Below are 72,089 nucleotides of genomic sequence, written 5' to 3'. Positions count from 1 at the left end.
AAAAATTGGAAAACCTTCGCATTGTGTCATTATATGTGACCAAGTTTCCAGGAAAAATAATAAACTTGTAATACGGAAATTATTTTAGAAAAGTGTTCTCAGAAATGAGCTATCATGTGTGAAGATTCATGGATTTCAACCCAAACACTCAATCTCATGGCCACATTCATGGCATAGTTTGTTCAAATGATCTCATATTGTGCACAAGGGTGCATCTTGGAATTCCAAACAATGTTGCCAAAGTGAGTTTTCATTTTCTTTGCACGGAAAATTCATTTTCCATTTTTCGAGTGCCCGAAATGAGGTTTTTTTGTGAAGGACCTACCATATATTTGTTGCAAAATTGTACCAAATCATTTTTATAAAATACTAGGACATATTTAATGCACAATTGACAAAATGGTTGGGTGTCAAAAGTTTTGATCCACCTCTGGTGAAAAAGACAAATTTCCGCCGATTCAGCTGGAAGCGGGTCAAATTTGAACTGCAGCTGCCTCATAGTTTGCTATTTATTTTTTCCAAAAATCATTTCTAGGTACATAAGTATCTATTTAATCAGAGAAACACCAAAAAAATTCCAATATTCAACCACTAGCTAGGAACGGTCAAGCCCGTTGTTTTGACCGCATTTTGAAACGGGCATAAAAAATTCAAAAAAAATCAAAAATTGGAAAACCTTCGCATTGTGTCATCATATGTGGCCAAGTTCCTAGGAAAAATAACAAACTTGTAATACGGCAATTATTATAAAAAAGTGTTCTCAGAAACGAGCTATCATGTGTGGAGATCAATGGCTTTCAAGCCAAATGATCAATCTTATGGCCACATTCATGGCATAGTTTGTTCAAATGATCTCATATTGTTCACAAGAGTGCATATTGGAATGGCAAACAATGTTGTCTATGGAAGTTTTCATTTTCGTTGGACGAAAAAACCATTTTCCATTTTTCGAGTGCCTGAAAGGAGGTTTTTTTATGAAGGAACTACCAAATAATTGTTGCAAAATTGGACCAAATCATTTTTATAAAATACTAGGCCATATTTAATGCACAATTGACAAAATGGTTGGGTGTAAAAAATTTTGATCCACCTCTCGTGAAAAAGACAAATTTCCGCCGATTCAGGTGGAAGCGGGTCAAATTTGAACTGCAGCTGCCTCATAGTTTGCTATTTATTTTTTCCAAAAATCATTTCTAGTTACATAAGGACCTATTTAATCATAAATACATGGTTTGGTGGCGATACGTCGAGGTTTGGGCGGTGGCCGAGGGCCCCAACTCTAGAGCGCGTAAACTCGCATGCCCGTCGCGTGGTCACCGCGTGACCGTAATGTTGCCATGTGTTCTGGGCGGCCTAGGCATGTCTAGTGGGTTGGGCACTCCCCAGGTTGGTGCTAGAAAGAAAATTACAACATAAGATTCTCACGAGGAGACCGATCGATGCTCAAACATGAATTAGCAGCCAAGTGTTTGATTAGCGGTACGGGAAATGCACATGGCCAATGGGCGTGAGTTTTGGATGAGGATGATCATATACTAAGGAGAATGTCTTCACAAATTTTTAGCTCAAAAGGAGGATCCTAGGTGGTACTTTCTTTGCAAAGTACCACGCTGGACAAAAATATGAATGTTGAAGCTGGGCTCAAAATAATGAATGGAGTGAGCTGAAATTTTGTGAAGGATGGTTATTTGGGCATAGGAAAGCATTGTAGAAAATTGATACCATTTGGACATGCCAAAGTAGTACTTCCTTCACAATGCTCTTCTATGGACAGAAACTTGGAAAAACTAGTGAGAGAGATTGGATGAATCAAATGAGCTCAAAATTGGAGTAGGTAAGTTACTTAGGTATGGTCATGCATTGGTAAATTTTCAGATCATTTGGGTAAGCCTAGCTAGTACTTAATTCACAAAGCTTCTCTCGAGGTAGAAACTTTGGAAATTTCCCGAGAAAGATTTACTAGGAAAATTGAGCTGAATATTAGCATGTGGCAATGATTTGGGTATGGAAGAGTGCCCGAAAAGTTTGAGGGTAATAGGAGGGGTATATATAACACTTGCTTTGCAACATGCCAATTTGGCCATAAAATATAAATTGAACCTGGGCTCAACATAGATGATTTGACTGAGCTGCAATTTGGAGGAGGGTGATAATTTTGGGCATATGAAGGAACTGTATAAATTTCATGTCATTTAGAGATATAAAAAAGGTACTTCCTTCACAATGCTTCTAGGTGGACAAAAACTTTGGAAATTTGCCGAGGAAGATTTGCTAGGCAAATGGAGCTGAATTTTGTCATGCGGTAATGATTTGGATAGGAAAGAGTGTCCAAAAATTCCGAGGGCAATCAAGAATATATAAATAGCACTTCCTTCATAAAGTGTTGTTGTGAACAGAATAGGAAAATGAATATTGTTGAATTAGTTTTGAAGTAGGCAAGGAAGGATTTTTACATATTTGATGAAGATATGCCCCAAAGAATTTATGAGATTTTTTTGGTAATTTTGGGATTGATAGAAATATAGGTTTCTTCACAACCTTGGGCAAAAACTGCCACATGGACATGACACATAGGCAAAACTGATGAGATGGCACCTAGTCATCACAACCCACCACAATCTACAAGGCTATGACCATCTATATTGGTCATTAACAACTAGAAATAAAGCAGCGGACTAGCACTGTTTGCTTTGTGACCATTTCATGTAAGGAAATTGCGACCTTTCTGACCAAAATGGTCGCAATGGTTTAGGGTTTGGAGCCCCCTGAACAGCTTTTGACCAATTGGTCTAAAATGGTCATAAATTTATGACCAATTCTTCGAGGGTCACTGACAGAAGGTCATAAGTTGACATATTTCTTGTAGTGACACAAGAGTCAGCGGAAGCAACAATATCTGAGTACAGACATGAGTTAGACAAGGATGCCTTAAGAAGGCTAGCACAAAAGTAGCAACGATCAAAAAGGCAAGGCCTCCTGCCTGGGAGCCTCCTAACTACTCCTGGTCATCGGCGGCCTACACGTAGTAGTAAGCATCGGCGGTGGCATCTGGCTCCTGGGCTTCGACATCTGGTTGCATCAACCGGAAAGAAGAAGAAAGGGGGAAAAGGGGGAGCAAAGCAACCGTGAGTACTCATCCAAAGTACTCGCAAGCAAGGATCTACACTACATATGCATCGGTATCAATGAAATGGGCTGAATATGTGGACTGAACTGCAGAATGCCAGAAGAGAAGGGGAAAGCCTAGCGTATCGAAGACTAGCATCTTCTGGAAACCACCATCATGCAGCAACAGGAGGGAGTAGAGTAGCATAAAGTAAAGTAGTAGTAGTGTTATCAACCTCGGCCAGAGATCCTTTCTCGACTCCCTGCGAGAAAGCAATCCCAGAGCCATACTATCTAGTTATCATCACAATCCATTACTCTTCACCATCCAGTCTCATCACAAGTATCCAGTTCTAGTTGTATCGATCGGGATACAACTCCAAGTGTCCGTTACCATAGGACAGGCTATCGATAGATGTTTTCTTCCCTGCAGGGGTGCACCAACTTACCCACCACGCTCGATTAACTCCGGCCAGACACACTTTCCTGGGTCATGCCCGGCCTCGGCCAAACAAGACACCGCAACCCGACCTAGGCTTAATAGAGAGGCCAGCACGCCGGACTAAACCTATGCCCCCAGGGGTCATGGACCATCTCCTCGGGAACTCCTGCACGTTGCGTACGCGGTCGGTGAGCAGACCTAGCTACCGCCTTCAACAAGGCAGGCGCTTACGCAGTCCAACCCGGCGCGCGCCGCTCAGTCGCTGACGTCTATTAAGCTTCGGCTGATGTATATGACGCAGAACGCCCATACTATGCCCACATGATGGTTAGTGCTATCAGGCCAGAGGCCCCTCGGATCAAATATCCAAATCGTAATGGATTAGGAATGCGCGGTAACAAGCAGAGACTCACGAAAGATGTGACCCCGTTGCCCCGTCTCGAGGACTTGCGGCAAGGGCTCGGAATGCCCGGCCACGCCTCGTAATTATCTCGCGGGCACCTTCCAGGTCCGCCCGACTCCACATCACTCGCAATTAAGCTCGCGCGGGTACCCCTCAGGGCCAACCCGTCTTTAGTAACAGGGTCCAGTGCAAAGTCATAGTAACCATAGTAACCGTGTGTCTAACACCAAGGGGGGAAACCTGAGGAATCACCCTTGTCGGATTCCCACTCGATGTAAACATCAAGGTCAACGTATGAGGAACCACCCTCGAGGTTCACACTTGAGGGGTTGCACGACAGATTCGTATCGGAAGTGGTTAAGGAGGAAATCACCCTCGATGACCACGACCGAATAGCTACTCTACAGAGATCTCATCAGGAGTGATGTATGAGGTTCCACCCTTGGCACTCGATGGTAACTCTGCAGAGTCGAGCAACAAAGGGGCGTGATGTGATGTGAGGTGTCGGGGCCTGGTCTTCGATCCCGTTGATCGGGTCTTCTGATAATCCAGCGGGATGGTCGGGTCAAGTGGGGGGGGTCACTGATGGGTCTCTAACCAACCTATATTAAGCAGTTTAGGATAAGCAGGTAGGTAACAATAGCAGGATACAATAAACAGGCTATGCAGCAGAATAGGAGCAAACAATAACAGTATCAAAATCTAATGCAAGCATGAGAGAATGGAATGGACGATATCGGGATGACCAAAGGGGGGGGGGCTTGCCTGGTTGCTTTGGCAAGGAGGGGTCATCGTCGACGTAGTCGATCACAGGGGCATCAGTATCGTCACGGGGTCTACCGAAGAGAAGAGGGGGAGAAACAGTAAATATATAGCAAGCAAGTGCATAACAGGACAACAGGCAAAGCTAGACGTGTTCTAACGCGGTGCTACACGATACCGGCGAAGGGGGAACTCAACCGGGAATGTACTGCCGGTTCCGGACCTGTATCAGACAGATGACCGGAGGGGGAATGTTCCATGTTCAGATAGTTAGAGGCATCTGACATGTAAACAGACCGCGCATTCGAATTCGTCTCGTCATTCTGAGCAACTTTCATATATAAAATATATTCATCTGACTTACGGTTTATTTTCTACGATTTTTCAAAGATTTAAACAATATTCTGAAATTACTATTAATAAAAAAATAAAGATTAAAACGCTAGATGCACCCAACACAGTGTACACAAAGTGTACACAGTGACTAACAGGTGGGCCAGGGGGTCCTGGTTGACCAGTAAACGTTTGACTGGTTAACAAGGGTGGGCCCCCTTTCATTCTCTGATTTAGTTATTTAGACTAATTAACTAATTAAGTTAATTAAGTATTTAATTAATTACCTAATTGATTAATTATTATTATTCTTAAAATCTTTTTTTAACTAGATGGGGTCCACTGTCATTGGCTTGGGGGGGGGGCAATTAGCTCCTAAGCTAATTAGGCCAAAAAACACATAAGGGCCGGCCGGCCATAGCAGCAGCAGCAGGATGCAGCCGCGGCAGAGGGCAGCAGCGGCCACGGCGAGGCCGGCCAGCAGTGGCAGGCGCGGCTGCCGACGAGCTGCAGGCGGTCAGCGACGGCTGGAGAAGACTGGAGGCGGCAGCATGCGGCTGCGGGCGCACGCGCAGGGAGCAGCGAGCAGCAACGGGCTGCACGTGCGGCGGACAGGGGCTACACGGGGCAGGGGACGCAGCCAGAGGGACGGCCCAGGGCCGCGGGAAGCGCAACCGACGCAAGGGAGGCGGGCGCGTGTGCGTGCAGAACTCCGGCGCAGCCATGGCGACGAAGCTCGCGGGAATGGCGACTACAGGCACGTATCAACAAAGGGGAGAGGGGAATTTTGGGGAGGAGCTCAAATCGTGGCTGTAGAGGCGCAAAGCGAGCTCGGGGGAGGCTCAGTGGTGGCCGGGAGCAGTAGACGACGCCGGATTTGACGGGGAGGTCCGGCGGCCGGAGAGGAAGAGGTTGGTCCGCTTGACTTGCGCATTCCAGCTCGAGTAGCGGTCGTAGAGGATGTAGAGGAGGCCGACGGAGACCGTGGACAGGGCTTCAGGCACCGAGGAGGACGGTGGTCGCGCCGGCGAGCTTGGCCATGGCGGTTGCGGTGGTGGCCGTGGTGGATCTGGGTGAGGATGGGAGAGAGGCCGAGAGGGAGAGGGGAGAGCGAGGGGGGTGAGCTGGCGGATCTGGGTGGGGTAGCTAGGGTTCGAGGGGGAGAGGGGAGGTCTTATCTCCTCAGGCGTCGCCAGCGGAGGCGGCTCGGTGGCGACGCGAGCGCGCGCCCTCTCGATCGGGTGAGCAGTGATGAAGACGACCGAGGGGGAAGTGGCTGGGTTAGGCCGGCCTGTTGGGCTAAGGCCCAACGGGGCAGGGGAGGCCTTCATTTACTTTTTTTATTTTTCTGCTTTTCTTTTATAGAGAGGGTTTTGTAATATTTGGGGCGCCGAAATGATTTTTGTAAAATATGGGAATTGCCCACGTAAATACAATGCAATGTTTGGCACTGCCACAATAAGTTTGGAAGAAGTTTGAATTAGTTTGAAAATGCATAAAATCAAGGAAATATGCCCTAGAGGCAATAATAAAGTTATTATTTATTTCCTTATATCATGATAAATGTTTATTATTCATGCTAGAATTGTATTAACCGGAAACATAATACATGTGTGAATACATAGACAAACTTAGTGTCACTAGTATGCCTCTACTTGACTAGCTCGTTAATCAAAGATGGTTATGTTTCCTAACCATGAACAAAGAGTTGTTATTTGATTAACGGGATCACATCATTGGGTGAATGATCTGATTGACATGACCCATTCCATTAGCTTAGCACCCGATCATTTAGTATGTTGCTATTGCTTTCTTCATGACTTATACATGTTCCTATGACTATGAGATTATGCAACTCCCGTTTGCCGGACGAACACTTTGTGTGCTACCAAACGTCACAACGTAACTGGGTGATTATAAAGGAGCTCTACAGGTGTCTCCAAAGGTAGATGTTGGGTTGGCATATTTCGAGAATAGGATTTGTCACTCCGATTGTCGGAGAGTTATCTCTGGGCCCTCTCGGTAATGCACATCACACAAGCCTTGCAAGCATTGTAACTAATGAGTTAGTTGCGAGATTATGTATTACGGAACGAGTAAAGAGACTTGCCGGTAACGAGATTGAACTAGGTATTGGATACCGACGATCGAATCTCGGGCAAGTAACATACCGATGACAAAGGGAACAACGTATGTTGTTATGTGGTCTGACCGATAAAGATCTTCGTAGAATATGTAGGAGCCAATATGGGCATCCAGGTCCCGCTAATGGTTATTGACCGGAGATATGTCTCAGTCATGTCTACATTGTTCTCGAACCATAGGGTCCGCACGCTTAACGTTACGATGACAGTTATTATGAGTTTATGCATTTTGATGTACCGAAGTTAGTTCGGAGTCCCGGATGTGATCACGGACATGACGAGGAGTCTCGAAATGGTCGAGACATAAAGATTGATATATTGGATGACTATATTCGGACACCGGAAGCGTTCCGGATTAGTATCGGATAAAATCGGAGCACCGGGGGGTTACTGGAACCCCCCGGGGGGTTAATGGGCCTCATGGGCCTAATGTGGAGAAGAGGAAGGGGCTGCCAGGGCAGGCCGCGCGCCCCCTCTCCCCCTAGTCCGAATTGGACAAGGAGGGAGGGGCGGCGCCCCCCCTTTCCTATTCTCCCTCCACCTCTCCTAGTTGGACAAGGAAAAGGGGAGGGGAGTCCTACTCCCGGTAGGAGTAGGACTCCTCCTGCGCGCCTCCATAGGGCCGGCCGCACCCCCCCTTGGATCCTTTATATACGGAGGCAGGGGGCACCCCTAAACACACAAGTTGATCCACGTGATCGTTCCTTAGCTGTGTGCGGTGCCCCCTGCCACCATATTCCACCTCGATCATATCGTTGTAGTGCTTAGGCGAAGCCCTGCGTCAATAGAACATCATCATCGTCACCACGCCGTTGTGCTAACGGAACTCATCCCTGAAGCTTTGCTGGACTGGAGCCCGAGGAGCGTCATCGAGCTGTACGTGTGCCAAGAACTCGGAGGTGCCAGAGTAACGGTGCTTGGATCGGTCGGATCGGGAAGACGTACGACTACTTTCTCTATGTTGCGTCAACGCTTCCGTTGCGGTCTACGAGGGTACGTAGACAACACTCTCCCCTCTCGTTGCTATGCATCACCATGATCTTGCGTGTGCGTAGGAATTTTTTTGAAATTACTACATTCCCCAACATAAAATGGGAAAGCAAATTAATTTGCTGAGTTGGCACTGTTTTAATTTGCTATAGTCCATCTTAGCTTGGAGGTGATGTTGTTTTCTTTAACAATCATTTGTTACGGAATTTTGACTAAATGATGGACTATTTTGCAGCAACTTTTGTGCAACTTCAAAATTCACTTGCAAAATGAATTTGATTCCAAAGTGGAATTTCAATGAGATTTGAATCAAGGGGTGATCAAGCAATGCTTAGTTAGCATAGTCATAGAGGTTTACTTTAGCATGACACTGGGGGTGTTACAAATCTCCTCACTACAAGAAATCTCGTCCCGAGATTTAAGAGGTGGAGTAAGGGGAAAGACTCGGGAAGGATGGAGCTCAACACAAGATAGGTACATGAGGACTCTGTCAGTGAATGTGGCAGAGACATCTCTTGAGTTGAAATTCAAGAAAGTCATCAAGAGGAAGGTGAGGTGCAATAAGAAGCTTCAACCTGATAGACAATCGTTTGTTGCCTAAAACAAGGGGTGAAGGGGGTCCAGAGCTATGGGAATAAGTATTGCGTCTGATACCAGAATAGATTGCCTCTCAGAAGGTGGCTCGGGATTTTCATATGAAGCCAAGCATTAGAAATATCCTTAGAAACAAGGGTGTACAGGTGAGTCAGGTTTCGATCTTGAGGAACTGTGGGTTATTGGCCCACCATGTGGGTTAAAAGAAGGTAGGCGCTAACATCTTAAATGGTCATGATAGCAAGGTAGGTCAGAGGATAGCCTGTCATTTATGTTGGCAACAACGTGGATACCAAGGGCGAGGGACGAAGAGAACTATTTTCCTGCTCGTTGAACGAGGCGGACCAATAGGCAAAGTTCTCGTCCATTGGGGGTTACCGGGATGCCGTCAGCAATAGTAACAGGGTCACACTAACAGAGTTGTAAACCGAGATGTTTCCATAAGCAGGGAATTATTTCTTCTTATAACATATATAGATCACAAGAAAGGTTAAGCAAACCAACGGAAAGGAAAAATATGTTTATACACAAGATTTAGGAGTGTATCTTTTCCCAAGCAAAGTAGAGCTTGATATACATGTTAGATCAACAAGTACAGCACCATTTGGATAAAGGGGCAAGGGAATTCATGATGTTATCCATACAACGGTGTTTGGATAATAGAGCAAGAAACATTTGTCAATGCACTTCCAATGTTCTTGTTGTTGTTCGGCGTACCACAGTCATGCTTCGAGGTAACATTAACATGATGTTTCAAGCAAGATTGACTCTGAAGGTCACAAGAAGTACAAAGGAACAATTCCAAGAATGTTAAGGAATGTAAGATATAACCAAAACATGACCAACTCTGTATTGGTAGGAAGTCAAGGATGGTGTCGATGACAACACAAATCATCGACGGGCAAGGATGGTATTTCCCATCATGAATTCGATTGATATCCTGGAAGAGCTCAAAATGTTGACGATGATCACGACAGAATTGTCGAGAGATTTCATGAAGGTGTAATCGATCGGCGATGACATCAAGTCAAAGGAATGATGAAGCAAGAGGTTATTGGAACCATGGGTACATCACAAACTCGGAATCCAGCTTGTTGTTCAAGGAAAAATGATATGACGAGAAAGATCGACGTAATCTTAGCTCATCGTCGAAAATTGTGCTTCGGGAAGGACCAGGTAGCACAGTTAAAATTTAGCAAGATAATGATATAGCCGATTAGGCTAGGAATGTCTTGAGGGATTATTAAACTCGTAAGCAATGAAATTTACTTATAGTTATTGAATCAGAGTGTGGAATCGGTTCACTTATCGGTGTTCTCGATTGATAAACAACCGAGAACCCGTGAAGTGACAATGACAGGGAAAGGTAGTGCTTCATCAAAAGTTAATAAGATGTCATGCAATGGCATGATATCCTCGAGATACCAGGGGTAATACTCGAAGGAATATCAAAATAGAGGTTGAGGAGATGGATTGATATGTAGAAGACAAGTGCTTTAACTTGTCCGAGAAATGGAATCAAAGGGGAACAATCATGGTCAGAGCCACGGTTGCAAAGGACCAAACATAGGTACCATATTAACTTATAACAATGGGATTATTATTATCACAAGAAGCTTCCATGATAAGTTCCACATCGGGTTCATGGGCATGAACACAAAGTTCAAGGTCGAGTCCCACTTCTTCAATGCATAACCTTCCATTCACTTCTTTGTTAAAAATTATTTGAAAGTGAAGAACTACCTAGTGAATTACCAGAGGAGTATGACTCGTGGAAACCATCGGGTTGACCCGGGTTAGAGAAGGCATAGGTTCAACCCATCGGGGTATATTAGGAGCATATACCACGAACTTCAGGAATAATGAACACCAGCTCGAAAGTAGAGCATGGTTGACAAAAGGAGAGGTTGCAATTTACCAAAGGCATTATGTATCAGGGAAATAACTCACAAGGTGATTAAATATGAAGGACACTATCAGATAATAAACCAACAAATGGATTTGGCGGTCCACAATGGAGCAGATGTGAGTACGGTACTCAATCAGAGGAAGAAAGAATGTAAGGGCATCGGATTATAGAACATCTGAATAATTCCATGCTTAGATAACAAAGGATTATGATTTCGAAAATGAAGAATCAGAAGCATACACTCTGATCAAGGATGTATAAGTTGAATAGACCAGGGGCACAATCAACCGTAAATAGATTGGTCGAGAACCAGCTCATGTTCAAAATGACGTCTGAGCCGGAAAGATAATTTAGAGGGATCAACTGATGATTGCATGCATTCGCACACATGTTGAATCAATAGGATCAAAATGACAATGTCAAAGGATACTAATGAATATTGCTAAACATATGGGAAGCATCCATAATGCAAAAAGACAAGTATTTGTAGAGAAATAGTTTGAAGAGGATTCTCGAAAGATCGGATAGTATTTCAAGTATCTTATGAAGCATATGAACAACTAGGGATGAAGGGATACTAGTTAAGTGCGAGGAATTATCCATAGGGGTATTCATGTGGCAAAGAACTGCAGGGCAGTAAGCTCAAAGGATTCTCGGGACAACAAAAGTACTTCGGGGCATCTTGTAATAATAAGGGTAATGGGGAATGGAAGTATGAACGATAGTTGTATGTTGTTATCCATAGGGGTTGTCGGTGGAAGAGAATTGCAAAAGCGATGAGCGCATGTTCTCGGGAGAACATCAGAGAGTATCTTTGAAGTCTTCTGGTGAAGCAGGCGATCATCTGGAATGAAGGGGCTCTTCGGGAGAAAGTACTTACGAGAACCTAAAGTCAAAGTTAGTAGAACTTTTAACCCGAATGGAAGAGGGATCAAAGTCCCAGAGTATAGATGAGGAGTAAAAGATCGTAATACCACCCAATGGCGATCTGGGTCTGTAAGACACACAACCATGTTAGTAGAAGTTTTTGTAGTGACTAGACTCGACATCGGCCAAGGAGTTGGAAAGGGGGCTACCTACAGTCAGTCATCTCTGATACCAACTTGTGGCGCCCTCGATTCAATCGTACACTAACCATACACGCAAATGTGTACGATCAAGATCAAGGACTCATGGGAAGATATCACAACACAACTCTAGACACAAATTAAAATAATACAAGCTTTATATTACAAGCCATGGTCCTTGAGGGCTCGAATACATAAGCTCGAATACACAAAAGTCAGCGGAAGCAACAATATCTGAGTACAGACATGAGTTAGACAAGGATGCCTTAAGAAGGCTAGCACAACAGTAGCAACGATCAAAAAGGCAAGGCCTCCTGCCTGGGAGCCTCCTAACTACTCCTGGTCATCGGCGACCTCCACGTAGTAGTAAGCATCGGCGGTGGCATCTGGCTCCTGGGCTCCGACATCTGGTTGCATCAACCGGAAAGAAGAAGAAAGGGGGAAAAGGGGGAGCAAAGTAACCGTGAGTATTCATCCAAAGTACTCGCAAGCAAGGATCTACACTACATATGCATCGGTATCAATGAAATGGGCTGAATATGTGGACTGAACTGCAGAATGCCAGAAGAGAAGGGGAAAGCCTAGCCTATCGAAGACTAGCATCTTCTGGAAACCACCATCTTGCAGCAACAGGAGGGAGTAGAGTAGCATAAAGTAAAGTAGTAGTAGTGTTATCAACCTCGGCCAGAGATCCTTTCTCGACTCCCTGCGAGAAAGCAATCCTAGAGCCATACTATCCAGTTATCATCACAATCCATTACTCTTCACCATCCAGTCTCATCACAAGTATCCAGTTCTAGTTGTATTGATCGGGATACAACTCCAAGTGTCCGTTACCGTAGGACAGGCTATCATAGATGTTTTCTTCCCTGCAGGGGTGCACCAACTTACCCACCACGCTCGATTAACTCCGGCCGGACACACTTTCCTGGGTCATGCCCGGCCTCGGCCAAACAATACGCCGCAACCCGACCTAGGATTAATAGAGAGGCCAGCACGCCGGAGTAAACCTATGCCCCCAGGGGTCATGGGCCATCTTCCCAGGAACTCCTGCACGTTGCGTACGCGGTCAGTGAGCAGACCTAGCTACCTCCTTCAACAAGGCAGGCGCTTACGCAGTCCAACCCGGCGCGCGCCGCTCAGTCGCTGACGTCTATTAAGCTTCGGCTGATGTATACGACGCAGAACGCCCATACTATGCCCACGTGATGGTTAGTGCTATTAGGCCAGAGGCCCCTCGGATCAAATATCCAAATCGTAGTAGATTAGGAACGCGCGGTAACAAGCAGAGACTCACGAAAGATGTGACCCCGTTGCCCCGTCTCGAGGACTTGTGGCAAGGGCTAGGAATGCCCGGCCACGCCTCGTAATTATCTCGCGGGCACCTTCCAGGTCCGCCCGACTCCACATCACTCGCAATTAAGCTCGCGCGGGTACCCCTCAGGGCCAACCCGTCTTTAGTAACAGGGTCCAGTGCAAAGTCATAGTAACCATAGTAACCGTGTGTCTAACACCAAGGGGGAAAACCTGAGGAATCACCCTTGTCAGATTCCCACTCGATGTAAACATCAAGGTGAACGTAAGAGGAACCACCCTCGAGGTTCACACTTGAGGGGTTGCACGACAGAGTCGTATCGGAAGTGGTTAAGGAGGAAATCACCCTCGATGACCACGACCGAATAGCTACTCTACAGAGATCTCATCAGGAGTGATGTATGAGGTTCCACCCTCAGCACTCGATGGTAACTCTGCAGAGTCGAGCAACAAAGGGGCGTGATGTGACGTGAGGTGTCGGAGCCTGGTCTTCGATCCCGTTGATCGGGTCTTCTGATAATCCAGTAGGGCAGTCGGGTCAAGTGGGGGGGGTCATTGATGGGTCTCTAACCGACCTATACTAAGCAGTTTAGGATAAGCAGGTTGGTAACAATAGCAGGTTATAATAAACAGGCTATGCAGCAGAATAGGAGCAAACAATAACAGTAGCAAAATCTAATGCAAGGATAAGAGGATGGAATGGGCGATATCGGGATGATCAAAAGGGGGGGGGGCTTGCCTGGTTGCTCTGGAAAGGAGGGGTCGTCGTCGACGTAGTCGATCACAGGGGCATCAACATCGTCACGGGGTCTACCGAAGAGAAGAGGGGGGAGAAACAGTAAATATATAGCAAGCAAGTTCATAACAGGACAACAGGCAGAGCTAGACGTGTTCTAACGCGGTGCTACATGATACCGGCGAAGAGAGAAGTCAATCGGGAATGTACTCCCGGTTCCGGACCTGTATCAGACAGATGACCGGAGGGGGAATGTTCCATGTTTAGATAGTTAGAGGCATCTGACAGGTAAACAGACTGCGCATTCGGATTCGTCTCGTCATTTTGAGCAACTTTCATATATAAAATATTTTCATCTGACTTACGGTTTATTTTCTACGACTTTTCAAAGATTTAAACAATATTCTGAAATTACTATTAATAAAAAATAAAGATTAAAATGCTAGATGCACCCAGCACAGTGTACACAAAGTGTACACAGTCACTGAAAGGTGGGCCAGGGGGTCTTGGTTGACCAGTCAACATTTGACTGGTCAACAAGGGTGGGCCCCCTTTCATTCTCTGATTTAGTTATTTAGACTAATTAACTAATTAACTAATTAAGTTAATTAAGTATTTAATTAATTAATTACCTAATTGATTAATTATTATTATTCTTAAAATCTTTTTTTAACTAGATGGGGTCCACTGTCATTGGCTTGGGGGGGGGGCAATTAGCTCCTAAGCTAATTAGGATGAAAAAACACACAAGGGCCGGCCGGCCATAGTAGTAGCAGGATGCAGCCGCGGCAGAGGGCGGCAGCAGCCACGGCGAGGCCGGCCAGCAGTGGCAGGTGCGGCTGTCGGCGAGCTGCAGGCGGTCAGCGACGGCTGGAGAAGACTGGAGGCGGCAGCATGCGGCTGTGGGCGCACGCGCAGGGAGCAGCGAGCAGCAACGGCTGCGCGTGCGGCAGACAGGGGCTGCGCGGGGCAGGCGACGTGGCCAGAGGGACGACCCAGGGCCGCGGGAAGCGCAAGTGACGCGAGGGAGGCGGGCGCGTGTGCGTGCAGCACTCCGGTGCGGCCATGGCGACGAAGCTCGCGGGAACGGCGACTACAGGCACATATCAACAAAGGGGAGAGGGGAATTTGGGGGAGGAGCTCACATCGCGGCTGTAGAGGCGCAAAGCGAGCTCGGGGGAGGCTCAGTGGTGGCTGGGAGCAGCAGACGACGCCGGATTTGACGGGGAGGTCCGGCGGCCGGAGAGGAAGAGGTTGGTCCACTTGACTTGCGCATTCCAGCTTGAGTAGCGGTCGTAGAGGATGTAGAGGAGGCCGGCGGAGTCCGTGGACAGGGCTTCAGGCGCCGAGGAGGACGGTGGTCACGCCGGCGAGCTTGGCCATGGCGGTTGCGGTGGTGGCCGTGGCAGATCTGGGTGAGGATGGGAGAGAGAGGCCGAGAGGGAGAGGGGAGAGCGAGGGGGCGGGCAGGCGGATCTGGGTGGGGTAGCTAGGGTTCGAGGGGGAGAGGGGAGGTCTTATCGCCTCAGGCGTCGCGAGCGGAGGCGGCTCGGTGGCGACGCGAGCGCGCGCCCTCTCGGTCGGGTGAGCAGTGATGAAGACGACCGAGGGGGGAAGTGGCTGCGTTAGGCCGGCCTGTTGAGCTAAGGCCCAATGGGGCAGGGGAGGCCTTTATTTCCTTTTTTATTTTTCTGCTTTTCTTTTATAGAGAGGGTTTTTTAATATTTGGGGCGCCGAAATGATTTTTGTAAAATATGGGAATTGCCCACGTAAATACAATGCAATGTTTCGCACTGCCACAATAAGTTTGGAAGAAGTTTGAATTAGTTTGAAAATGCATAAAATGGGAAAGCAAATTAATTTGCTAAGTTGGCACTGTTTTAATTTGCTATAGTCCATCTTAGCTTGGAGGTGATGTTGTTTTCTTAAACAATCATTTGTTATGGAATTTTTACTAAATGATGGACTATTTTACAGCAACTTTTGTGCAACTTCAAAATTCACTTGCAAAATGAATTTGATTCCAAAGTGGAATTTCAATGAGATTTGAATCAAGGGGTGATCAAGCAATGCTTAGTTAGCTTAATCATAGAGGTTTACTGTAGCATGACACTGGGGGTGTTACAGGAGGATATCCCAACAAACCTCCCCTCCGACTCATGAGAGGGGCACCGCCATGCCCGCTACCTAGTAACATGCTTGTAGCTTCTCATTTGGTAATATCTTGGTCATCATATCTGAACCATTCTCATTTGTATGGATCTTCTCGAGTTTGAGCAACTTGGAACTCACAACATCTCGAATCCAGTGATACCTCACATCAATGTGCTTGGTTCGAGAGTGATATCTTGAATTCTTGGCAAGATGGATAGCACTTTGACAGTCACAAAACATAACATACTTCTCTTACTTCATCCTCAGCTCTTGCAAGAAGTTCTTCATCCACAAAACTTCCTTACTAGCATGAACTGCTGCTATGTACTCAGCTGTAGTTGATGTAGAAACACATTTCTGCACTCTTGATTGCCATGACACTGCTCCCCTTGCATAAGTCAGCAGGCATCCAGATATGGACTTTCTACGATCCTTGTCACCGGCATAATTTGCATCAGGTATCCGTTCAGAGGCGGCCGTGTCATGAGAGCCGGCCTTTTAGATCCAAGAACAATATGTATGAGTTTTCGTGCCGAATATGCATACTGTTATGTAGTATGTGCAGTTTGCTTGCTCCGAGTTTTCTAGATGATGATTTGAAATAGTCCTTCCATGCTTCAGTCGTGTTCTGTATTAGTCGTATTTTTATAGTCCATTTATTGGATCTCTATTTGGTCTCAGAGCACGCAGGCTCATTTGTTGTCTTTCGGTGGTACCAGGAGGTAAAAACTCTAATGCGTAAGTAATAGGTTTCAAATGGTCATTTATGCCGACGTCTATCTTACTTGGCTCATTTGTTTTTGTCCCTTGATTTGAAATACTGAAATGAACATCATGGATCTTTGTTTGGCGCATAAAAGATCTCTAGGTTGTTTTCTGTATTCATATAATTATATTCTGTCAGCAGGGATCATGCAATTTCCCATCATATTCTTCACATCATGATACTAACATCAAACCAAGATTGGTGATATTGTGGCCCGTTCTTAATCCGTATATACTAATAGAAAGGTGATTGAGGTGCAATGCTTCTCTTTACTTAAATTCATTATCCAACCTATAATATTTCCTTGAGTCTTCTGTTAAATTTGTACCCTAACAAAAAGTTTAATACTACAAGAGAAACTGTCTTTTTATATTTGTTTGAGGAATTATGTGTGAACTGGTAATGAATTGAGTGTTGAAGATGTCCATTGTTTGCAACTAAACCATTGTGTATTGTATGTACCTGCCATTGGAGCATTCATTCACGCCAATATCAGTTTCAGGTCTGCAAAGTTTGAAATGATGGCATTGCCACTGCAAAGTAAAGGTCATACGAAGCTATAACCGAGCGTGGCAAACGCGCTTGTTCCTCTACTAGGATTCGTACGTGTTTGGACACGGGAATGGGCAAAGTGATGGGTCTCACCTGCTGGCCTGTGAGACCCGGTCTCGGAATTTTTTTTCGTCTATATCTATTGGATACATATATGATGCAAATGTTTTCTTCTCTGTTGTTTGTGTTGGTCGACCAAATTTCAACGTTTTTTGTGGGTAGATTTGCTGCATGGCCGTCGAAATTTGCGTGGGGTGTGAGTGACGACCGCCGCACGGCAGCACGTCGTCGGGCACCACCCACCTTGTCCGGAAGCCCAAGCCGCCGCAGCCGCAAAAGAAAAGAAAACGAAAGCATCCGCGCTGCGCTGACCGCACGCTCCACCTGTTCAACGCAACGCCCGCCTGGGGAAGGAGGAGGTCATCCTCACATCCGCCATGATCCAGCACCTCATAGGTCATGGCGACGAAGATGCTGAGGCAGCACCTCCCCCTCTTCTCCTATTTATACGGCACTCAAGTGCCTCACCAGGCAGAATAGCATTGTGTTCCTCCAAGTAGCGCCAGGAAGACAAGCTCAAGCTCTAAAACTAGAAGTAGCGCCAACACCAAGCAGCTTCTTCTGCTTAGGCCTCCTCCTCCTGGTTCTTGGTCTGACGGTCATCTTCTTGTTCCCACCAGCGATCATGTCTTCCTCTTCCACGCCCGTGACGTTTGAGAATCCGAGGAAGGTGATGAAGAAGGTGTTGTCCTTGTCCCAGTTCGAGGGGGACGGCGCCACCATCCGCCGGAGCATCGGCGGGTAAGACACCAATCGTGATGAATTCTGAATTTCTCATTATGGGAAGCTGTCCTTGACCTCAGTCTGTCTCTTCTTCCTCCTTCAGTTGCGAGCTCCGGAGCCTGGACTTCTTAGGATACCCAAAAAGAAAAATGTTTCAACTTGATAAGCTCAAACCCAAATCGGAGAAGTGCGTCTTCATAGGATACCCAAAAAGAAAAATGTTGGGTACACCTTCTATCACAGATCCGAAGGTAAGCTATTCGTTCCTGGGAATGGATCCTTTCTAGAGAAGGAGTTTCTCTCGAAAGAAGTGAGTGGGAGGAAAGTAGAAAACTTGATAAGGTAATTGTACCTTCTCCCTTATTGGAAAGTAGTTCATCACAGAAATATGTTCTTGTGACTACTACACCAATTAGTGAGGAAGCTAATGATGATGATCATGTAACTTCAGATCAAGTTACTACCGAATCTCGTAGGTAAACCAGAGTGAGATCCGCACCAGAGTGGTACGGTAATCCTGTTCTGGAAGTCTTGTTACTAGACCATGACGAACTTGCGAACTATGAGGAAGCGATGATGAGCCCAGATTCTGCAAAATGGCTTGAGACCATGAAATCTGAGATAGGATCCATGTATGATAACAAAGTATGGACTTTGGTTGACTTGCCCGATGATTGGCAAGCCATTGAGATTAAATGGATCTTCAAGAGGAAGATGGACGCTGATAGTAGTGTTACTATCTAGAAAGCTAGACTTTTCGAGAAAGGTTTTTGACAAAGTTCAAGGTGTTGACTACGATGAGATTTTCTCACTCGTATCGATGCTTAAAGTCTGCCCGAATCATATTAGCAATTGCCGCATTTTATGAAATCCGGCAAATGGATAAACAAAACTGCATTCCTTAATGGATTTAAAGAAGAGTTGTATATGTTGCAACCAGAAGGTTTTGTCAATCTTAAAGGTACTAAGAAAATATGCAAGCACCAGCGATCCATCTATGGACTGGTGCAAGCATCATCTCGGAGTTGGAATATACGCTTTGATAAGTTGATCAAAGCATATAGTTTTATACAGACTTGCGGTGAACTGTATTTACAAGAAAGTGAGTGGGAGAGGTGCTTTGTGATGTGTCTGATCTTCGGGGAAATCCCAACGCAGCTCACAAGTAACATATAATGCTAACACTTTCTGAAGGAAATATGCCCTAGAGGCAATAATAAAGTTATTATTTATTTCCTTATTTCATGATAAATGTTTATTATTAATGCTAGAATTGTATTAACCGGAAACATAATACATGTGTGAATACATAGACAAACAAAGTGTCACTAGTATGCCTCTACTTGACTAGCTCATTAATCGAAGATGGTTATGTTTCCTAACCATAGACATGTGTTGTCATTTGATTAACGGGATCACATCATTAGGAGAATGATGTGATTGACATGACCCATTCCATTAGCTTAGCACCCGATCGTTTAGTATGTTGCTATTGCTTTCTTCAATACTTATACATGTTCCTATAACTATGAGATTATGCAACTCCCGTTTGCCAGAGGAACACTTTGTGTGCTACCAAACGTCACAACGTAACTGGGTGATTATAAAGGAGCTCTACAGGTGTCTCCAAAGGTACAGGTTTGGTTGGCGTATTTCGAGATTAGGATTTGTCACTCCGATTGTCGGAGAGGTATCTCTGGGCCCTCTCGGTAATGCACATCACATAAGCCTTGCAAGCATTGCAACTAATGAGTTAGTTGCGAGATGATGTATTATAAAATGAGTAAAGAGACTTGCCGGTAATGAGACTGAACTAGGTATTGAGATACCGACGATCGAATCTCGGGCAAGTAACATACCGATGACAAAGGGAACAACGTATGTTGTTATGCGGTCTGACCGATAAAGATCTTCGTAGAATATGTAGGAGCCAATATGAGCATCCAGGTTCCGCTATTGGTTATTGACCGGAGACGTGTCTCGGTCATGTCTACATTGTTCTCGAACCCGTAGGGTCCGCACGCTTAAGGTTTCGATGACAGTTACATTATGAGTTTATGCATTTTGATGTACCGAAGTTTGTTCGGAGTCCCGGATGTGATCACGGACATGACGAGGAGTCTCGAAATGGTCGAGACATAAAGATTGATATATTGGAAGCCTATATTTGGATATCGGAAGTGTTCCGGGTGAAATCAGGATTTTACCGGAGTACCGGGAGGTTACCGGAACCCCCCGGGAGGTATATGGGCCTTAGTGGGCTTTAGTGGAAGAGAGGAGAGGTGGCCAGGGCTGGGCCGCGCGCCCCTCCCCCCCTAGTCCAAATAGGACAAGGAGAGGGGGGCGGTGCCCCCCCCCTTCCTTCTCTCTCCCTCTTTCCCCCTCCCGAATCCTATTCCAACTAGGAAAGGGGGGAATCCTACTCCCGGTGGGAGTAGGACTCCTCCTGGCGCGCCCTCCTCCTGGCCGGCCGCACCCTCCCTTGTTGCTTTATATACGGGGGCAGGGGGGCACCTCTAGAGACACAAGTTGATCCACGTGATCATATTCTTAGCCGTGTGCGGTGCCCCCTTCCACCATAATCCTCGATAACATTGTAGCGGTGCTTAGGCGAAGCCCTGCGACGGTAGTACATCAAGATCGTCACCACGCCGTCGTGCTGACGGAACTCTTCCCCAACACTTTGCTGGATCGGAGTCCGGGGATCATCATCGAGCTGAACGTGTGCTAGAACTCGGAGGTGCCGTAGTTTCGGTGCTTGATCGGTCGGGCCGTGAAGACGTACGACTACATCAACCGCGTTGTGCTAACGCTTCCGCTGTTGGTCTACAAGGGTTCGTAGATCACACTCTCCCCTCTCGTTGCTATGCATCACCATTATCTTGCGTGTGCGTAGGAAATTTTTTGAAATTACTACGTTCCCCAACACTTTCAATCTACAAGGGTATGCAGACACACTCCCCTCTCATTGTTATGCATCTCTTAGATTAGGTTTTGGGTGTTTGTAGGATTTTTTTTATTTTCATGCTTCATTCCCATCGAGTACTTCAACATTTAACCAATTTAGAGCAGCTATCTCTGATAAATACCCATGGGGCCTATATGATGCTACTGGATTAAGATTTTGGTACATGGAAAACACTGCTTGGGTGCCAGTGCAGTGTGATGATGATTTAGTTTTTATGTTTGGAACACACACCGATAGTAAGTCAATTGAGCTTCCACTTTCTTTCACCAAATAACTTTGATATTTGATATCATCAATCTTTCCCACTGACTATAAATTCAGCCTTATGTCGGGAACATTCCTCACATCATCAAGCACCAATCTGCAACCTATGTTTGTATCAGTCCATATAAAACCCTTGCCAATAATTGTTGATGAACCACTATTTCCCATCCTCACTTGGCCAATAGCACCACTAGTGTAAGATGTGAAATACTCCTTGCTTGATGTGATGTGGAAGGACGCACCTGAATCCATGATACGTCCATTTTGCATCATGTTTTCTTACTATTATTTATAATATTTTTATCCATAATAATGCTTTTTGGAGTAATTCTAATGCCTTTTCTCTCATAATTTGACCAAGAGGGACAATTCCGGCAGCTGGAAATTTGGACCTGGAAAAGCTACGTCAGGTCACCTATTCCGCACAACTCCAAATAAGCTGAAACTTTACGGAGATTTTTTATGGATTATTTGAGAAATACTGGAGCCAATAAACACTAGATGGGGCCACCAGGTGTGCACAACCCACCTGGGCGCGCCAGGCCCCCCAGGCGCGCCCTGGTGGGTTGTGGCCTCCTCGGGCCACCTCTGGTGCCCATCTTCCGGTATATAAGTGGTTTTGACCTAGAAAAAAAATAAGAGGAGGACTTTCGGGACGAAGCGTCGCCGCCTCGAGGCGGAACTTGGGCAGGAGAGCGATTCCGCCGGAGGAACTTCCCTCCCGGAGGGGGAAATCATCGTCATCATCATCACCAACAACTCTCCCATCTTGGGGAGGGCAATCTTCATCAACATCTTCAACAGCACCATCTCCTCTCGAACCCTAGTTCATCTCTTGTGTTCAATATTGTTATCGGAACTATGGATTGGTACTTGTGGGTGACTAGTGGTGTTGATTACATCTTGTAGTTGATTAGTATATGGTTTATTTGGTGGAAGATTATACATTCAGATCCATGATGCTATTTAATACTCCTCTGATTATGAACATGTTTATCATTTGTGAGTAGTCGCTTTTGTTCTTGAGGTCACAAAAGAAATCATGTTGCAAGTAATCATGTGAACTTGATATGTGTTCGATATTTTGATAGTATGTATGTTGTTATTCCCTTAGTGGTGTCATGTGAACGTCATCTACATGACACTTTACCATATTTGGGCATAAGAGAATGCATTGTGGAGTAGCAATTAGATGGTGGGTTGCGAGAGTGACAGAAGCTTAAACCTTAGTTTATGCGCTATTCCGTAAGGGAGCGATTGGATCCAAAAGTTTAATGCTATGGTTAGAATTTATTCTAAATACTTTTCTCGTAGTTGTGGATGCTTGCGAGAGGGTTAATCATAAGTAGGAGGTTTGTTCAAGTAAGAACAGCACCTAAGCACCGGTCCACCCACATATCAAATTATCAAAGTAGTGAACACAAATCAAACCAACATGATGAAAGTGACTATATGAAATTCCCGTGTACCCTCAAGAACGCTTTGCTTATCATAAGAGAACGTTTTGGCCTGTCCTTTGCCTCAAAAGGATTGGGCTACCTTGCCGCACTTTTGTTACTATTATTGTTACTTGCTCCTTACAAATTATCTTGCTATCAAACTACTCGATACTTACAATTTCAGCACTTGTAGACAATACCTTACGGAAACTACTTGTCATTTCCTTCTGCTCCTCGTTGGGTTCGACACTCTTACTTATCAAAAAGAGCAACAATTGATCCCCTATACTTGTGGGTCATAAATCCACAACCCAACTCATGGCATCATCACGAACAACACTATAGTATTCTTCATCTTCAATGACTAGATAGTCCTCATCTGTTGCAGTCATGGTTGAACTTCTCTCAGCCATTTTCTTGATTTTCTTCGCAAGTTTCCCCTCTGCAAGCTCTCTTTTGTACTTCCTGCACTTGCTCTTTATGTGTCCCGGGTTTCCACAATGAAAGCAAGTAACATATTTTCTCTGTTTGATTTTGATCTCCCCTAGATTTACTTCTACCTTGCTGAAATCTCGTGTGACCATGTCCACGATTCTAATTCTTCCCATGGGTTTTAGCCACATATGCATAAAAATAAGAGACATCACCCTTTTCATTCTTTCTGGCTTCTTCATTCAGCATGCTATTCTTCACCATCTCCAAAGTCAGCTTCCCATTTGGAGTTGAATTGCTAAGTGACACAACAAGTGTGTTCCAACTGTCAGGCATGGAACTCAGCAGCAATAATGCTTGCAGCTCATCCTCAAAGTTGACCTCATGGATGAAAATTAATTTATATTGCATTGGAAGACATTCAAGTGCTCAATCACACTTGTGCCATCTCGGTACTCAAGCTTTGCAAGTCTTTTGATCACCGATGCCTTGTTCATTGATGTCTTCCTCGCATACATAGACTCCAACTTCTGCCACATCTCATACGCATTTGTGTCATTTTCAACATGGTGGGATATAATGCGGTTGATGTACAACCGAATCATACCTACTTCCTTTCTGTGCAACACTCTCCATTCTTCCTCCATGACACCGGTGGGTATCTTGTCTTTCACAATTGGCTCATACAAATACTTGCAATAAAGGATGTCTTCCATCATGGGCTTTCCATAGTGAGTAATTGGAAGAATCAAGTTTTATAATACCACTTGTAGTAGCGCTTTATTCCAAAGCGATTGTGAGCAACACTTCCAGTAACAATCAAGTAACTGGGATTAGTAACCTTCTAAGCAACCAAGGCTATGATAGCCCTCTGATGGGAATCATCTTACAAATGCGCTTATGGTTAACTGAATACTGCAGCGAAAACAAGGTAATCTCAGCACCACATCATGTACTAACTCGAGGATCGTTGCTCAACACGGAAGGAGACATATGCATCAAACATATATGGAAATACTAGGTTTAGTCTAAACCTAGGACATCTTCTAGGTGCAACCAGCAGCCAAGCAGGACAAGTACTAGCTGATTTCAGCAAGCAGCTAGGGCAAGTCCTATGTTCTCTCAACCCAGATTTTCAGTAGCAAGCATCAACACAGAGACACCAGATTTTACGTGACCCCCGCCCCCAACTTGAGGGGGAAACCACAGGCCTAACCACTGAAATCCTCTTCCACTATTATCAAATATGGGATACAACAAGTTCTTCCCTAGATAGCACTAGAGGATCTCGTACATCAAGATTTCTGAATCTTGGATGAACTCAACAAGATTTGGGCTCAAGAACTAGGGATTGGAACAATCTCACAAAAGATGGTGGAACCGGAGCTTGCAGGAGACAAGGTAATGGATCTGGACCATCACAACCTTGGGGTGGAGCTCCCTTTGCTTCTTCCTTCAATCTTCCTCTTCTTCCCTTCCTCTCTTGGTTTTCTCTCTTCTTCCCCCTTGGAAGATAAACTGATTTTTCTTCAACCTTGATGGTGGCTGCTAGATGGAGGGTAAAGTATCCCCATCCACTCACATGCAAAGTCCAAAATGACCCTAGGTAATAACCCTAATGGGTAATGGGCTTCTGTACCTCTTTGGGTTGCTTGAAAAGCTTTAAATGGTCATGTCCTCACAACCCACATGAGGAGGATATCCCAACAACCCCCCCCCCCCCCCCCGACTCATGAGAGGGGCACCGCCATGCCCGCTACCTTGTAACATGCTTGTAGCTTCTCATTTGGCAATATCTTGGTCATCATATCTGAACCATTGTCATTGGTATGGACCTTCTCGAGTTTGAGCAACTTGGAACTCACAACATCTCAAATCCAATGATACCTCACATCATTGTGCTTGGTTCGAGAGTGATAGCTTGAATTCTTGGCAAGATGAATAGCATTTTGACATTCACAAAACATAACATACTTCTCTTACTTCATGCTGAGCTCTTGCAAGAAGTTCTTCATCCACAAAACTTCCTTGCTACCATCAACTGCTACTATGTACTCAGCTTCTGTAGTTGATGTGGAAACACATTTCTGCAATCTTGATTGCCATGACACTGCTCCTCCTGCATAAGTCATCAGGCATCCAGATGTGGACTTTCTATGATCCTTGTCACCAACATAATCTGCATCAGGTATCCGTTTAGAGGTGGTCGTGTCATGAGAGCCGGACTTTTAGATCCAAGAACAATATGTATGAGCTTTTGTGCCGAATATGCATACTGTTATGTAGTATGTGCAGTTTGCTTGCTCCAAGTTTTCTAGATTATGATTTGAAATAGTCTTTCCATGCTTCAGATCCATTCTGTATTAGTGGTATTTTTTTATGGTCCATTTATTGGATCTCTATTTGGTCTCAGAGCACGCAGGCTCATTTGTTGTCTTTTGGTGGCACCAGGAGGTACAAACTCTAATGCTTAAGTAATAGGTTTCAAATGGTGATTTATGCCGACGTCTATCTTACTTGGCTCATTTGTTTTTGTCCCTTGATTTGAAATACTGAAATGAACATCATGGATCTTTGTTTGGCGCATAAAAGATCTCTAGGTTGTTTTCTGTATTCATATAATTATATTTTTTCAGCACGGATCATGCAATTTCCCATCATATTCTTAACATCATGATACTAACATCAAACCAAGATTGGTGATATTGTGGTCCGTTCTTAATCCGTATATACTAATAGAAAGGTGATTGAGGTGCAATGCGTCTCTTTACTTATATTCATTATCCAACCTATAATATTTCCTTCAGTCTTCTTTTAAATTTGTATCCTAACAAAAAGTTTAACACTACGGGGGAGACTGTCTTTTTATATTTGTTTGAGGAATTATGTGTGAACTGGTAATCAATTGAGTGTTGAAGATGTCCATTGTTTGCACCTAAACCATTGTGTATTGTTTGTACCTGCCATTGGAGCATTCATTCACGCCAATATCAGTTTCAAATATGCAAAGTTTGAAATGATGGCATTGCCACTGCAAAGTAAAAGGCCATACGAAGCCATAATCGAGAGCGGCAAAGCGCGCCTGTTCCTCTAGTAGGATACGTGCGTGTTTGGAATTGGGAATGGGCAAAGTGGGTCTACGTGCTTCAGGATTGGCATCGCCACGTGGCATCCATCGAGATGGGTCTCACCTGCTGGCTTGTGAGACCTGGTCTTAGATTTTTTTTCCGTCTATATCAATTGATACATATATGTTGCAAATGTCTTTTTCTCTGTTGTTTGTGTTGGTGGACCAAATTTCAACGTTTTTTGTGGGTAGATTTGCTGCATAGCTGTCGAAATTTGCGTGGGGTGTGAGTGACGACCGCGCAAAGTCTCTTTTACCGATTCAGGTAGCTACCAGTGAAGCATCGACCGGTCATTTTGCCCGTGATTCGTGCTGTGGTGGCCCACATCCAATGTATAAGAGTGTATTTGTGTCAGTTAATGTTTTGTATACAGTCAAATCAATGTCAGATAAATAGTGTCCATGCCAGTAATTTTCGGAGTGGGATGTACGTATGCATGCAATGTCTCTCCCCTCTCCCTCTCCCAAACAAATCCATGCATTTTATTTTTGTTTACATATTTAGATGGCCAATTTTTTTACAGTAATGCTCTATGATATATTTTTTTCACATATTCAAACTCATGAACATAAAATCTTTAGAATAAGACCAATCTTGAATATATTTAAACTAGTTTAATTTTTACTATTTCAATCATATCAAAATATTAATTTCACTCATTTCAAATTTCAATTTTCAAAATAATTGAAACCACTTTTCTGAATATAGTTTTCTTAAGTTGTTGAAACCAGTTTGTGTGAAATATATGAAATGGTTTTTTAACTTATGAAACATATTTCATACTTATTTGAATTTTAGGGAAATCATTTTTAGGAACATAGTGAAATTGGATATATTTTTGTGTAATTATAATGTAACTTTTCATTGAAATTAGTGAAATATGTTTTTTGAAATGAGTGATATCATTTGAAATAAGTAAAATTGGTTGTTTCAAATGAGTGAAATCTAGTTAAAATTTGAGTGAAATATGTTTTTTCAAATGAGTGAGATCCGTTTTCTAAAATGAGTGGAACTGAGTGTGAAAATATGTTATTCCGATGTGTGAAAATATGTCAAATTGGTTATTTTACAAAATGTGAAACTTATATTTGTCGACATGTGAAAGTTATTTCACTCAACTTATTAAAATTTTAGGGAAATCATATTTTGGAACTGAGTGAAATTGGATTTTGAATGTAATGGAAAGATAACAAATCATTGAAATGTCAAATGACTGAGAACTATTTTTGAAATTAGTGAAATCTTTTGAAATTAGTGAAATCCATTTTCTAAAATGAGTGAAATAAGTTGAAATTAGCATTTTTTATATAAGTGAAATATATGTTTTGAATTGAGTGAAATCCGTTTTTTGAAATCAGTGAAATTAAAACTAGTTCAAATGTATCCAAAATTGAGTGAAATCAGTCTTCCAAATCAGTGAAATGTGTTTTTTCAAACTAGTGAATTACTGATTTTTTTAAATACCTGAACCTTGTTATTTAGAATTTTTAAACTAGTTATTTGAAACAATCTAAATTTGGGTTATTATGTAACTTTTTATGGTGAGTGAAATATGTTTAATGAAGAGAATGCTTTTTAGAAATAATTGAAATAGGTTTTTGAAATTATTGAAATCAAAATTTTCAAATGATTGAAATATTTTTTCTTGCAAAACGAGTAAAATCGATCTCTTAATGATTGAAAGAAGTTTTTGTAATGAGTGAAATTATATTCTTAAATGAATGAAGCGAGTGAAGTTAGTTTCTAAGTGAAATTATATTTTTAAATGGGTGAAATTATGTCCTTAAAATGTGTGAAATCAGTTTTTAAACATGTGTGTTTTTAAAGCAGTGAATCATATGAAACAAGTAAGTCAGTTTTTGGAAGGAGGGGAATCAGCTTAAAGATATGGGTGAAATATGTTTTAAAAAATGCATGAAATCTATCAATTGAAATGAGTGAGCTCGTATATTTTAAATGAGTGAATTGTTATTTTGAATTGACTGAAATGATTTTTGGAGACGAGTGAAATTTGTTTTCACTTTGAGTGAAATATGTTTTTTGAAATCAGCGCAATTGAAACTAGTTCAAATGTATCCACAATTGATCTTATTTTCAAGGCCTTCTCACTATGAATTCAAATATATAAAACTATTCAAAATTGGAGTTTTCATTCAAAAGATATTTATCATCCAAATTTTCACAATGAAACTAAATGGAATTCTTTTGATGGGGAGAGAGAGAGAATATTTTAACTTGCATGCAACCGGCCTTCTCTTAACATTTTCTCTCTCTCATGACAAAAGCTGACAATAGCATGCAAAGGTGCCACATGTATTTCCATTGTATAAAGTTGCTGCTGAGATTAGTAACTTATACCTAGGGAACCGCACAGATCTTGATGAAACTGACTAACGATGGATGCAACACCAGTACATACCAGCTCTGGTAAATTTTCCTAGTCGGTGACGACCGCCCCACGGCTGCACGTCGTCGGGCACCACCCCCCTTGTCCGGAAGCCCAAGCCGCCGCAGCCGCAAAAGAAAAGAAAACGAAAGCATCCGTGCTGCGCTGACCGCACGCTCCACCTATTCAACTCAACGCCCGCCTGGGGAAGGAGGAGGTCATCCCCGCATCCGCCATGATCCAGCGCCTCATAGAGTCATAGGTCATGGCGACGAAGATGCTGAGGCAGCACCTCCCCCTCTTCTCCTATTTATACGGCGCTCGCGCGCCTCACCAGGCAGAATAGCCATCGTGTTCCCCTGGCATCCAGGAAGACAAGTTCAAGCTCTAGAACTAGAAGTAGCACCAACACCAAGCAGCTTCTTCTGCTAGTCCTCCTCCTCTTGGTTCTTGGTTTGACGGTCGTCTTGTTCCCACTAGCGATCATGTCTTCGTCTTCCACGCCCGTGACGTTCGAGAATCCGATGAAGGTGATGAAGAAGGTGCTGTCCTTGTCCCAGTCCGAGGGGGACGGCGCCACCGTCCGCCGGAGCATCGGCGGGTAAGACACCAATCGCGATGAATTCTGAATTTCTCATTATGTGAAGCTGTCCTTGACCTCAGTCTGTCTCTTCTTCCTCCTTCAGTTGCGAGCTCCGGAGCCTGGACCCGTTCCTCCTGCTGGACGAGTTCTCCGTCTCCAAGCCCGCCGGCTTCCCCGACGACCCCCACCGGGGCTTCGAGACCGTCACCTACATGCTCGATGTAAGCATCTTCTTCTTCTTCCATCTCGTGTTATGTTCTATTGATATTGCCCGCAAGGTGTTTGCTAAAATGCTTTCTTGTCTTTTGGCTTTTCTGACGATGCAGGGGGCATTCACCCACCGGGACTTCTCGGGGCGCAAGGGCTCCATTAGGACGGGAGATGTACAGGTCTGATCTACTCATCCAGTTCTTCAGACAAAACACCTGAACCATTTTATTTTACATGAGAACTAACATTGCATATGAATGCTCTGTTTCTCAATAGTGGATGACTGCAGGGCGCGGCATCGTGCACTCGGAGATGCCGACGGCCGACGGCGTGCAGAAGGGCCTGCAGCTCTGGATCAACCTCGCCTCCAAAGATAAGATGTATGTATCATGACAATGGTTATTTGCATATGAAGTCAACTTCTTTACATGACAATGATCAACCACTCGCACACTAATTCTGCTTATGCAAATGCCCATTCATTGATGCCAGGATCGAGCCGCGGTACCAGGAGCTCGAGAGCAAGGACATCAGCCAGGTCGAGAAGGACGGTGTGGCAGTGCGGATCATCGCCGGGGAGGCATTCGGGGTGCGGTCGCCGGTCTACACGCAGACGCCGACCATGTACATGGACTTCACAATGCAACCAGGGTCGCAGCTCCACCAGCCAATCCCCGAGGGCTGGAATGCCTTTGTGTACATCATCGAGGGGGAGGGCGTGTTCGGTAAGGAGGGTGCAGCATCGGGGAGCGCGCACAACTGCCTCATGCTTGGCGCGGCACTACTAGAAAAAGGGCTATAGATGGGATTGACACTAATGACGCACCAGACAAGCGGTGCGTCATTAGTATATACTAATGGCGCACCACCTTCTGATACGCCATTAGAGTTGAAACTACTAATGGCGCACCTGGCCCAGGGTGCGCCATTAGTATCAAAAAAAATTTAAACTAGTGCGCCTGTCCAAACATACTAATGGCGCATCCAGACACAGTGCGCTATTACTAGTTGTAACTAGTAATGGCGCACCTGTCGAAAAGTGCGCCACTAATGTTGTTTTTTATTATATTTTTATTCCTTTTTTTGCAAAACTACTAATGGCGCACTGTTCCACCATGCGACATTACTAGTTTAAACTAGTAATGCGCACTGTGGAACAGTGCGCCATTAGTATGTTTTTTTTTTGCAAAACTACTAATGGCGCAACACCAGAAGGTGCGCCATTAGTAACCTGGATTACTAATGGCGCATTTAGAGTTGGTGCGCCATTAGTAAGTGGGCAGCAACAAGATATTTCGGACAGCCTCTCCTACCCACACTCACTTTCTCCCTACTTCATTCTCTCCACCTCCTCCTTGTCTCGGGTGCCTCCTCTTTTTCACCTCATTTCCACCATAGATTCATTCAATTTAAGTGGTTAAATTACCTTGTTTTGATAGGTAAGTAAGGGGGGAAGCTATATTTATGTTGTTCTCCCTACAACAATGTGCACATGCACTTTTTATGGCCTAGCTAGATCTATGTATGTTCGTGGTGTTGCATATGTTTGTGGTGTTGCATATGTATTTGTGTTTGGAGGTGTATCGGTATTTGAAATGCGATAGTTGCCAATATTTTGCTGGAATGTTGATTCATTTCCGTTTCGGCGAGAATTTTGGCATTAAGCATTCTTTTTGGTCCTATTTTTAGGGAAAGTCATGCCAAATTCTTTCTTGGTTCTAAAATATCGTTTTGCTCTACCCCGCAGGCGACCATGGTCCGCACGATGACCGAAGGCATCGTGAATAGGTTTTTGAGGTCCGCGAAGGCCGAGATGCTTCAAAAGAACAACACGGAGATAAGATGTCCGTGTCGAAGATGCAAGCTGAAGAGCCTTATTGCGGACCCGGATTCCGGGCAGGTGCGGGACCACCTGCTCTTGCGTGGTTTCATGGATGGCTATCGGTGGCAAGGTGATGAAGATGACTATGAAGTCGTCCATGGGGGCCGGGCAAGAAATGAGGAAGGGCAGCAAGACAACCACCGCGACTCGGGCGGGCGAGAAGACGAAGAATCCCCAGGAGATGATCATGACGGTGATGCTGTACACGGTCATCATGTAGAAGATGCAGGACATGATGATGAGGAAGATGCCGGAGCAGACGACGGGCATGATCATGAAGATGATGATGCCGGCGGAGCAGACGACGCTGGACCATCGATGGGCTGGCTGCAGGACCCTCATATTCAAGAGCTGCTTCTCAAGCAGACGGATAACGCAAGAGCTACCGCCCGAGAGAAAGCCAAGATGGATCAACTTGAGTTAGACGCGGTTACTCCATTGTATGAAGGATGCAGGCCCGAGGATACCCGCCTGAAAGTAACGCTCATGGCTCTGGAGATGAAGGTAAAACACAAAATGACCGACGCATGCTTCGACGAGAACATGTCATTCTGGCACGAACGTCTTCCCAAGGGGAACAAGTGCCCGACCAGTTTGGAGGAGGCGAAGAAAATCGTGTGTCCTCTAGATTTACCGCACGTGAAATACCATGTGTGCATGAACAATTGCATCATTTATCGGGATGAGCACGCGGAGTCTACCATATGTCCGGTGTGCGGCGTCACTCGATACAAGAAGAGGAAGAAAGCTCCTCGAAAAGTGGTGTGGTACTTTCCGATTACTCCTCGTCTGCAGCGGTATTTCGCGGACCCTAAGGTAGCAAAGCTCCTGCATTGGCACGCGGATAGGGAGGAGAAGAAGCGAGAAGATGACGCAAATGATCCGGAGATAGATAAAAAAGACAAGATGTTGAGTCACCCTAAGGATGCGAGCCAGTGGCAAGCGTTGAACTTCGAATACCCAGAATTTGGGAAGGATCCAAGGAACATCGTGCTGGGCGCGAGCACCGATGGAGTCAATCCGTTTGGCAGCCAGAGAAGCACACATAGCACCTGGCCTGTGTTTGTGTGGATGTACAACCTTCCCCCCTGGTTGTGCATGAAGAGGAAGTACATTCACATGAGTATGCTAATTGAAGGGCCGAAACTACCAGGGAACGACATCAATCTGTATCTGGGGCTGCTGAAGGAGGAGCTAGACACACTGTGGAAAACGACAGCCAATACGTGGGACGCCGCAGAGAAAGAATATTTCCCTATGAGAGCCACACTGCTCACGACGGTGCACGACTATCTCGGTTACGGATATCTCGCAGGGTAGGTAGTCCACGGATTTTCTGGATGCGTAAGGTGCATGGATGACACAACGTATCGCCAGCTAGATAGAGATCCCGAGTCTTCGAAAACCGTGTTCATGGGACATCGAAGGTGGCTTCGCGACGATGACCCGTGGAGGAAACGCAAGGATCTGTTCGATGGTGAAACCGAACCCCGAAAACGCCCGTGTACGAGGAGCGGCGAGGAAATAGACAAGCTGTTGAAAAATTGGAAAGACTGCCCACTGCCGGGAAAGAAGCAAAAGGCGCCAGAGCCGGGAAAGAAGCGAAAGGCGCCAGAGCCGCTGCTGAAGGTATGGAAAACGAGGTCTGTTTTCTGGGACTTGCCGTACTGGAAGATCCACCGTGTGCCTCACAGCCTTGATGTCATGCATATCACGAAGAACGTGTGCGAGAGTCTGCTTGGTACCCTGCTCAACATGCCAGAGAGGACCAAAGATGGGCCGAAAGCAAGGGCAGACTTGAAATCAATGGGCATCAGGCAGGAGCTTCACGCTATATATGATGATGATGATGATGATGATGATGATGATGATGAGGCGAAGAAGGACACAGAAAGTCGTCGCAAAGGCAAGAAGACCGGAAATGACTACCCTCCCGCGTGCTTCACTCTAAGTCAGGAGGAGATCGAGCAGTTTTTCACCTGCCTCCTAGGAGTAAAACTTCCTTACGGTTACGCGGGGAAGATAAGCAGATACCTAGACCCAGCGAAGCAGAAGTTCAGCGGGATGAAGTCTCACGACTGTCACGTGTTGATGATGCAGATACTTCCAGTTGCAATCCGTGGGATCATGGACGCGCACGTCCGTGAAACACTATTTGGCCTATGCAACTTTTTCGACGTCATCTCTCGGAAGTCGATTGGCGTGAGGCAACTCAGAAGGCTACAGGAAGAGATCGTGGTGATACTATGCGAGCTTGAGATGTACTTCCCGCCCGCATTCTTCAACGTTATGGTGCATCTGCTGGTCCATATAGTGGAGGATATCATCCAACTCGGGCCGACGTTCCTGCACAGCATGATGCCGTTCGAAAGGATGAATGGTGTCATCAAAGGATACGTTCGCAACATGTCACGTCCAGAGGGAAGCATAGCCAGGGGCTTTCTGACCGAAGAGTGCATCTCCTACTGCACGAATTATCTAGGCATCAAGAACCCCGTTGGTCTGCCCGTCAACAGGCACCTCGGCAGGCTCGCTGGATGGGGTCACCGTGATGGTCGCCGCGAAATGCATGTCGACTTCGAGGGTCGACTCGCCGACTTTGCAAGAGCAAACCTAGTCGCGCTACAACACATAGACGTGGTCGATCCTTGGGTGGTAGAGCACAAAACCTTTATTAAGAAGACGTACAATGACCGAGGCCAACAGAGGACGGACGGAGATATACTCAAAGAGCACAACTCATGTTTCACGCGTTGGTTCAATCAGAAGCTTCTATCGTACCCTTTACATGAGGATTCTTCCGCGGAAGAACAACTCATATTCGCCTTGTCACAGGGCGTCGAGCACAACCTGATGACCTATGAGGCGTACGATATCAATGGCTACACATTCTACACCGAGGCCAAGGACATGAAGAGCGATGGTTATCAGAACTCCGGGGTAACGATGGAATCCTACACCGGTAACGACAAGGACAGATACTACGGAAGGATCGAGGTGTACGCCGGGCGCCACCTGTGCAGCAAGCGGCCCCTCCGTCAACTGCACGCCAGCCTCGACATTAGCCGAGCTCGACGCCATCATCACGGTAACTAATTAAGCCTCTCTCGGCCGAGGACTTCATCTCCTTGCCTTTGACTGGGCATCCCTGACGCCCTACATGTTTTCGCAGGGCGCCGCCGATGTTCCGTGCACTCTCCTGCACTTCGTGAACAACGAGTTGGTCGATGTTGCCAAGGGCAAAATCGTTCAACCGGGCAACCCCTTGTTCCACGGTACCCAGATGCCACCCAACTTGTTTAGGGTTCAACTGGTTCGGGTGCTGCCAGGCTGCGATGAGTTGTTACCTCCGATTCGACCCGTCGGGGCCGACGATGATGACGTGATGACCCTCAGCGCCTTCCTGAGCTGGCCCCTGCTTTGGTCGAAGAGCCAGATTCGTTTGGGGGCGGGGGACACCACCCCAAAGACAACACCGCCAGTCGTGCCGGCGCCAAGTCGGCCCCATGGCAAGACCGCCGCAACGGTGCCGGACATCCCTATGCCACTGGATCCAAACGTACATATAGCACAGGATCAGAATGACGACGACGACGATACATTTGGCAACGTCGATCAGTACTTTGCCGATCATGGGTACGGTGGCGACTTCATGGGGCCTCCTTCTCAAGAACCCAACCCAACAAAAGACGTGCGCGATCTAGCTGGTACCGCGGAGAAGCCAAGTTGCAACAGGCGTCGTCTGCCGTTCAGCTCTCAGGAGACGCCTCCAGCTGCCGACTTCACCGAGCCTCAGATAGGCGAGGTGCGAAATATTATCAGCCCCAACACACTCAAGAAGGCGGTCTGTGAGCAGAACTCGGTCCCATTACAGGAGAAGAAGAAGGCACGCAAAAGAAAGACTAACAAGGGTGCGGGCCAGCCGGCACCGAGTATGATTCGTGCTCAGGACGGGCCACCTTCACCTGAGGATTTAATGAGGAGGCTGCATGTGGCGGGTAGGCCGATGCTACCGAGAAATATGCTCGATGCTGCAACTGGTGCTATGCGGAGTCTGCATGACAGTGTTCTTTCTTTGGAGAAGCGGCGTCTCGGAGAGAAGGATGTGGCATACCCGGTTTTCGCGGACAAGGTGCCAAAGGGCAAGGGCTTTGTGGATAACTCCATTGGGGGTACGATCTTCCTGCGGTTTGATGACATCCACGCTATGTTGAACCTTCATCCGCTGCACTACACCTTCGTTCGGCTATTTTCGCTGAGTATGGAGATGCGGATCATTCGCGACAAGACTCCGGACATCGTGATAGTTGACCCCTTCTACATGCGTGCCAAGATCTTGGGCAGCGCTGGGGACCGGCAAGTCGCGAGTTCTTACCTCGAAGGCGTCATTCTGGCAAACCAAGATAAGGATAACTTCCTTGTGCCTTACTTTCCCGAGTAAGTCCTCCCCCTCTTCTCCTATTTATACGGCACTCGAGTGCCTCACCAGGCAGAATAGCATTGTGTTCCTCCAAGTAGCGCCAGGAAGACAAGCTAAAGCTCTAAAACTAGAAGTAGCGCCAACACCAAGCAGCTTCTTCTGCTTAGGCCTCCTCCTCCTGGTTCTTGGTCTGACGGTCATCTTCTTGTTCCCACCAGCGATCATGTCTTCCTCTTCCTCGTCCGTCTCGTTCCAGACACTGAGGAAGGTGGTGAAGAAGGTGCTCTCGTTGTCCCAGTCCGAGGGGGAAGGCGCCACCGTCCGCCGGAGCATCGGCGGGTAAGACACCATCAACCCCTATCTGAAGAGATCGCGCCCGATTAATCGACTCTGAATTTCACATCATGGGGCGATGGTGTTGACCTCTGTTTGTCTGTCTCTTCTTGTTGCTGCTACAGTTGCGAGCTCCGGAACCTGGACCCGTTTCTCCTGCTCGACGAGTTCTCCGTCTCCAAGCCCGCCGGATTCCCCGACCACCCCCACCGGGGCTTCGAGACCGTCACCTACATGCTCGATGTACGGACGCATGCTCTGAGCTTCTTCCATGTTTTTTCTCAAATTTACTCTGCCTCCATCGTGTTGCCTGCAAGGTGTTTGCTAAAATGTTGTTCTATCGTCTACGTTCTGACGATGCATGCAGGGGGCCTTCACCCAGCAGGACTTCTCGGGGCACAAGGGCACCATCAGGACAGGAGATGTCCAGGTCCGATCTACTCATCCAATTCTTCAGACAAACCACTTGACCCATTCCATTTTTGACTTGAGAACCAACAATGCATCTGAATGCTCTGTTCCTCAACAATGGATGACGGCAGGGCGCGGCATCGTGCACTCGGAGATGCCGGCGGCCGACGGCGTGCAGAAGGGCCTGCAGCTCTGGATCAACCTCGCCTCCAAAGATAAGATGTATGTATCATGACAATGGTTATTTGCATATTTTTTAAAAGGAGGCATAACCCCCGGCCTCTGCATCACAGTGATGCACACAGCCATTTTATTAAAAATCAAAGAGGTCCAAAATTCTCCTTAAGCATTCTCAAAATATAATAAAGAAACCAATGCCACACGCGGCCAAAACAAAAAAGCCACAACCGGCTAAAATAGCTTAAACTGCTTACACACCTAACTTATTACTGGACCGCCATCCATATCGGTCGTAAGTATCCCGTGCAACCGTTTCCCATCGGTTGCACCCAATAGCCATGTGCGCCTTCTGGTCTGTACGGCTCAGCAAGGACCACGTACGGATCCATGTAGACGCTCTGAATATGACCTGCAAAAAATTAGTAATGTGTTGTCTGTTAAAAGCCATGTCATTCCGACAATTCCATATAGCCCAAAGCAACGCATATGCTCCGACTCTGATTTGTGCTGTTGTCTGAAGTCTCACCTCGTTCAGCCAGTTGTGAAAGAATTGTGATATTGAAGTTGGCGGATTGACATTAAAAGCCACATGAATAGTTCTCTAGAGTAACCTAGCAAGCGGACATTTGATAAACAAATGTTCAATTGTTTCATTTTGATCACAAAAGCAACAACGGGGTGTAGCGACCTGACCCGAATGGATCACGTCTACTGTGCTACGGTGTCATCCCTGGATCAGTAATGCTGACACCACACAGTACATCGAGGTTTTATAGCAGAGTTGCAATCACACACTTATTACATCGATGGCTCAAAAAGAACTTATTACAATAAATATGGCTTAAGGCCATATTTTAAAGATAACAGCGGAAGACTTGGAAGATAAATGGGTCCATCAACTCCAGCGGCATCACTGAGTATAGAACCACGACCTAAACGCACCTCAATCGTCGTCTGAAAAGTCTGCAACATTAACGTTGCAGCCCGAAAACGGGTCAGCACATGGAATATGCTGGCAAAGTAACACATAGAGAGTAATGGAATGAAACAGCTATACTATATGCATATATGGCTGGTGGAAAGCTCTATGGTTACAGTTTTGCGTAAAGCCAGTTTTTCCCTACTGCAAAGGAATAAATTTTATTTACTATCATGGTGGTTGTGAAACATTGAGAATGGTTGACAGCATTCTCAATCCCAATTAAAAGTAATTAAAACCCAATAACATTAATTAGAAGTAACATGTTGAGATTCACAATGATATTCAAGTACTAGATACTCAAGTTGTCCATAACCGGGGACACGGCTAATCATGATTAGTTTGTTACTCTGCAGAGGTTTGCGCACTTTTCCCCACATGACTCGATCGCCTCCGTTTGTTTTCTCGCACTACATGGTGTTTGAGAAACGGATGACCGAGACATAGTCTTTCAGAAGCACTAGCACCTTACATGTGGGGTAGACCGGTACACCTACATCCCCTACATCTGCTAGTCCACCCCGTAAGAGTTCGCACAACTTAGCCAACTATGCCAGAGCCCATAGTAGCATGTGGCTGCACACGGAAGTTTCTAGCATGAAAGATCTTATGATCCCTTTGAGCCTGGGTGGCGGTCCAAAAAAACAGGCAAGTCCTGATAGACATCAGGTGCCTCAATCCACCCAGATGTGTGTTTAAGTTGCCACCTTAGATAAACCATTAAAATTATCAATCTCACATCTGTCATGGATATCACTCACCCAATCCACGTCTACTAGCATAGCATGGCAATATAAGCAAACGTAGAGTAACTCCTAAAGGTTTCATAATAATACTGGTAATAGGTACTACCTCATCTACTTCCCATCCCACAATTTAATTAGATCCTAATCATGCAATGTGTGAGGATTGATCTAATGCAATAAAACATGGGTTGTAGAAAAGGTATGATCAAAGTGTTACTTGCCTTGCTGATGATCCGCGAGTCCTAGGGTTTCGAAGTAACAAGCGGCGCAATCCGGGTAATCTATCACAGACAAACAACAAGCATACAATAAGTACTCATCTAATGCACAGGTAAAACTCGAACAAGAGAACGAACCAGGTAGTTCAACTTAAGAACTCCGGTTGCAAGAAAGAACGAAAAACAAACGGCGGAAGAAAACAACTCGGTTCTAGCAAGTTGTAACTAGGTCAAAATTTTACTGTAACAAAAGCTTGTTCAAGTTGATTAGATGGAACGGCGGTTTCGAGACGAAACTCCAGGCGCTTGAATCACCTGATTCCGATAAACGAGCGGAAAAATAGACTAGGAAGAAGATCGGATCTGAGATCGCGATCGCGGAATAAATCCGACGAAAAGAAAAAGAAGAACGGTTAAACGAACGGACGTTCGTTAACCTAGAAGAATCCGGTGATCACGTTCGTTAGGACGAACGGTCCGGCGAACGGTCCAAAGCAACTACATCGGAGAAGAAAACGAATCCGATCTAGGGTTTTGGAGAAGAAAACCGATCGAAAAACTGATCTAGAAAACCGGAACGGTTTAGAGAAGAAAAGAATCGGAACGATTAGAAGAAAACGATCTGAGAAAAAGAATAGATGTAGCGCGGGGCAACCTTGGCGAGGTCTCCGGTGAGGGGCTCCGGCGGCGTCGGCGTAGGGCGGCGGCGTGGGCAAGGTGCGGCGGCGGCACGGGTGTGGCGGCGGCGCGGGTGAGGCGGCGCGGCGGCGGTGACGCAGGGCGCGGTGTGATGCGGCGCGGCGACGGTGACGCAGGGCGCGGTGTGATGCGGCGCGGCGGCGGTGACGCAGGGCGCGGTGTGATGCGGCGCGGCGGCGGTGCAAGGCGCGGGTGTGGAGGAGAGCTTTGTTTTGATGTGTTCAGAGGGGGGGTGCTTGGGTATTTATATTGGGGAGGGGAGGGGTTTACTTGGGGTAGAGGACAAGGAATTAGAATAGGAGTAGGAAAGATCTAGAAAATAAACGGAGTAGGACTAAAGAAAACGAAATAAGGAAAAGGGGACAAGGGGCGCCCTAGAATCCTAAAAGGATTCGGTCCTAGCAAGAGGCGGCGGCGGCCGACCGGCTCCTGGCTCGGCGCCTGGCGCCTGGGAGCGCGGCGGTAGGTGGCTTGGCTTGGGCCTTTGGCCCAAGGCGCTGCTCAATTTTTTTTATTTTTTTTTAAATAGTTTCCTCGCGCAGAAAAAAAACAAAAAGGGATCTAAACGAACTCCGAAAAATCTAAAGTAAATTTTCCCCGACTCCTAAAAATGAGCCGAACAAAATGAACTTTTCTCCGGACCTAAAATGCAATTTTCAAAAACGCGCATTTTTCCCTATCCAAATAAAATGCAAATAAACACCGGAAAGCAAAATTGATCTATTTATTATATCTTCATTTTTCCTAAATTTGGGAAAGTCATATTATTCCCTCTCTCATATATTTTGACACCGGAAAATTATTGAAGATAAAATAAATAAATCAAATGATCCTATTTTTCAAAATTCGAGAAAACTCTCAAATATGAAAAATAACGAAATCTCCAACTCTCTCCGAGGGTCCCTGAGTTGCGTGAAATTTCTAGGATCAACCAAAATGCAAGAAAATATGATATGCATATGATCTAGTGTATAACATTCCAAATTGAAAATTTGGGATGTTACAAACCTACCCCCCTTAAGATGAATCTCGCCCTCGAGATTCGGGTTGGCTAGAAAATAGGTGAGGGTGGTCTTTGAGCAAATCATCTTCTCTCTCCCAGGTGGCTTCATCCTCTGAATGGTGGTTCCACTGAACTTTGCAAAACTTGATAACCTTACTGCGAGTAACTCTACTGGCAACATCGAGAATCTTGACTGGCTTCTCCTCATATGTTAGGTCATCCTTTAACTGAATCGCTTCTAATGGCACTGTATCTCTTAGCGGTACCTCCGCCATCTCGGCGTGACATTTCTTCAGCTGAGAAACATGGAATACATCATGAACTCCTGACAGTCCTTCTGGTAGTTCCAACTTATAAGCGACTTCCCCCATACGTTTCAAGATCTTAAATGGTCCAACGAAACGCGGTGCTAACTTTCCCTTAACTCCAAAACGCTTAACTCCTCGAAGTGGGGATACTCGAAGGTAAACTCTGTCTCCGGTTTCGTAAACTGTCTCCTTGCGTTTAGAATCTGCGTAGCTCTTCTGCCTGGACTGGGCTACCTTGAGCCTATCGCGAATCAACTTAACTTTCCGTTCTGACTCCTTAATCAAATCTGGTCCAAAGAATTGATGGTCTCCAACTTCATAACTGTTGTCATGGAACGAAACTGGTATCTGATACGATACTCCTCGGGACTTCATGCAAACAAATGATTCTAGTCATGTATATCTTTGCCAACTTAGCACTGGTGTAAGTGGTCTTAACTGGAATGAAATGTGCTACCTTCGTCAAACGATCAACTACTACCCATATCGAGTCATACCCTGCTTTCGTCCTGGGTAGTCCTGTGATAAAATCCATGCCTATCTTATCCCACTTCCATTCGGGTATCGGCAATGGTTGTAACAATCCTGCTGGCTTTTGATGTTTTGCTTTTACTCTCTGACATACGTCACAAACTGCTACATACGCTGCAATATCCTTCTTCATTCCGGTCCACCAGAATGTTTCTTTCAAATCCAAATACATCTTGGTATTCCCTGGGTGAATCGAATACGGTGAATCATGTGCCTCTTGCAAAATCAACTTCCTGATCTCCGGGTCATTGGGCACATAAACACGGTCCTCAAACCATAAGGTATCGTGCTCATCCTCACGAAATCCCTTTGCTTTTCCTTTGCTAAGTTTCTCCTTTATAGCAGCAATCTCCTTGTCAGATTTCTGAGCTTCTCTGATCTTATCCATCAATGTTGACTGAATCTCCAATGCTGCTACATAGCCTCTCGGAACTATCTCTAAACTTCGTTCACGAAGGTTTTCTGCTAACTCCTTGGGTATTTCTCCCGTCATTAGGGTATTGACATGGATCTTACGGCTCAATGCGTCAGCTACTACATTAGCTTTTCCGGGATGATAATGCAATCTCATATCATAATCCTTGATGAGCTCCAACCATCTCCGTTGTCTGAGGTTCAACTCCTTCTGAGTGAAAATGTACTTCAAACTCTTGTGATCCATGTACACCTCACAATGATTTCCAATGAGGAAATGTCTCCATGTCTTCAATGCATGCACTACGGCTGCTAACTCCAAATCATGTGTGGCATAATTCAACTCATGAGGCTTCAGTTGTCGTGATGCATACGAAACAACTCTCCCTTCCTACATAAGCACTGCTCCAAGTCCTCGACGTGAAGCGTCGCAATACACCTCATAATCCTTGGTCTGATCTGGCAAAATCAATACCGGTGAGGTAACCAATCGTTTCTTCAACTCCTGGAAACTAGCCTCACACTCCTCAGTCCATTTGAACTTAGTATCCTTCTTCAACAACTCCGTCATAGGCTTCGCAATCTTTGAGAAATTCTCAATGAATCTCCGGTAGTATCCTGCGAGTCCAAGAAAACTCCGGATCTCTCCAACTGTTGTTGGTGCTTCCCATTCGGTTACGGTCTCAACCTTTGTGGGGTCAACTGCTATACCTTCTCCGGATATAACGTGTCCGAGGAATCCAACTTCCTTCAACCAAAACTCACATTTGCTGAATTTGGCATATAACTGATGTTCCCTTAGTTTCTCCAAAACCAAACGCAAATGTTCCTTATGCTCTTCTTCATTCTTTGAATAAACCAAAATGTCATCGATGAACACTACGACGAACTTATCCAAAAACTCCATAAACACTTTGTTCATCAGGTTCATAAAATAGGCAGGTGCGTTAGTCAATCCAAATGACATAACGGTATACTCATACAGTCCATATCTTGTGGTGAATGCTGTCTTAGGTATGTCCTGCTCTCGAATCTTCAACTGATGGTACCCTGATCGCAAATCGATCTTGGAAAACACTTTAGCTCCTTGCAATCGATCAAACAGATCGTTGATCATTGGTAGTGGGTACTTATTCTTGATGGTTACTTCATTCAATCCCCGATAATCTACAACCATCCTTAATGATCCATCCTTCTTTTCCACTAGAAGTACGGGTGATCCCCAAGGTGAAGAACTTGGGCGAATGTAACCTTTATCCAATAACTCCTTAATCTGATTCTTAATTTCCACCAAATCCTTTGCTGGCATCCGGTACGGTCGCTTCGATATTGGGCCTGTACCTGGCAATAACTCAATCAAAAACTCAATGTCTCTATCCGGTGGCATGCCTGGTAATTCCTCAGGAAATACATCAGGAAAATCCTTTACCACTGGTACTTCCTCCTGCACAACTCCTGATAAGCAATTCACTTGTGTCCTGTTTGGCACATGCCGGGATACATACTTGATCCTTCTTCCTTCTGGTGTGGTAAGCAAAATTGTCTTACTGGCGCAATCGATGTTTCCTCCATACATCGACAGCCAATCCATACCAAGAATCACATCCAGTCCTTGGGATTCCAGAATAATTAAATCCGTTGGGAATACATGCCTTCCTATACTCAATGGTACTTGGAAACATCCTTGTCTGGCCATGTATTCTGCTCCTGGCGAGCTTACTAGCATAGGTGTTTTAAGAATCCTAGTGGGCAGGCTATACTTCTCCACAAATCCCCTTGATATGTATGAATGCGATGCACCAGTATCAAAAAGAACGAGTGCAGTAAATGACTTAACCAAAAACTTACCGATTACTGCATCGGGCTGATCTTCAATCTCCTCCACATAAACGTGGTTCACCTGTCCCCTATTGAAAGGGTTCGGCTTCTTCCCAGAGCTTCCATTGCCATTTCCATTCTGGCCTTCAGGACATTCATTGGCATAATGTCCGGTCTTCGAACACTTGAAACAGGTGACTTGACTCAGGTCTCTCTTGGTTGGGGTTGATGGGGTTGTTCGGTTCTGGCCGTTGCTTCCTCCATTCCCATTACCATTCTTGTGGCCATTATGATTGTGCGAGCTACCTCCTCCATGGGTGTGCTGAAACTTAAATCCCGGTTTAGGGGTAAAACGGGGCTTCTGCTGGGCTCCAGAGTTATACTTCCCCTGTCCATACTTCCTCTTACGGTTCTCAATCTGCTGTTGCTTCCCTTCAATCATGATGGCACGATCTACCAACTCCTGGTAGTTGTTGAAATTTGCTACCATCAACTGCATGCTTAGTTCATCATTCAATCCTTCCAGAAACTTCTCCTGCTTGGCTGCATCCGTAGCAACGTCATCTGGGGCATAACGGGCTAGCTTACTAAACTCTTCCACATACTGGCCAACAGTCCTTCCTCCTTGGCGTAAGTTGCGAAACTCACGCTTCTTTATGGCCATAGCTCCTGCTGAAACATGGGCAGTGCGGAAAGCTTGCTGAAACTGATCCCATGTGACAGTGTCAACTGGGTAAGTGGCTGTGAAATTCTCCCACCATGCTGCCGCGGGTCCGTCAAGCTGGTGAGCGGCAAACTTCACTTTCTCACCATCCGTGTATCCTGCAGTGGTCAACTCCCTTCCTATCTTGCGGAGCCAATCGTCTGCTACTATCGGCTCGGTGCTACTAGAAAACACCGGCGGATTCAGCCTAAGGAAACGGGCTAAGCGGTCAACAGGTGGTGGTGGTGGGTTGTTGTTGTTGTTCTGCTGATTCTGAACTAACATCTGCATCAATTGATTCTGCTGCTGGATCAACTGAGTGAGCTCCGGTGGAAATCCATTGTCACGTCTCGGAGGCATCTGAGGGTTTAGAAAAGACGAGAATTAAGAAGAGGGGGTCTAAAGGGAAAACACTACCCATATGCACATGAGGCAAAAGCACACAATTCACTTCAATCAATCAAACAAGGGCTTACAAACGGTCTAACTATCGCAAAAGTGCTCGACTATAATGTGTTTACATGGGGGAATACTATTACTATCTATGGTCATCTAGAAATTTGAACCGGTGGAAGACTCCATGATATCTACTCCAGCTTCGTCTTCAAAGTCGGGTTCACTTGGATCCGAATCGGTGTCGTCGATGATGATGTAGTTGTCCGGACATGCGACGTACTCGTCTTCCTCCTGGGATGCTAACTTCCTCTTGAGTTCTTCAATCTCCTGCTTAAGATCGCCATTGTGCCTTGCTAGAGCTACGATCTCGTCCATGTAGTCCTTGCGTGTAGACTTTAGTTCTCCTTCTAGCTCGATGATCCTTGCCTTCGCATTCTTCAACTCTACCATATCATTGCACATCTGGTTCTCGTGGCGTCGAATGTGCTGGTTTAACTCCTGGATGAAAGATGCAATGGATCTATCTTTCTTGGTGCTGACTAACTCCCATTGTTCATCACGGCGTCCGCAAATCTGGTAGATATTGTCCTTGAGGTCTTCTTGCTAAACTTCTCCAATGCGTCCTATGGTGATATGAGCTGCCATGCTCCTTCCTAGACTTCAGGTTGGTGCATTGAAAACACTATCTATGGGCTTCGTGATTGGCGCGAATGTTCTTCCCGGAACGTGAGCTTGAATCTTCCAGCGCTCCTCTTCAGGCAGAGTGGCGTTGAAGGTTCCCGTGAAGCTTGGTAATCCAATGTTCAGGTACTTGGTGACTTCCTTCAGGTGCAATCCAAAAGGTGTGCCTTCATCTGGTTGAGCGTACTTAATCTTCACGTGCGTCATCCTAATAGAGTAGAAAAGATGAGGAGTTAGAAAATGAGAAGATAAGGGTGATCTATGGCTTTAACTTAGTGGTCGTGTCCTACAGTCAGCGTGTGCTCTGATACCATCTCTGTAGCGACCTGACCCGAATGGATCACGTCTACTGTGCTACGGTGTCATCCCTGGATCAGTAATGCTGACACCACACAGTACATCGAGGTTTTATAGCAGAGTTGCAATCACACACTTATTACATCGATGGCTCAAAAAGAACTTATTACAATAAATATGGCTTAAGGCCATATTTTAAAGATAACAGCGGAAGACTTGGAAGATAAATGGGTCCATCAACTCCAGCGGCATCACTGAGTATAGAACCACGACCTAAACGCACCTCAATCGTCGTCTGAAAAGTCTGCAACATTAACGTTGCAGCCCGAAAACGGGTCAGCACATGGAATATGCTAGCAAAGTAACACATAGAGAGTAATGGAATGAAACAGCTATACTATATGCATATATGGCTGGTGGAAAGCTCTATGGTTACAGTTTTGCGTAAAGCCAGTTTTTCCCTACTGCAAAGGAATAAATTTTATTTACTATCATGGTGGTTGTGAAACATTGAGAATGGTTGACAGCATTCTCAATCCCAATTAAAAGTAATTAAAACCCAATAACATTAATTAGAAGTAACATGTTGAGATTCACAATGATATTCAAGTACTAGATACTCAAGTTGTCCATAACCGGGGACACGGCTAATCATGATTAGTTTGTTACTCTGCAGAGGTTTGCGCACTTTTCCCCACATGACTCGATCGCCTCCGTTTGTTTTCTCGCACTACATGGTGTTTGAGAAACGGATGACCGAGACATAGTCTTTCAGAAGCACTAGCACCTTACATGTGGGGTAGACCGGTACACCTACATCCCCTACATCTGCTAGTCCACCCCGTAAGAGTTCGCACAACTTATTCAACTATGCCAGAGCCCATAGTAGCATGTGGCTGCACACGGAAGTTTCTAGCATGAAAGATCTTATGATCCCTTTGAGCCTGGGTGGCGGTCCAAAAAAAACAGGCAAGTCCTGATAGACATCAGGTGCCTCAATCCACCCAGATGTGTGTTTAAGTTGCCACCTTAGATAAACCATTAAAATTATCAATCTCACATCTGTCATGGATATCACTCACCCAATCCACGTCTACTAGCATAGCATGGCAATATAAGCAAACGTAGAGTAACTCCCAAAGGTTTCATAATAATACAGGTAATAGGTACTACCTCATCTACTTCCCATCCCACAATTTAATTAGATCCTAATCATGCAATGTGTGAGGATTGATCTAATGCAATAAAACATGGGTTGTAGAAAAGGTATGATCAAAGTGTTACTTGCCTTGCTGATGATCCGCGAGTCCTAGGGTTTGGAAGTAACAAGCGGCGCAATCCGGGTAATCTATCGCAGACAAACAACAAGCATACAATAAGTACTCATCTAATGCACAGGTAAAACTCGAACAAGAGAACGAACCAGGTAGTTCAACTTAAGAACTCCGGTTGCAAGAAAGAACGAAAAACAAACGGCGGAAGAAAACAACTCGGTTCTAGCAAGTTGTAACTAGGTCAAAATTTTACTGTAACAAAACCTTGTTCAAGTTGATTAGACGGAACGGCGGTTTCGAGATGAAACTCCAGGCGCTTGAATCACCTGATTCCGATAAACGAGCGGAAAAATAGACTAGGAAGAAGATCGGATCTGAGATCGCGATCGCGGAATAAATCCGACAAAAAGAAAAAGAAGAACGGTTAAATGAACGGACGTTCGTTAACCTAGAAGAATCCGGTGATCACGTTCGTTAGGACGAACGGTCCGGCGAACGGTCCAAAGCAACTACATCAGAGAAGAAAACGAATCCGATCTAGGGTTTTGGAGAAGAAAACCGATCGAAAAACTGATCTAGAAAACCGGAACGGTTTAGAGAAGAAAAGAATCGGAACGATTAGAAGAAAACGATCTGAGAAAAAGAATAGATGTAGTGCGGGGCAACCTTGGCGAGGTCTCCGGTGAGGGGCTCCGGCGGCGTCGGCGTAGGGCGGCGGCGTGGGCAAGGTGCGGCGGCGGCACGGGTGTGGCGGCGGCGCGGGTGAGGCGGCGCGGCGGCGGTGACGCAGGGCGCGGTGTGATGCGGCGCGGCGACGGTGACGCAGGGCGCGGTGTGATGCGGCGCAGTGGCGGTGACGCAGGGCGCGGTGTGATGCGGCGCGGCGGCGGTGCAAGGCGCGGGTGTGGAGGAGAGCTTTGTTTTGATGTCTTCAGAGGGGGGGTGCTTGGGTATTTATATTGGGGAGGGGAGGGGTTTACTTGGGGTAGAGGACAAGGAATTAGAATAGGAGTAGGAAAGATCTAGAAAATAAACGGAGTAGGACTAAAGAAAACGAAATAAGGAAAAGGGGACAAGGGGCGCCCTAGAATCCTAAAAGGATTCGGTCCTAGCAAGAGGCGGCGGCGGCCGACCGGCTCCTGGCTCGGCGCCTGGCGCCTGGGAGCGCGGCGGTAGGTGGCTTGGCTTGGGCCTTTGGCCCAAGGCGCTGCTCAATTTTTTTTATTTTTTTTTAAATAGTTTCCTCGCGCAGAAAAAAAACAAAAAGGGATCTAAACGAACTCCGAAAAATCTAAAGTAAATTTTCCCCGACTCCTAAAAATGAGCCGAACAAAATGAACTTTTCTCCGGACCTAAAATGCAATTTTCAAAAACGCGCATTTTTCCCTATCCAAATAAAATGCAAATAAACACCGGAAAGCAAAATTGATCTATTTATTATATCTTCATTTTTCCTAAATTTGGGAAAGTCATATTATTCCCTCTCTCATATATTTTGACACCGGAAAATTATTGAAGATAAAATAAATAAATCAAATGATCCTATTTTTCAAAATTCGAGAAAACTCTCAAATATGAAAAATAACGAAATCTCCAACTCTCTCCGAGGGTCCCTGAGTTGCGTGAAATTTCTAGGATCAACCAAAATGCAAGAAAATATGATATGCATATGATCTAGTGTATAACATTCCAAATTGAAAATTTGGGATGTTACACGGGGACTCCCTACCCAATTACGTTTGGCTAGGTTATCTTTGGTTAAAATGACACCTTTGTGAACAAACCAGATAAACACTTTTATTTTGAACGGCACTTTAATCCTCCAAATATGGCCCGACCTTGGGATGTCTCTGGTATTGATTAAATCCGTATACATAGTTTTAACTGTGAAGACTCCTGACACCGTTAACTTCCAAACTATCGTGTCATTGGCATCCGACAGATTAATATCCATTAATCTACGCACGAGATGCAACCATGTATCCCAACGTGGACCTACAAGTGCCTGTCTAAAATGAATATTGAGCAGACTGGACTGTAACACTGAAGCAACTCAAACATCTTTCTGAAGGAAATATGCCCTAGAGGCAATAATAAAGTTATTATTTATTTCCTTATATCATGATAAAAGTTTATTATTCATGCTAGAATTGTATTAACCGGAAACATAATACATGTGTGAATACATAGACAAACAGAGTGTCACTAGTATGCCTCTACTTGACTAGCTCGTTAATCAAAGATGGTTATTTTTCCTAACCATGGACAAAGAGTTGTCATTTGATTAACGGGATCATATCATTAGTTGAATGATCTGATTGACATGACCCATTCCATTAGCTTAGCACCCGATCGTTTAGTATGTTGCTATTGCTTTCTTCATGACTTATACATGTTCCTATGACTATGAGATTATGTAACTCCCGTGTGCTGGAGGAACACTTTGTGTGCTACCAAACGTCACAACGTAACTGGGTGATTATAAAGGTGCTCTACAGGTGTCTCCAAAGGTACATGTTTGTAACGCCCCGAGACCGATGTGCCAGGTGTCGTCCAGTTATTCGCTGTTGTTGCCTTGTCATTGCTTGCGTGTCATGCATTGCATATCATGTCATCATGTGCATTTCATTTGCATACGTGTTCGTCTCATGCATCCGAGCATTTTCCCCGTTGTCCGTTTTGCATTCCGGCGCTTCGTTCTCCTCCGGTGGTCATTTCTACCTTTCTTTCATGTGTGGGGATTAAACATTTTCGGATTGGACCGAGAATTGCCAAGCGGCCTTGGTTTACTACCGGCAGACCGCCTGTCAAGTTTCGTATCATTTGGACTTCGTTTGGTACTCCAACGGTTAACCGAGGGACCGAAAAGGCCTCGTGTGTGTTGCAGCCCAACACCCCTCCATTTTGGCCCAAAACCCACCAAACTTTACTCCATCATCTAGAGCGTTCGATCACAATCGCGTGGCCGAAAACCGCTCCTCATTTGGACTCTCCTAGCTCCCTCTACCTATAAATATGTGTCTCCCTCCGAAAATTTCGCAGTCCAAACCCTAGATCCAACTCCCACACGCCGCCGGACATGTCCGTCCCGCCGCTGGACGTGTCCGCCGCTGCCACGGCGGTCCGGCCTATCAGGAGACGCCACGTCACCCTTCCCCGCCGCCGCATCCAACCGAAGGACGCCACCTGTCCCCGCCCTCTCTCTCCTCCCACCGCCGAGCCCGCCGGCCAAGATCTGGCCCGCGCGGAGCCGAACCGGGCCGGGATCCCCGCGTCTTCACCGCCCGGTGTCTTCTCCGCTTCCGGTCGCCGGGGTTCGCGCCGGCCACCGTGCCCTTCGTCGCCCCGCCGCCTGTGCTCGCCGACACGCCACCGCGTCCCCGCCGCCTGCGCCTTCGCCGCCCTCGCCAGCCACCGGCGCCGCCCCGCACCGCGGTGCCCCGCTCCGGCTTCCCCGCCCCGGCGCAACGCGTCCCGTCCTCCGCTCGTCCCCGCCGGCATCTGCTCGTCGGAGCACCGGCGCGCCGCCGTCTCCTTGCGCGGGATCGGGAGGAGCCCGATCCACGTCGCCCCCGTTGACCTCCCCCGTGGACCTCGCTGAGGCCCAGATCTGTCGGCCCACCTTCCTCTTCCTCCTTCCTGGGCCGAGCCCAGTGGTGAGCCTCTCCTATTCCCCGCTTGTGCGAATAATAGTTATCCAACGCTCACCATGTTTTTTTCCTGTCTGCGAATTTCTACTAAGTCCTCGAGATTCCTAGTTTCATATGGCCATGTTCATCATGCTATATCTCCGCATCCGTAACTCCGATTTGGGCATATAGCATATCAAAATGTTCGTCTCAGAGAGTGCATCATTTCATTCCATTGCATCATTTTCATTCGAGTTCATCTTGATGCCCGAAATGCTGTTAGAAGAGGGCTACTTGAGTTAATTGTCAGATCTGCTACTCCATTTAGCTTTTTGTCATTTTTGCCACGATTAATGTGTGCATGATATGACCTGATGCTTTTCATATGTTTTGTTAAGGGTTTTGTCATCTTTCCAGAGGCGCAACCCATGTATTTTTGTGATGTGTGTGGTGCCTAGTGCAAGCTTGCAAAGTGAGGCACCCGGTAACTCTGTTTTCAGGGACTTAGTAATTTCACTAAGTCCTGGGATTGTTTAGTTCATGATGCCATATGTTCATGTTGTTTCCTAGTGATCCGTGCCTCTTTTGAGGATGATCAGTAAAGGAGTTTTGTTAATATTGTAGTGCTCTATCCATCCATGTCTTTGTTTGCATTTATGGAGCATCCTAGCTTGAGTCAATCGAGCTCTACTTTTGCTTCGTTGTGAATCTGGGCAGATCGTCAGCTTGTTTGCGATTTTGCCGATGTTGTTGTAGTTGATCCGTGCATGCTATGCTATTGTTATTGCCATGTCTAGCTTGTATTTTGTTCCTTCTTGATGGGTGTATGCTTTTCTTGCCATGACTTGCACCGTAGTGAGTGCATCGAGCTCGTAAACATGCCTACTTGAGTTATATTTCAGCATGTGTCAGTTTTCACCAAGTCTGAAAATTGATTATGTTTTTGCTATGTTCGTGTGCTTGTTAGTATATTTGCGGATCCCTTTTGGCTCAAGGTCACTAAGGGACTTTTGTTAAGCTTGTTGAGTAGCTCCATGCCATGTTCTTCTTTGCCATGTTCAGGTCCTGTAACATGTTGTTTTGTTGCTCCGAAGAGGGCTATATGATCTGAAATTTCAGACAAGTGTTAATTTCACTAAGTCTCAGATCTGTTTACCATTTGCGTTTTTGCCATGCTTGTTTGAACCTCCTAATGGATGAATTGGCCGTAGCTCAGTGCTAGACTTTTGTTAAGCATCTTGAATGATTCCATGCCATGTATTTTGTTGCCATGTTTGAGTGCTGTAGCATGTTCATTTCGTTGCATTTAGATGCCTACTTGCTGTAAATCGCAGACCGGTGCCAATTTTGAATCGCTTGCCATTTCCAAACCGTAACTCCGATTCCGGTGATCTTTATATCGTTTTCAAGTGATTTCGTCTCATCTTTCCAGTGGCACACTTGGATTTCCAATTTGAGGCCAGGTTCTATCGTTCCTTGTCCAATCATGCATATGCATCGCATACCACAACTCGCATATCATATCTTGTTCATGTGTTGGTTGTTTACTAAGTTGTGTGCTTCTTTCCGGTGTTTGCTTCTTCGGTTTGATTCCGGTAACGTCGAGTTTGTGAGGACCCGTTCGTCTACGTCTGTTTGTCTTCTTCATGAACTCGTTCTTCTTCCTTGCGGGATTTCAGGCAAGATGTTCATACCCTCGAAATCACTACTATCTTTGCTTTGCTAGATGCTCGCTCTTTTGCTATGCCTATGCTGCGATACCTACCACTTGCTTATCATTCCTCCCATGTTGTTGAACCAAGCCTCTAACCCACCTTGTCCTAGCAAACCGTTGATTGGCTATGTTACCGCTTTGCTCAGCCCCTTCTTATAGCGTTGTTAGTTGCAGGTGAAGATTGAAGTTTGTTCCTTGTTGGAACATGGAGATGTTGTTCCTTGTTGGAACATGGAGATGTTGTTCCTTGTTGGAACATGTTTACTTGTTGGGATATCACAATATATCTTATTTAATTAATGCATCTATATACTTGGTAAAGGGTGGAAGGCTCGGCCTTATGCCTGGTGTTTTGTTCCACTCTTGCCGCCCTAGTTTCCGTCATATCGGTGTTATGTTCCCGGATTTTGCGTTCCTTACGCGGTTGGGCTATTATGGGAACCCCTTGACAGTTCACCTTAAGTAAAGCTCTTCCAGCAATGCCCAACATTGGTTTTACCATTCGCCACCTAGCCTTTTTCTTTCCCTTGAGTCGGCTGGCTCAAGGGTCATCATTATTTTAACCCCCCGGGCCAGTGCTCCTCTGAGTGTTGGTCCAACTGAGCAATGTCCGGGGCTACCAGGGGCAACTCTGGGCTGGCCTACCCGACGTCTGGCTCATCTGAGTGTGCCCTGAGAAAGAGATATGTGCAGCTCCTATCGGGATTTGTCGGCACATTCGGGCGGTGTTGCTGGTTTAGTTTTACCCTGTCAAAATATCTTGTTGTACCGGGATACCGAGTCTGATCGGAATGTCTCGGGTGGAGGTATATTCCTTCGTTGACCGTGAGAGCTTGTGATGGGCTAAGTTGGGACACCCCTGCAGGGATTGAACTTTCGAAAGCCGTGCCCGCGGTTATGGGCAGATGGGAATTTGTTAACGTCCGGTTGTAGAAAACCTGAACTTGACCTTAATTAAAATGAGTCAATCGCGTGTGTAACCGTGATGGTCTCTTTCCGGCGGGGTCCGGGAAGTGAACACGGTTGTTGGAGTTATGCTTGACGTAGGTTGTTTTAGGATCACTTCTTGATCATATTTTATCGACCGTGCTTTGCCTTCTCTTCTCGCTCTCTTTTGCGTATGTTAGCCACCTTATATGCTAGTCGCTTGCTGCAGCTCCACCTCATACCTTTTACCTTACCCATAAGCTTAAATAGTCTTGATCGCGAGGGTGCGAGATTGCTGAGTCCCCATGGCCCACAGATACTTCCAAAACCAGCTTGCAGGTGCCGATGAGTCCGTGTAGATGACGCAACCAAGCTCAAGGAGGAGCTCGATGAAGATCTTGTCCTTTGTGTTGTTTCGTTCTAGTTGATCAGTAGTGGAGCCCAGTTGGGGTCGATCGGGGACCGTGTCGCATTTGGGGTTCTTCTTTTATATTGGCTCCATAGTCGGGCCCTGATTGTATTTGGTTGTTGTAATGCTTTATTCATGTAATTGTGTGAAGTGGCAATTGTAAGCCAACTATGTATCTCTTTCCCTTATGTATTACAGGGGTTGTGTGAAGATTACCTCACTTGCGACATTGCTTTCAATGCGGTTATGCCTCTAAGTCATGCTTCGACACGTGGGAGATATAGCCGCATCGAGGGCGTTACAATGTTGGGCTGACGTATTTCGAGATTAGGATTTGTCACTCCGATCGTCGGAGAGGTATCTCTGGGCCCTCTCGGTAATGCACATCACTTAAGCCTTGCAAGCATTGCAACTAATGAGTTAGTTGCGGGATGATGTATTACGGAACGAGTAAAGAGACTTGCCGGTAACGAGATTGAACTAGGTATTGGATACCGACGATCGAATCTCGGGCAAGTAACATACCGATGACAAAGGGAACAACGTATGTTGTTATGCGGTCTGACTAATAAAAGATCTTCGTAGAATATGTAGGAACCAATATGAGCATCCAGGTTACGCTATTGGTTATTGACCAGAGACGTGTCTCGGTCATGTCTACATTATTCTCGAACCCGTAGGGTCCGCACGCTTAAGGTTACGATGACAGTTATATTATGAGTTTATGCATTTTGATGTACCGAAGTTTGTTCGGAGTCCCGGATGTGATCACAGACATGACAAGGAGTCTCAAAACGGTCGAGACATAAAGATTGATATATTGGAAGCCTATGTTTGGATATCGGAAGTGTTCCGGGTGAAATCGGGATTTTACCGGAGTACCGGGAGGTTACCGGAACCCCCCGGGAGCTATATGGGCCTTAGTGGGCCTTAGTGGAAGAAGAGGAGAGGCGGCCAGGGCTGGGCCGCGTGCCCCTCCCCCTAGTCCGAATAGGACAAGGAGAGAGGGGGCCGGCGCCCCCTCCTTCTCTCTTCCTCTTTTCCCACCTCGCGAATCCTATTCCAACTAGGATTGGGGGGAAGTCCTACTTCCGGAGGGAGTAGGACTCCTCCTGGCGCGCCCTATGATGGCCGGCCGGCCTCCCCCTCTTGAACCTTTATATACGGAGGCAGGGGCACCCCTAGAGACACAAGTTGATCCACGTGATCATATTCTTAGCCGTGTGCAGTGCCCCCTTCCACCATAGTCCTCGATAAGATTGTAGCGGTGCTTAGGCGAAGCCCTGCGACAGTAGTACATCAAGATCGTCACCACGCCGTCGTGCTGACGGAACTCTTCCCCGACACTTTGCTAGATCGGAGTCCGGGGATCGTCATCGAGCTGAACGTGTGCTAGAACTCGGAGGTGTCGTAGTTTCGGTGCTTGATCGGTCGGGCCGTGGAGACGTACGACTACATCAACCAAACGCTTCCGTTGTCGATCTACAAGGGTACGTAAATCACACTCTCCCCTCTCGTTGCTATGCATCACCATGATCTTGCGTGTGCGTAGGAAATTTTTTGAAATTACTACGTTCCCCAACAGTGGTATCAGAGCCTAGGTTTTATGTGTTGATGTTATATGCACGAGTAGAACACAAGTGAGTTGTGGGCGATATAAGTCATACTGCTTACCAGCATGTCATACTTTGGTTCGGCGGTATTGTTGGACGAAGCGGCCCGGACCGACATTACGCGTACGCTTACGCGAGACCGGTTCTCCCGACGTACTTTGCACATAGGTGGCTTGCGGGTGACAGTTTCTCCAACTTTAGTTGAACCAAGTGTGGCTACGCCCGGTCCTTGCGAAGGTTAAAACAGCACCAACTTGACAAACTATCGTTGTGGTTTTGATGCGTAGGTAAGATTGGTTCTTGCTTAAGCCCGTAGCAGCCACGTAAAACTTGCAACAACAAAGTAGAGGACGTCTAACTTGTTTTTGCAGGGCATGTTGTGCTGTGATATGGTCAAGACATGATGCCAAATTTTATTGTATGAGATGATCATGTTTTGTAACCGAGTTATCGGCAACTGGCAGGAGCCATATGGTTGTCGCTTTATTGTATGCAATGCAATCGCGCTGTAATGCTTTACTTTATCACTAAGCGGTAGCGATAGTCGTGGAAGCATAAGATTGGCGAGACGACAACGATGCTACGATGGAGATCAAGGTGTCGCGCCGGTGATGATGGTGATCATGACGGTGCTTCGGAGATGGAGATCACAGGCACAAGATGATGATGGCCATATCATATCACTTATATTGATTGCATGTGATGTTTATCTTTTATGCATCTTATCTTGCTTTGATTGACGGTAGCATTATAAGATGATCTCTCACTAAATTATCAAGATAAAAGTGTTCTCCCTGAGTATGCACCATTGCCAAAGTTCGTCGTGCCCAGACACCATGTGATGATCGGGTGTGATAAGCTCTACGTCCATATACAACGGGTGCAAGCCAGTTTTGCACACGCAGAATACTCAGGTTAAACTTGATGAGCCTAGCATATGCAGATATGGCCTCGGAACACTGAGATCGAAAGATCGAGCGTGAATCATATAGTAGATATGATCAACATAGCGATGTTCACCATTGAAAACTACTCCATTTCATGTGATGATCAGTTATGGTTTAGTTGATTTGGATCACGTGATCACTTAGAGGATTAGAAGGATGTCTATCTAAGTGGGAGTTCTTTAAGTAATTTGATTAATTGAACTTAAATTTATCATGAACTTAGTACCTGATAGTATCTTGCTTATGTATGTTTGATTGTAGATAGATGGCCCGTGCTGTTGTTCCGTTGAATTTTAATGCGTTCCTTGAGAAAGCAAAGTTGAAAGATAATGGTAGCAATTACACGGACTGGGTCCGTAACTTGAGGATTATCCTCATTGCTGCACAGAAGAATTACGTCCTGGAAGCACCGCTGGGTGCCAGGCCTGCTGCTGGAGCAACACTAGATGTTATGAACGTCTGGCAGAGCAAAGCTGATGACTACTTGATAGTTCAGTGTGCCATGCTTTACGGCTTAGAATCGGGACTTCAACGACGTTTTGAACGTCATGGAGCATATGAGATGTTCCAGGAGTTGAAGTTAATATTTCAAGCAAATGCCCGGATTGAGAGATATGAAGTCTCCAATAAGTTCTATAGCTGCAAGATGGAGGAGAACAGTTCTGTCAGTGAGCATATACTCAAAATGTCTGGGTATAATAATCACTTGATTCAATTGGGAGTTAATCTTCCAGATGATTGCATCATTGACAGAATTCTCCAATCACTGCCACCAAGCTACAAGAGCTTCGTGATGAACTATAATATGCAAGGGATGAACAATACTATTCCCGAGCTCTTCGCGATGCTGAAAGCTGCGGAGGTAGAAATCAAGAAGGAGCATCAAGTGTTGATGGTCAACAAGACCACTAGTTTCAAGAAAAAGGGCAAAGGAAAGAAGAAGGGGAACTTCAAGAAGAACGACAAGCCAGTTGCTGCTCAAGAGAAGAAACCCAAGTCTGGACCTAAGCCTGAAACTGAGTGCTTCTACTGCAAGCAGACTGGTCACTGGAAGCGGAACTGCCCCAAGTATTTGGCGGATAAGAAGGATGGCAAGGTGAACAAAGGTATATGTGATATACATGTTATTGATGTGTACCTTACTAGAGCTCGCAGTAGCACCTAGGTATTTGATACTGGTTCTGTTGCTAATATTTGCAACTCAAAACAGGGACTACGGATTAAGCGAACACTGGCAAAGGACGAGGTGACGATGCACGTAGGAAATGGTTCCAAAGTCGATGTGATCGCGGTCGGCACGCTACCTCTACATCTACCTTCGGGATTAATATTAGACCTAAATAATTGTTATTTGGTGCCAGCGTTGAGCATGAACATTATATCTGGATCTTGTTTAATGCAAGACGGTTATTCATTTAAATCAGAGAATAATGGTTGTTCTATTTATATGAGTAATATCTTTTATTGTCATGCACCCTTGAAGAGTGGTCTATTCTTATTGAATCTCGATAGTAGTAATACACATATTCATAATGTTGAAGCCAAAAGATGCAGAGTTGATAATGATAGTGCAACTTATTTGTGGCACTGCCGTTTAGGTCATATCGGTGTAAAGCGCATGAAGAAACTCCATACTGATGGACTTTTGGAACCACTTGATTATGAATCACTTGGTACTTGCGAACCGTGCCTCATGGGCAAGATGACCAAAACACCGTTCTCCGGTACTATGGAGAGAGCAACAGATTTGTTGGAAATCATACATACAGATGTATGTGGTCCGATGAATATTCAGGCTCGTGGCGGATATCGTTATTTTCTCACCTTCACAGATGATTTAAGCAGATATGGGTATATCTACTTAATGAAACATAAGTCTGAAACATTTGAAAAGTTCAAGGAATTTCAGAGTGAAGTTGAAAATCATCGTAACAAGAAAATAAAGTTTCTACGATCTGATCATGGAGGAGAATATTTGAGTTACGAGTTTGGTGTACATTTGAAACAATGTGGAATAGTTTCGCAACTCACGCCACCCGGAACACCACAGCGTAATGGTGTGTCCGAACGTCGTAATCGTACTTTACTAGATATGGTGCGATCTATGATGTCTCTTACTGATTTACCGCTATCGTTTTGGGGTTATGCTTTAGAGACGGCCACATTCACGTTAAATAGGGCACCATCAAAATCCGTTGAGACGACGCCTTATGAACTATGGTTTGGCAAGAAACAAAAGTTGTCGTTTCTTAAAGTTTGGGGCTGCGATGCTTATGTGAAAAAGCTTCAACCTGATAAGCTCGAACCCAAATCGGAGAAATGTGTCTTCATAGGATACCCAAAGGAGACTGTTGGGTACACCTTCTATCACAGATCCGAAGGCAAGACATTCGTTGCTAAGAATGGATCCTTTCTAGAGAAGGAGTTCCTCTCGAAAGAAGTGAGTGGGAGGAAAGTAGAACTTGACGAGGTAACTGTACCTGCTCCCTTATTGGAAATTAGTACATCACAGAAACCTATTTCTGCGACACCTACACCAATTAGTGAGGAAGCTAATGATAATGATCATGAAACTTCAGAACAAGATACTACTGAACCTCGTAGATCAACCAGAGTAAGATCCGCGCCAGAGTGGTACGGTAATCCTGTTCTGGAAATCATGCTACAAGATCATGATGAACCTACGAACTATGAAGAAGCAATGGTGAGCCCAGATTCCGTAAAATGGCTTGAAGCCATGAAATCTAAGATGGGATCCATGTATGAGAACAAAGTATGGACTTTGGTTGACTTGCCCGTTGATTGGCAAGCAATTGAGAATAAATGGATCTTCAAGAAGAAGACTGACGCTGACGGTAATATTACTGTCTACAAAGCTCGACTTGTCGCAAAAGGTTTTCGACAAGTTCAAGGGGTTCACTACGATGAGACCTTCTCACCCGTAGCGATGCTTAAGTCTGTCCGAATCATGTTAGCAATTGCCGCATTTTATGATTATGAAATTTGGCAGATGGATGTCAAAACTGCATTCCTGAATGGATTTCTGGAAGAAGAGTTGTATATGATGCAACCGGAAGGTTTTGTCAATCCAAAGGGAGCTAACAAAGTGTGCAAGCTCCAGCGATCCATTTATGGACTGGTGCAAGCCTCTCGGAGTTGGAATAAACGCTTTGATAGTGTGATCAAAGCATTTGGTTTTATACAGACTTTCGGAGAAGCCTGTATTTACGAGAAAGTGAGTGGGAGCTCTGTAGCATTTCTGATATTATATGTGGATGACATATTACTGATTGGAAATGATATAGAATATCTGGATAGCATAAAGGGATACTTGAATAAGAGTTTTTCAATGAAAGACCTCGGTGAAGCTGCTTACATATTAGGCATAAAGATCTATAGAGATAGATCAAGACGCTTAATTGGACTTTCACAAAGCACATACCTTGACAAGATTTTGAAGAAATTCAAAATGGATCAAGCAAAGAAAGGGTTCTTGCCTGTGTTACAAGGTGTGAAGTTGAGTCAGACTCAATGCCCGACCACTGCAAAAGATAGAGAGAAAATGAAAGATGTTCCCTATGCTTCAGCCATAGGCTCTATCATGTATGCAATGCTGTGTACCAGACCTGATGTGTGCCTTGCTATAAGTTTAGCAGGGAGGCACCAAAGTAATCCAGGAGTGGATCACTGGACAGCGGTCAAGAACATCCTGAAGTACCTGAAAAGGACTAAGGATATGTTTCTCGTATATGGAGGTGACAAAGAGCTCATCGTAAACGGTTACGTTGATGCATGCTTTGACACTGATCCGGACGATTCTAAATCGCAAACCGGATACGTGTTTACATTAAACGGTGGAGCTGTCAGTTGGTGCAGTTCTAAACAAAGCGTCGTGGTGGGATCTACATGTGAAGCTGAGTACATAGCTTCTTCAGAAGCAGCAAACGAAGGAGTCTGGATGAAGGAGTTCATATCCGATCTAGGTGTCATACCTAGTGCATCGGGTCCAATGAAAATCTTTTGTGACAATACTGGTGCAATTGCCTTGGCGAAGGAATCCAGATTTCACAAGAGAACCAAACACATCAAGAGACACTTCAATTCCATCCGGGATCTAGTCCAGGTGGGAGACATAGAGATTTGCAAGATACATGCGGAGCTGAATGTAGCCGACCCGTTGACTAAGCCTCTTCCACGAGCAAAACATGATCAGCACCAAAACTCCATGGGTGTTAGAATCATTACTGTGTAATCTAGATTATTGACTCTAGTGCAAGTGGGAGACTGAAGGAAATATGCCCTAGAGGCAATAATAAAGTTATTATTTATTTCCTTATATCATGATAAAAGTTTATTATTCATGCTAGAATTGTATTAACCGGAAACATAATACATGTGTAAATACATAGACAAACAGAGTGTCACTAGTATGCCTCTACTTGACTAGCTCGTTAATCAAAGATGGTTATGTTTCCTAACCATGGACAAAGAGTTGTCATTTGATTAATGGGATCACATCATTAGTTGAATGATCTGATTGACATGACCCATTCCATTAGCTTAGCACCCGATCGTTTAGTATGTTGCTATTGCTTTCTTCATGACTTATACATGTTCCTATGACTATGAGATTATGTAACTCCCATGTGCCGGAGGAACACTTTGTGTGCTACCAAACGTCACAACGTAACTGGGTGATTATAAAGGTGCTCTACAGGTGTCTCCAAAGGTACATGTTCGGTTGACGTATTTCGAGATTAGGATTTGTCACTCGGATCATCGGAGAGGTATCTCTGGGCCCTCTCGGTAATGCACATCACTTAAGCCTTGCAAGCATTGCAACTAATGAGTTAGTTGCGGGATGATGTATTACGGAACGAGTAAAGAGACTTGCCGGTAACGAGATTGAACTAGGTATTGGATACCGACGATCGAACCTCGGGCAAGTAACATACCGATGACAAAGGGAACAACGTATGTTGTTATGCGGTCTGACCGATAAAAGATCTTCGTAGAATATGTAGGAACCAATATGAGCATCCAGGTTCCGCTATTGGTTATTGATCGGAGACGTGTCTCGGTCATGTCTACATTATTCTCGAACCCGTAGGGTCCGCACGCTTAAGGTTACGATGACAGTTATATTATGAGTTTATGCATTTTGATGTACCGAAGTTTTTTCGGAGTCTCGGATGTGATCACGGACATGACGAGGAGTCTCAAAATGGTCGAGACATAAAGATTGATATATTGGAAGCCTATGTTTGGATATCGGAAGTGTTCCGGGTGAAATCGGGATTTGACCAGAGTATCGGGAGGTTACCGGAACCCCCCGGGAGCTATATGGGCCTTAGTGGGCCTTAGTGGAAGAAGAGGAGAGGCGGTCAGGGCTGGGCCGCGCGCCCCTCCCCCTAGTCCGAATAGGACAAGGAGAGAGGGGGGCGGCGCCCCCCTCCTTCTCTCTCCCTCTTTTCCCACCTCGCGAATCCTATTCCAACTAGGATTGGGGGGGAAGTCCTACTCCCGGAGGGAGTAGGACTCCTCCTGGCGCGCCCTATGATGGACGGCCGGCCTCCCCCTCTTGAACCTTTATATACGGAGGCAGGGGCACCCCTAGAGACACAAGTTGATCCACGTGATCATATTCTTAGCCGTGTGCGGTGCCCCCTTTCACCATAGTCCTCGATAATATTGTAGCGGTGCTTAGGCGAAGCCCTGCGACAGTAGTACATCAAGATCGTCACCACGCCGTCGTGCTGACGGAACTCTTCCCCGACACTTTGCTGGATCGGAGTCCGGGGATCGTGATCGAGCTGAACGTGTGCTAGAACTCGGAGGTGTTGTAGTTTCGGTGCTTGATCGGTCGGGCCGTGGAGACGTACGACTACATCAACCAAACGCTTCCGTTGTCGATCTACAAGGGTACGTAAATCACACTCTCCCCTCTCGTTGCTATGCGTCACCATGATCTTGTGTGTGCGTAGGAAATTTTTTGAAATTACTACGTTCCCCAGCACTTTCCGCTGTGCAATGTTATATAAACTTGGATACTGCAACGCTAATGGAGTGTCCCCTAACCAGGTATCCTCCCAGAATCTAGTTCCTTGCCCATTCCCTACTCTAAATTTCACTCTGTTAAAGAAAGAAACTTTCGTCCTCATAAGTTCTTTCCAAAACGGTGAGTCGGTGGGTTGTGCCATTACGTGAGCCAAAGACTTCGCATATAAGTATTTTTTACGCTATAACTGCAGCCACACACCCTCTATCTCTACTGAAAGATGATATAACCATTTGCTCAGCAAGCATCTGTTTTTTACCTCTAAATTCTCAACACCCAAGCCACCCTGTTCCTTCAGTCTACAAATTATATCCCACCTGGCAAGCCTATATTTAGCCTTGTTCTCATCCATTTGCCAAAAGAATCTGGATCGGTAAAAGTCTAATCTTTTCCGTACTCCTACTGGTACTTCAAAGAAAGAAAGGAGGAACATCGGCATGCTAGTCAGAACCGAGTTAATAAGAATTAATCTTCCTCCATAAGATAAAAGTTTGCCTTTCCAACAACTTAGTTTCTTCTCAAACCGATCCTCAATACACTTCCATTCTTTGTTAGTTAGTTTGCGATGGTGAATTGGTATCCCTAGATACGTAAAGGGAAGCACACCTAATTCACATCCGAACAAATGTTTATAGCTTTCTTGTTCCTCCTTGGCGCGTCCAAAGCAGAACAATTCGCTCTTATTAAAATTAATCTTTAAGTCCGGATAGTTGTTCGAACAAGCAAAGCACTAACTTCATGTTCCTTGCTTTCGCAATGTCATGTTCCATAAAAATAATTGTGCCATCCGCATACTGTAGGATGGAAACCCCACCATCCACCAAATGTGGGATTAGACCTCCTACTTGGCCTTCTTGTTTCGCCCTATTAACAAGAACGGTCAACATGTCGACAACAACATTGAACATAATTGGAGACATGGGATCACCTTGTCTTAATTCCTTAAGCGTTTGAAAGTAATGACCAATATCATCATTCACTTTAATACCAACGCTGCCTCCCTGCACAAAGGATTCAACCTGCTTTCTTCAGGCTTCATCAAATCCTTTCATGCGCAAGGCCTATTGCAGAAAAGGCCATTTGACTTTATCATAAGCCTTTTCGAAATCCACCTTGAAAATCACTCCATCGAGTTTCTTCGAGTGGATTTCATGAAGGGTCTCAACTTCTTTACATGACAATGATCAACCACTCGCACACTAATTCTGCTTATGCAAATGCCCATTCATTAATGCCAGGATTGAGCCAAGGTACCAGGAGCTCGAGAGCAAGGACATCAGCCAGGCCGAGAAAGACGGCGTGGCGGTGCGGATCATTGCGGGGGAAGCCTTTGGGTGATACCACTTGTAGTTGCAGATGACCAACAAACGCGGATGAGAGAGGGAGAACACGAGGTGGAAGACAGTGGTTTGCGCCGCGTAACAACCTTGCAGCTTTTCTGTTTCCGTTCTTATCTATCTGAACCTCGTTGGAGTTCCTGAAAAACAGCTAAGAACTGGTCATGCTCGCCCAGCTTATAGGTCGTGCCATCCCACGACGCTCGGTCGTGCATGAGCCCTACTTGCTCGCGCAGAGGAATGCGTGATCCATGCCATCCCATGGCGATCCCTACGGCGAGCTGAAGACTAGCTAACTACCTAACAGAATGCTAACTGAACTCGTACGTGTACAGGCACACGCTGACGGTCAGTGTTATTCAGAGAAAACGAAACTGAACTAACTGAAGTTTCTGAACTAACTGAAGATAGCAAGAGTGCAGCTGATTATCTAACAAAATGTGGATGTTGAGCATGTAAGGACAGGTGATCAAGTCGCGGATATCCTCACCAAGTCGCTGGGCAGAACACAGTTCAGTGAGCTGCGACACAGGCTCGGGATCATACAGGTGCAGCAGATTAGGGGGTGATTTGTTAGATAATCAGCTGCACTCTTGCTATCTTCAGTTAGTTCAGAAACTTCAGTTAGTTCAGTTTCGTTTTCTCTGAATAACACTGACCGTCAGCGTGTGCCTGTACACGTACGAGTTCAGTTAGCATTCTGTTAGGTAGTTAGCTAGTCTTCAGCTCGCCGTAGGGATCGCCATGGGATGGCATGGATCACGCATTCCTCTGCGTGAGCAAGTAGGGCTCATGCATGACCGAGCGTCGTGGGATGGCACGACCTGTAAGCTCGGCGAGCACGACCAGTTCTTAGCTGTTTTTCAGGAACTCCAACGAGGTTCAGATAGATAAGAACGGAAACAGAAAAGCTGCAAGGTTGTTACGCGGCGCAAACCACTGTCTTCCACCTCGTGTTCTCCCTCTCTCATCCGCGTTTGCTGGTCATCTGCAACTACAAGTGGTATCAGAGCCTCGGTGGTGTTCGATCCATCCTGGGCGCCGACGGTGTTTGATCTGTCGGAGAGATGGCCGGAAGCGACGAGGAGAAGGCGCAGAAGAAGCTAGAGGAAGAAAAGGCCAAGGCGGAGGCCTCGGAGCTCGGCAAGTCCCTGGCCCGTCTCTCCACCGAGGAGGGGTCGGGGGTGCACGTCGTTGAGCGCGTCGTGCACAGCGGCGGTGGCGGCGGGCCCCCGATGATGCTCACGCGTACAAACTACTCCGACTGGGCTATGATCACTAAACTGCAGCTGCAGGCGGACGAGCTCTGGCGCGTGGTGGAGACGGGGCAAGGCTCGGATCGCGACGATCGGCGTGCCATGATCGCTCTCCTCAAGGGGGTGCCGCCGGAGCTCATGCGGATCTTGGGCGCCAAGGCCACGGCCAAGGAGGCGTGGGATACCCTGAAGACGATGCGCGTCGGCGTCGAGCGTGTGCGCGAGGCCAAGGCGCAGACTCGCCGCTCGGAGTACGAGGCACTCCGGTACAAGGACGGCGAAGGGATCGAGTCGTACGTCATGCGGCTCAGGACGATCATCGACGAGCTGCAGGCGCTCGGTGATCCAGTGGACGAGCACAAGGCCGTCCTCAAGGTGCTCCGCACTGTGCCGCGTCCGTACCGCGAGATGGCCGTGGCAATCGAGTCGCTCGTCGACACGAGGGCGCTCTCCCTCGAGGAACTTTGCGGCCGGCTCCTTGTCGTCGAGGAGCGTGAGCGCGAGGAGACCCCGGCGCCCGGAGCGCAGCTACTGTACACCATCGACCAGTGGCGGGCGCACGAGAAGTCGCTGGAACAAGGCGGCGCGTCCTCAGGAGCTGGGCGCGGGCGCGGAAACGGCAAGACGAAGAACCTCCCTGGCGGGGGCGGCCGTGGCCAGGGCACTGGCCGCGGCAACGGCGGTCCACCGGCGCCCAAACGAAAGGGAAACTGCCGCTACTGTGGCATCCCCGGCCACTGGGCAAAGGAGTGCCGCAAGAAGGAGCGAGACCAGCGCGAGCAACAGGATCAGCAGGCGAATGTCGCCCAGGTCGAGGTTGAGCAGCCTGGCTTACTCCTAGCCACCTGCGAGGCGGTGAGCGTGGCGAGCGCGGTGGGCGGCGTTCATGAGCACCCCACGGACATCTTCCTCAACGAAGCTCGCGTGGTGCCCGTCGCTACCAACGACGACCGCTGGTATTTGGATACTGGTGCCAGCAATCACATGACAGGGAGGCGTGACATGTTGTCACAGGTGGACGAGTCCGTTCGCGGCTCGGTGCGTTTCGGCGATGGCTCCGTCGTGCAGATCTGCGGACGCGGCGTGGTGACGTTCTCCTGCAAGAATGGTGAGCACCGCGCGCTCTCAGATGTCTACTACATCCCCCAACTGCGAACGAGCATCGTGAGCCTCGGCCAGCTCGACGAGCACGGGTGCAAGTCCGTGATCGAGGACGGCGTGCTCTGCCTCTACGACAGGCAGCGCATGCTCTTGGCACGGGTGCAGCGCACTAGCAACCGGCTCTACGCCGTGGCTCTGAACTTGGCTGCGCCCGTGTGCCTCCTGGCGCATGGCGGCGACGAAGCGTGGCGTTGGCATGGACGTTTCGGCCACCTCCACTTCCGGGCGCTGCACGATCTTGGCGCGAAGGGGATGGTGCGTGGCATGCCAGCGATTCAGCATGTCGAACAGTTCTGCGAGGGCTGCACACTCGGGAAGATGCATCGTACGCCGTTCCCGCGCACGTCAGTGTACCGTGCGGAGCAGGGGCTCGAGCTCGTCCACGGCGACCTCTGCGGACCCATCATGCCGGCGACCACGTCTGGTAACAAGTATTTTCTGCTCATCGTTGACGATCACAGTAGATATATGTGGTTGGAAGTGCTCAGGAGCAAGGACGAGGCGTTCAAATTCTTCAGAAAGATCAAAGCAGCTGCGGAGACACAGTGCGGCGCGAAGCTCAGAGCGTTCCGGACCGACCGCGGCGGGGAGTTCAACTCGAACGAGTTCACCACGTACTGTGATGAGCTTGGCATCCTAAGGAACACGACGACTCCGTATTCTCCCCAACAGAATGGAGTCGTCGAGCGCCGCAACCAGTCCGTGGTCGAGATGGCTCGCAGCCTGATGAAAAGCATGGGCGTGCCGAGCACGTTCTGGGGCGAGGCGGTGCGCACGGCGGTGCACATCCTCAACCGCTCGCCGACGAGGAGTCTGCAGGGCATGACACCCTATGAGGCGTGGCGCAAGAAGAAGCCCACGGTTGACTACTTCCGCACGTTCGGCTGCGTCGCGCACGTCAAGCTCGTCGGCCCCGGCGTGACCAAGCTCGCGGACAGGTCACGGCCGGGAATATTTCTGGGCTATGAGGCGGGCACCAAGGGCTATCGGGTGTACGACCCGATCGGCAAGCGCTTGTACATCACGCGAGATGTGCGTTTCGAAGAGGACCGGCGCTGGGACTGGAGCAAGGATGGTGGCGACTCGGAGCGCGCGCACCAGTTCACGGTCGTGTACTCCGACGCGGGCGTGCCCACAACCACGACCTACTCCCTGTCACTGGACCCGGCGACGTCGCCTGGCGCACCAACGACGCCAACTGCGCCAGGCTCACCGGTTGGTCCAAGCACGCCACGGAAACCCTCGTCGAGCGGATCTGTCGTGGACACGCCGAGCGCGTCGAGTACGCCGGCCTCGGCGGACTCAAGCCCGTCTACACCAGCTACCTCCTACAACTCAGAAGACGGGTGGGTGACGCCGCCCACCGGCGAAGATTTCGACGCCGAGGGGGTGCCAGTCCGCTGGAAATCCATGGAGTACGTCATCGACCACGCACCGGCGTGCACTCTGGAGTACAGTGGGCTCTGCCTCTCTGCAGCAGAGGAACCCGCATCTGTTCAGGATGCCCTGGACGAACCTGCTTGGCGCAGTGCAATGGAGGCGGAAATGGAGTCGATTCGTTCCAACGACACTTGGGTCCCGGCCACGCTGCCCGCCGGCCACCGCGCCATTGGACTGAAGTGGGTTTTCAAGGTCAAGCGCGATCCGGACAGCAAGATCATAAAGCACAAGGCTCGTTTGGTTGCGAAGGGATATGCACAGCGGCAGGGAGTGGATTTTGATGAGGTCTTCGCACCTGTCGCTCGTCTGGAGACAGTGCGGCTTCTGCTGGCCGTGGCGGCTCACCGGAGCTGGGGTGTGCATCACATGGATGTGCGCTCCGCGTTCCTCAATGGAGATCTCCAGGAAGAAGTGTATGTTCAGCAGCCCGCAGGATTTGTCGACAGCAACAACACTCACTGCGTGCTCAGGTTGCAGAAAGCTCTGTATGGTCTTCGTCAGGCTCCCCGCGCATGGAACGCAAAGCTGGACGCCACACTTCATGTACTTGGTTTCAAGCGTTGCCAGCTCGATCATGCGCTGTATAGGCGGGAGGACAAAGATGGGTTTCTGCTGGTTGGAGTGTATGTGGATGATCTGATAATCACGGGCATAGAAGCAGAAGCCATTGAACACTTCAAGAAACAGATGCAAGAGCTCTTTCAGATGACTGATCTGGGTCTCCTCAGCTATTACCTCGGAATTGAGGTGAAACAAGAGGATGATGGGATCATGGTGTGTCAGTCAAGCTATGCAGCAAAGATCTTGGAGGATGCAGGCATGAGTGATTGCAACACCTGCAGCACGCCGATGGAGAATCGTCTGAAACTGAAGAAAAACACTGGTCAGTCAGTGGACTCGACAGAGTATCGCAGTTTGATCGGCAGCCTGAGATACCTGGTAAACACCAGGCCTGACATCTCTTACGCAGTAGGGATTCTCAGCAGGTTCATGGAATCACCTGGGAAGGAACACTGGATGGCCGTGAAGCAGCTTCTGCGTTACATCAAAGGCACTCTTGGTCTTGGTTGTTTCTTCAGAAAAGGAGAGAAGGATGTGCTGACAGGATACAGTGACAGTGACCATGCTGGTGATCTCAATGATCGCAAGAGCACCACTGGAGTTGTTTTCTTTCTTGGATCGGGGCCGATCACTTGGTCGTCTCAGAAACAGAAGATTGTGGCGCTGTCATCTTGTGAGGCAGAATACATAGCAGGAGCAACAGCAGCTACACAGGCTGTGTGGCTGAGCAGATTACTTGCGGAGATGCTTGGCGAGGGAGTTCAGAAAGTTAAGCTGAAGATCGACAACAAGTCAGCTATTGAGCTCAGCAAAAACCCAGTCCATCATGAGCGAAGCAAACATATTGATCTCAGGTATCACTATATTCGAGAGTGTGTTGAACTGGGCAGAGTGGATGTTGAGCATGTAAGGACAGGTGATCAAGTCGCGGATATCCTCACCAAGTCGCTGGGCAGAACACAGTTCAGTGAGCTGCGACACAGGCTCGGGATCATACAGGTGCAGCAGATTAGGGGGTGATTTGTTAGATAATCAGCTGCACTCTTGCTATCTTCAGTTAGTTCAGAAACTTCAGTTAATTCAATTTCGTTTTCTCTGAATAACACTGACCGTCAGCGTGTGCCTGTACACGTACGAGTTCAGTTAGCATTCTGTTAGGTAGTTAGCTAGTCTTCAGCTCGCCGTAGGGATCGCCATGGGATGGCATGGATCACGCATTCCTCTGCGCGAGCAAGTAGGGCTCATGCACGACCGAGCGTCGTGGGATGGCACGACCTGTAAGCTCGGCGAGCACGACCAGTTCTTAGCTGTTTTTCAGGAACTCCAACGAGGTTCAGATAGATAAGAACGGAAACAGAAAAGCTGCAAGGTTGTTACGTGGCGCAAATCACTGTCTTCCACCTCGTGTTCTCCCTCTCTCATCCGCGTTTGCTGGTCATCTGCAACTACAGCGGTCGCCGGTCTACACACGGACGCCCACCATGTACATGGACTTCACAATGCAACCAGGGTCACAGCTCCACCAGCCGATCCCCGAGGGCTGGAACGCCTTCGTGTACATCATCAAGGGGGAGGGCGTGTTCGGCAGGGAGGGCGCGGCGCCGGCGAGCACGCACCACTGCCTCGTCCTCGGCGCAGGGGACGGCCTCAGCGTGTGGAACCTGTCCAGCGCGCCCCTGCGGTTCGCGCTAGCAACGGGACAGCCGCTCAATGAGCCGGTGGTGCAGCAGGGGCCCTTCGTCATGAACTCGCGTGCCCAGATCCAGCAGGCCATGGAGGACTACTACTACGGCCGCAACGGCTTCGAGAAGGCCAGCCAGTGGAGCTCCGCCTGATTCTCATCGGTGTCTCGCCGTGATGATGATCAACATCGTGGTGCATTCTCTTGCAAAACATTGGGAAGGAAAGGGAAATTGAATTGTACCATTATATTGATGCCTTTGTGTAGAATAGCTGTCTTGTTTTTCTTTGATTCTCTTTTTACTTGTTTATAGGAAAGAATGTGTACAATAAATGTGTGTAATGAAGGGGAACTTAGTAATGATTGTTTTATCATAAAAGAGCAAATTGTTTAATCATAGATGTGGGCAAGCAGAACTAGGGGAAATAATTAATGGATTTCAAGTAGGGGGGAGGGGGGGGGGGGCAAAGAAGATTCAGATTTCAAGTGGTGTGCCATGGTCATGCCTTTCAGATTTGAACAGGTGAAAATAAATAAGAGCCATCAACCCTTTGTTTGATCTTATTGATCCATTGCTACTTGGCAGCGCGTTATTCTCTCATGATGCAGTGAGGATGATGAGGATGAAGTAGGCCGAGCAGAATGGACCCTCAAGAGGAGACTGTCGAGCTCTGAAGTCTGGACAGGAAAGCACTATTGCACATGAAAACTAGGGCTCCTAACCTTGTACAATGCAGATGCAGGAAGATCAAGTTCGTGGATGCTTGTGTGCATATGCTAGGTGGGGGCTGCACAAGGACATGATGTTGTTTTATTCCAGTGTATAGTCTATCATGTAGTCATCAAATTGTGTAGATGCAGATGGTTTTGAAGGATCTGTGTACAATGTATGGATCTGTTACAAAAATGCTGAAATTTAATTGTTTTTGTCAGCTGAATTTTTGTAATTGTTGCCGCCAGATTTTATTATCTCTGGACCTCTCAATCTTGTGAAACAGTGTACAAAGTTATTATGAATGTTTGATAGCAATTCAGAGTGCTATTACCGTGTATCATTGTTTGATGGAATTTCAGAGTGCTATTACCGTGTATCATTGTTTGATGGGAATTCAGGGTGCTATTAAACTTAGTGTTGTGCGTGCGGACAGATTGGGTAGCATGCCTGACTATCTGTTGCAGTGTTTTTTATGAGCTATGTATACAAAGTCCTAGCTATCTTTGAGGCTGGGCTGTTTGTGCATGTTTCAGAATTTTTATCATGATGGTTTAGAAGATATGTATTTTCCGAATTACCTGTCCTAAAAGGCTGGCATATTTCATAGTCAAAGTTGAGCTTAGCTCTTGGCCATCTTAATGAGGTTTTCTCAAGATGAAAACATCTATAGGATTGCATAGGATGAAATATCTAGGCATCTTATGCACATATTGTGTTGTCTGACATGAACTGAAACTAGACCAATTTAATTACAAGACAAAAAAGACGGCATCTTCGCTAATGTTGTAGCTCATTTATGAAGTTTTAGATAAATGGATTTATTGGACACGCTAATCTGTAAAAAAAATTAAACAATACAACGGTTGAGGTCTGTCGATTTTATTAAGATAGATAAAAAAACATAGTGACCCAATTTATAAGCGAAACTAGACCAAAAACCACAAAGCCTGGTAAAAAAGAGCAAGAAAAATCAAAGAGAAAAGAAAAGCACAATAGAGCTTGGGGATAGGGGATTAAAGGAAACACACACGACCTCAACGAACATCATCTGTTGATTCTGTAGATTAAAAGATACAAAATAATATTTTAAAAAACTTATAGCAAACCAAAGAAACCAAACAATCACATTTTTTTAACACATCCATCAAACTGAAGATTTGAAATAACCCATATGTATTCATGGCAAAGATATGAGCACCATGTTGACCGGTGGCACAAACTTCGGAGGAGGGAGCGGTGCACACTTTGAAAGAGCGGGGGATGCACAGTCGGGGAGGACCAAGTGAAGCCAACGACATTTGATAGATCGCCATGATTTCCTATTGGTAGAACTTCGGTTTTGGATGACGATCATTCATGCGTATGAAACATATGCTATCTTTAAATGTGAAATTATATATTTGAAATGTATAGAAGTGTGTACAGTGGAATGAAACGTTTGGTCCATGTTTTTGTGAAATTTAACATCAACTAAAGTGTATATGTGCGCGCGCGCACACACACAGGAGGAATAGAAGAGAGACAGTTATAAATGTTGTAGTTTTTAGGGAAACTCACTTTGCTGAGCATGCATCATTTTATGAATCTACTAGAGCTGCTCTACATGTAAAGGACAATGTAACCCGTTTTAAAGGTTGTCTTTTTAGGAATCTACTAGAGTTGCTCTAAATGTCAGACGCCACACGTGCCGGCCATACGTCCACGGCCGAGCACTTGTTGGTCTCCTCCAAGTCTCGCATGTGTCTGCTTCTCTTTGCTTGCATACTACTCCTCATCTTTCTCCCCCTAGCTTGCTCAAACAGACTAGAGAGCGAAGCATCTCTCCGGAGAGGCGACGTCTTCCATTTTTCTCTCCCAATCGGCCCAACTACTACTGTCTCCATG

The 72,089-nt window shown here is 46.3% G+C and overlaps 2 protein-coding genes across 3 annotated transcripts; both read left to right on the top strand.

Annotated features, from left to right (window-relative positions):
• The first annotated feature begins 17,956 nt into the window (after positions 1-17,956).
• On the top strand, positions 17,957-30,485 carry LOC125553130 (pirin-like protein). Its single transcript, XM_048716916.2, has 6 exons — positions 17,957-18,072; positions 28,961-29,272; positions 29,358-29,475; positions 29,581-29,643; positions 29,741-29,844; positions 29,957-30,485. The coding sequence occupies exons 1-6, from the start codon at positions 17,957-17,959 to the stop codon at positions 30,264-30,266; spliced, it is 1,023 nt and encodes a 340-aa protein (XP_048572873.2). The 3' UTR covers positions 30,267-30,485.
• Positions 30,486-35,989: 5,504 nt separating this feature from the next.
• LOC125553283 (pirin-like protein) lies at positions 35,990-69,754 on the top strand. 2 transcript variants are annotated; one of them, XM_087519901.1, is made up of 7 exons: positions 35,990-36,105; positions 36,225-36,342; positions 36,467-36,525; positions 36,625-36,732; positions 63,293-63,388; positions 64,197-64,200; positions 69,261-69,754. In XM_087519901.1, exons 1-7 carry the CDS (start codon positions 35,990-35,992, stop codon positions 69,642-69,644), a joined length of 885 nt encoding a protein of 294 aa, XP_087376027.1. In that variant the 3' UTR covers positions 69,645-69,754. The 2 variants fall into 2 exon arrangements, with proteins under 2 accessions (XP_087376027.1, XP_087376026.1); XM_087519900.1 differs by having other exon boundaries at positions 36,225-36,529; positions 36,642-36,732.
• Positions 69,755-72,089: the final 2,335 nt, after the last annotated feature.

The sequence above is a fragment of the Triticum urartu genome, chromosome 4A (genome assembly GCF_056163025.1).
Source record: "Triticum urartu cultivar PI428250 chromosome 4A, HENAU_Tu73, whole genome shotgun sequence".
NCBI lineage: Eukaryota > Viridiplantae > Streptophyta > Magnoliopsida > Poales > Poaceae > Triticum > Triticum urartu.
Note: the sequence above shows the minus strand (reverse complement) of the source record. Positions and strands in the feature narration are given on the sequence as shown.

Excerpts from the sequence above, each read along its gene's own strand:
- LOC125553130 (XM_048716916.2), top strand. The coding sequence starts at position 17,957 with ATGTCTTCCTCTTCCACGCCCGTGACGTTTGAGAATCCGAGGAAGGTG. Across the intron at positions 18,073-28,960 it reads ATCCGCCGGAGCATCGGCGG|CACCTCCCCCTCTTCTCCTA; the intron begins GTAAGACACCAA and ends ATGCTGAGGCAG. Across the intron at positions 29,273-29,357 it reads GTCCGCCGGAGCATCGGCGG|TTGCGAGCTCCGGAGCCTGG; the intron begins GTAAGACACCAA and ends TTCCTCCTTCAG.
- LOC125553283 (XM_087519900.1), top strand. The coding sequence starts at position 35,990 with ATGTCTTCCTCTTCCTCGTCCGTCTCGTTCCAGACACTGAGGAAGGTG. Across the intron at positions 36,106-36,224 it reads GTCCGCCGGAGCATCGGCGG|TTGCGAGCTCCGGAACCTGG; the intron begins GTAAGACACCAT and ends TTGCTGCTACAG. Across the intron at positions 36,530-36,641 it reads TCAGGACAGGAGATGTCCAG|GGCGCGGCATCGTGCACTCG; the intron begins GTCCGATCTACT and ends GGATGACGGCAG.